The sequence below is a fragment of the Microtus oregoni genome, unplaced genomic scaffold, assembly GCF_018167655.1.
Source record: "Microtus oregoni isolate MIOR12 unplaced genomic scaffold, Mior012 000020F_ref0000438, whole genome shotgun sequence".
NCBI classification, from domain to species: Eukaryota; Metazoa; Chordata; class Mammalia; order Rodentia; family Cricetidae; genus Microtus; species Microtus oregoni.
Window position 1 is genome coordinate 11596230 of NW_024543079.1, and position 71229 is coordinate 11667458.

The 71229-nt window shown below is 50.9% G+C and overlaps 1 protein-coding gene across 1 annotated transcript; it reads left to right on the plus strand.

Moving 5' to 3' along the window:
* The first annotated feature begins 27915 nt into the window (after positions 1-27915).
* Positions 27916-56627, plus strand: Tgm2 (transglutaminase 2). Its single transcript, XM_041670662.1, has 13 exons — positions 27916-28041; positions 31006-31185; positions 35333-35575; positions 39693-39811; positions 41473-41601; positions 42496-42673; positions 44723-44858; positions 45448-45551; positions 46942-47184; positions 48726-48995; positions 53006-53166; positions 54079-54215; positions 55053-56627. The coding sequence occupies exons 1-13, from the start codon at positions 28032-28034 to the stop codon at positions 55201-55203; spliced, it is 2061 nt and encodes a 686-aa protein (XP_041526596.1). The 5' UTR covers positions 27916-28031; the 3' UTR covers positions 55204-56627.
* Positions 56628-71229: the final 14602 nt, after the last annotated feature.

Sequence of the window (71229 nt, forward strand, 5' to 3'; positions counted from 1 at the left end):
CAGCGGACGTGTGAGTCAAGGTAGCCCTTCAGTCTAAGTTCTCCTGTGCAGACGGTAAACTGAGGCTCAGGACCGAGCAGTCAGAGGAAGTACAGCTGCTGACAGCTCTTTTCTGCCTGAGTATAACCTTTCTTCCTGCCGCTCACCCTGGAGGTCATTTCTTCCCAGGAAGGTCTCTTTGAAGCACTCCGGTCAACATCCTCTGTTCTCAGGAAACCGCGCTCTTCCCCTTCATTGGCCACGTGTCCTCAGTGACTCTGATGTCAGTCACCCAGTTGCGTATACAATTCCTCGAGATGCATTGCCTGGCCGTGTTGCTCGCTATCCCCCCTCCTAAGCCCAGGGCACTCTGCGTACACTGGATGAATGTGCAATGTATGTGCTCAGAAATGGGGGGAGACGGGTCAGAAGCACTTTTCAGTCAGGAGACCACAAACACTGGCCTAGAATCAAATGGCTCTTTGCCATCCCTGTGTACTGCAGAAGGCATGGCAAGGTCTTGTTGTGTTCACAATGGGCACACCGCCCCACGGCCGTTATCGTTATATTCCAACTCCAGATAGCCTCTGCCCGGCTGCATGCGGAGACACTCATGCATCCCACCAGATCAGGAAGCTGCCCTGTCCCTGAGCCTGGATGTGCCAGCTGTTAGATGTCTGGTCCATGGAAACTCCCTGACCTTCATTTCCTCCTCTGCCAAGTGTCCTCAGCTCAGTGTTCAACATCTCCTGTCCCGAGTGTCTGGGCTCAGAGACCATGCTTCCTCTGTTCCCAGGTCTCCCCATGCCAAGCCCCCTTTAGTTTCCCAAGGAAGCCATTCTCTGCTTGTCCAGGCCTTGGCACCTGCCAGTCCCACTTGCCTCCCCAGCTGGTGCCTACTTCCCTGCAGGGTACCCCAGTGCCATCTGGAAGGCCTCTCTAATCACTCCACCTCAGGTTGCAGTCTGCCCCTTGTCAAGCACAGAGGTGGTCACCTTTGTACATGTCTATGACACTACCCAAACTCCAACTGCCTGAGAGCTGACGCAGGCCATTGGCATGGTAGGCAAGCGGTCTAATCACTAGGGGTATGTGTATCCCCAGCCTCTTGACATGTCTGTCTGGGGCCTTGGGACTAGCTTGTGTTCAGGGGATCCTGCTGGTCCAGTGGCCTGGCCTCAGGCTGGGAGTACAGTGAGTTGGGGTTAGGGCCTAACAAAGGTCTGTGAATGAAGGAATGACGCCAGCAATGATACCAGGATCCAGCCACCACCAGCTTTTCCATCTCAGCCTGTGGCTCAGCACCAGTGGGTGAAGAGGGCGGCTGTCTGCTGCGAGTCTGCCTGTCCACTGTGAGGCCGACTGTCTGCTGCGAGGCCGACTGTCCACTGTAGTAGCTGGTTAGCTGTGGGTAAACCACTTCTCTGCATCCATGTCCCGACTTGATGAACGAATAGCCCAGAAGTCCTTGCTGGCATTCTGGGGCCCTTTCTCCTGTTTCTTACATCTGGGGGCAGTAAAAAGCCAAATTACGTGGTCAGAGAGAGAAAGGGGGGGGGTCTCTTTCATTGACAGGGACTGGAGTTGGGGTGGAACTAGATGGCCCTGGGGACATGGCTTTGCCACAGAGGTCCCTAGTGTGAATGTGCTGCTGGCTTCCTTGGTGACCCCTCCCTGACTCAGCCAAGCTTTATCTGGTCTATCCCCAGTCACCCTTCCAGATACCTAACTCACTAGGTTTGCTTTGGCCTCTTCAACTTTTTGCCTGGACTTGTCTCCGCCGGGAGCAATTCCAAGAGGCCTGGCTCTCCTGGTCCACAGGAGTGCAGTGGCTCCAGTTTGGGGTTGCTGGAGTGTTGACCATTGTGATGGATCAATTGCCACAGGACAAGGTTTCTGGACAGCAGAGCCTGGTGGGGGAAGGGACGGAGGCTGCTGTTTTGAATCCCAGATCTGTTTTATAGCCTTTCTCAGTGCTCTCATCTGTAAATTGGGTTAATGGTAGCCTGAAGGTTGCTTTGCTGAGAGGTCTGGAGACACATTTGTTTACTTATGAGCACAGTTCACACAGCAGATCTCCAGGGAGGCTGCAGTCAGGGCAGCCCTGCCTGCTTGTAAAGGTCTGGCTGGTTGGCTGAATAAAACCAGGAAGATGGACAGAGGTGCAGAGAAAGACTGTGGAGGGACGAAACAGAGGAAAGGAGGGAGGGAGGGAAGACAACAGATTAGCAGGAAGAGGGGGAGGGGATGCCTGAAGGGACCTGGGGATACGTGCATCAGAAGACAGTCCGGACCAAGGATGAACCCAGGTCCCAGTCCCAGCTGAGACCCACGTTGCTGAGTGACATGGAAATGCCACAGCCGGGTTTAGACCCGACTTCCCTCTCCTGCACAAGACCGTGAGACCAGGACTCAGAATCGTCTGGGCTCTGGTAGGTGCTTTCAGAGCCCCAGGTGACTGGGCAGCCAAGGAGCTCCAGGGGCTGTCAATCTCTGACTCAGGGGCAGGAAGACATAGTGAGAGCGACACTCTGGTCATTGCTACCCTGCTGTCAGGGTGAGCCAATGGCCCTTTACAGAAGAGGCCACAGGTTTGTCAATGAGGTGGTTCTGAGGCCTGTGTGAATACGCAATCACTAAGGAAATAACCTTACTCTTTATCTTTTCTTTTTTTTTTTTTGTTTGCTTTTTTTTATCGTTGTTATTTTCCTTTTTGTTTTTTAGGACAGGATTTCTCTGTGTAGCTCTGGCTGTCCTGGAACTTGCTTTGTAGACCAGGCCCAGGCTGACCTCAAACTCACAGAGATCTGCCAGCCTCTGACTACTGAGTGCTGGGATTAAAGGCGAGCACCACCACCGTAGGGCAGGAAAATACTCTTGCTTGTTGCTCATCATACAGATGCAGAAGGGGACTAGGGAATAGTCTTGACTTTATTTTTGTGTTTTGCTTTCATTTTGTTTTGGTTTTTCGAGACAGGGTTTCTCTGTAGTTTTGGATCCTGTCCTGGAACTCGCTCTGTAGACCAAGCTGGCCTCGAACTCACAGAGATCCGCCTGCCTCTGCCTCCCGAGTGCTAGGATTAGAGGCATGCGCCACCACTGACTGGCGATTTTTATTTTGAAATGAAGTGTTTATTATTTATTTGTATGGGTGTTTTGTCTGCATGTATGTCTGTGTACCACATGCATACCTGGTACCTACAGAGGACAGAGGTGGGTGTTGGATCTCCTGGACTGGAGTTACAGACCACCATGTGGGTGCTGGGAATCAAACCCTGGGCCTCTGGAAGAGCAGCCATTGGTGTCAACCACTGAGCCATCTCTCCACCCCAGACTGTCTCATTTTAAGTACCAAGTGTCTAGACCACTGAGTGCTCTTTGGACTTCCAGGAGTTCCCTGGGGCATCTCAGAGGAAACACAGCACGAAGAGGCAGATTGGAGCTGGGACATAGGGAGAAGTTGATGGGAAGGGAGGCCAACCCACCAAGGAGCCCAGTAGGGAGAAATAACAGTGCCCATAGGATGGGTGCTCGCAAGAGAGATGTTCATGTTATGACCACACTGCCCTTCCTCAGAAAGTCGAAGACAAAATGTTGAGGTCACTGGCTAACCAGGGAGGGACAGCAGTCTTATTTGTTCAATTATGATAGACTGGATATTCCCACTTGGGTGTCTGAGGCAACTCACACTTCCCATGCCCAGGGTTAAGCCTCCTTCAGTACCTCCCCGTCCCAAACAGTGAGAGTTGCCTTCTGCTTAGGTCAGAATCCTCCCATTTTGTTTTGGCAGCTGTCTCTCACACCACACTGAAGATACCCAGAACCTGACCTCTGACCCTTCCACATCTGCTGCATCATGATCTCACATCTGGATTCTGGCTGTAGCCCCTCACTTTCCCAGTGGTTTCAAGGCTCCCCTCAGTGCTTTCTGCCCTCTCCCCCAGCATCAAGAGCCTTCCGCTAAAACCTGACTAAGGTGCATTGCTCCCTACAGCTCTGACTGCTTCACTGGTTCCCATCTCAGAACAAGTCAGCATCTTTGGCATGGCTTTAGACAGGCTAAATGGTCAAGGCTTCCTCAGATTCTCACAATAGCTTCTAGGAGGTAAGCAAGGGAGGGGGTATAATGATTGTGTTTCTTGTCACCTTAACCAAATACATACCAAAAGCAACTTAAGGAAGGAAGGATTTATTTGACTCATAGAACGTGCACTCCATCACAGTGGGGAGGACGCAGGTTGGGGAGGGCAGGAGCTGAAGGTGGTGGGTCACGTTGTATCCACCATCAGGAATCAGAGAGTGAGGAACATATGCACTCAGTTTCTTAGGATTCCAGTGCATGGCATGTTGCCACCCACACCAAGGCTGGGGCTCCCCTCTTCAGTTAACTCAGTCTCAAGTTCATCTCCTAGGTGATAAAAGCTTCTGCCAAGTTGGTATCAACCAACTTGGAGGAGTTGCTCCACTATACTGATGGGAAAACTGAGTTCAGGGCACTGTGGGGTTCACATGCCAGTCTTGCCCTAGCCACCATTCTGACACTGACGCCTGATTGGCATCTGCTGGAGTCTCTAATCAGGCAGGGTTGTTCTCTGTATCCCCTCTGCAAAGTTCTGGCTCACAGCCCTTCAATGGCGTCAAGCCAGGTGTTGCAATAAGCCAGTGGACACCGTGCACTTGGCTGGAGCAGGTCCCTGGATTCCACCCCTTTTTAGGCCAGATCTGAGCAGTGTGTGGTCCTACTCCAGGCTACTGAGTCACTATCAGAGGAATTAACCTCTCCCCAGGGGCCTGGAATAGGTTAGCCCTAAGGCAGACTGCTGGGTCCGGGCTATGCTGATTCACTGAGCCATCCTGGTCAAACCCCTTCTCCACTCAGAGCTACGCCGGGTCCACCACGGAACTCTAGCATCCAACCACGCTTTTCCTCAGAACAAGTCGATGAAGCACAGGCTCACTCTGAGGTCAACAAATTGTCTGTAGATTGCTTGGAAATAGAAAGCTGAGTCATGAGAAGCGATATGTCATAGGACATGAGAACCAAAATGTCCAAAGACCTGGAGCGGCAGGACTGGAGGGCAGGGTACGATGAGCTGGAACACGGGGAGTGAGTGACTACAGCAGTCAGGGATTGGACTCAACCGCCAGCTAGAGTCGGACTCTGAGGCAGTGCGAGCTTTAAGTCAGCAGGTCTCTGAGGGGCGTTTTACAATTTATAAGGTTATTTTGTGTGTCACAACAATTAAGGGCTGGAGTGACATTTTGGGTCCAAGAATCAGGGATCCTGGGTCTCCCAAAATGTCCAGAAGAGTCTTTCCTCCCACCGAACCTCGCCCTACTCCTTCACTACGGTCAAACGTCCACTAACAAAAGCCCACTGCAAATCTAAACAGGCCAGGCTTTCATGCACAGCGGAGCCAAAGGACTTCACAGGAAGTCACAGGAAGGGAACAGGTTGTTACGGACAGGGAAATAGGAATGGGATAAGGACAGTGACTCAATTTCTGAATCATTTTTTCATTCCACATGGCCTGTCTGGTCAAAAAACTGAACCGTCTCCAGCTGCAGAGTTAGAGGAAAAGGGTTCTGAGCGTGGCTGTAATTACTGCAAACAGCAAAACCAACTGCAGGTGTGGAGGAGAGAGGAGGCTTCTGCAGCCTAGCATCCCGCACGAGGTGTGCCGCTAGCCTCTGAGCTGGACGTGTCTCTGAGCTGGGGTGCTCTTTCTGTTTGTGACATCAGTTAGGAACTGCTCACCACTGTGCTCTGGGGGCCCCTTGCTGACACTCTCCAAGTGACAGGTGGCCATGTGTGTTCTCCTTTCTCAGCTTCCTCGGTTCACATACAAAGGGGTGCATGCTGTTACATCCCGCCCTGGCATCAGGTTTTTTCCTTTTCTTTTTGTTTTGTTTTGTTTCTTGAGGCAGGGTTTCTCTGTAGCTTTGGAACCTGTACTGAAACTAGCTCTGTAGACCAGACAGCCTGGAACTCACTCTGTCTCCCGAGTGCTGGGATTAAAGGTGTGCGCTATCACTGCCCGGCTGGGCTTTATTTTCATTTCCAGCTGAAGCCCCTGTCCTTTCACCGTCCCGTGCTTCCTGGATCTAAGGGTCACTGGGTACCCACAACCTTGAAATCTGAACTTACTCATTATGGGTGGCCCTGAGTCGGATCTGTTTCTTGTGCCTTCCTGGTGGTTGTTCCCAAGAATATATTGAAAAACATTATCTTATTATAGGTAGCTTCCATCTTATTCCTTCTGTATGTGATAGAGGAGTCACTGCACTGGAGTATGTGTGTATTACCACCCATGAGTTCCATTTCAGAAAATTTAAATGAAAAGAAAGATGAAACACTTGATAAAAAATAACGGACTTGGTGACAGACACTTGTGATTTCAGGCTTGGAGGCTGGAAGGAAGAGGGTCAGGGATTCAAGGTCACCCTTAGCTGCAGAGACCCTGTCTCCAAACAAAACCTCCAGGAGAAACAGATTGTTTATATATGCCAGAAGGTTTGAGTTAGCAGCACTTTTAACAGCCCCAAGTGGGAAACAGCCCAAGAGAGCTGAAGGGATGTGTTCCCCAAGGAGAGGCACACTGTGAAGTCTTTGGGGGGGGGGTGTGAGAGAGGGGTTTCAAGACAGGATTTCTCTGTGTAACAGCTTCGGCTGAAATGGAACTCGCTTTGTAGATGAGGCCGGCCTCAAACTCACAAAGATCCACCTGCCTCTGCATCCCGAGTACTGAGATTAAAGGTGTGTGCCACCATTGCCCTGCTAAAGTTATTTTTATTATTTTGCACTGCCCCCAGCTGAAAACCAAGCCCAGGGCCTTGCACTTGCTAGCAAGCCCTCTACCACTAAGCTAAATCCCTAAACCCATGAACTCTTTATAGCAAGGAAGAGGAGCCATGCATCACTGCTCACATGGACACAAATGGAAAGATCACACTCCAACATAGAAGAGAGTAGGAGAGTCAGACACAAGGCTGTATCTAGACACAGCTCCAGAGCAGCATGGGTTATTGTGTCCTGCCGGACACGAGGGAGGTGCCTGTATTTGTGGCCAGTGACCCCTGAAAGTAAACGGGACGGATCTACAGGAAGGTGCTTGCTTGTTGCCCCATTTCCTGATCTATCTGACAATGTTAAAAACTCGACAAGTGCGCGCTTGTGAGCACTTCCTTGTGCATATGCCAATCTTAAAGTTTTCCAGAGAAGTAGAAAGCAGAACTCTCTCTCTGTGTGTGTAAGACAGATAGAGGAGATAAATGGATTGAGAAATAGATGCTAGAATAGGTAATATTTATAGATGATAGATGATAGATCGATAGATCGATAGAGTATTGATATAGGCTTGCTCTTCAGACCAGGCTGAAGTCAGACAGGAGGTGACATGGCTGCTTGAATCTCAAGTGAGTTTATGGGTATCTTTACCTCCATTTCTCCCAAGTAATTGAATGAAGGCCCATTGGCTCTACTCAAAGTTGACTGATTTCAACGTTAGATGTCGTTTATCTTGTCTGAAACAACAACAACAATGAAACAAAAGACTTTCATAGAAACATCTGGGATCACACCTAGGGTATCATGACCTAGTCAACTGGACGCATAAAATGAACTAGCACAATGCTGCTATTCATTGAAGCGGTTATTAAGGGAAGGGGAGCTTCTGGTTGACAGGTTTGAGACCAGCCAATGTGAAAATGCTCCCAAAAAGCCTCATTAGAGTTATGGTCACTGCAAAGCCTTGTCCACTCCTTGAGCAGACTGGTCAGAACTAGATCCGAGGAGAGTGTGTGCCCATGAGCCCCCACTGCTTGCCAATGTAATCTGGGGAAATGTGGCTGCTGTTGTTATAAACCTGGGGATCATAAGCTGAGCCCCAGGCCAGGTTCAGCAACCCATGTTCAACAAGCCAGTTAAAATACCCAGGCTATGAGCTAGAGAGACAGCTCAGCAGTTAAGAGTACTTGTTGCTCTTGCAAAGGACTTGGGTTTGATTCTCAGCATCCATGTGGCAGCTCACTACCATCTATAACTCCAGTCCCAGGAGACCCGATGCCCTCTTCTGACCTCCAAGGACACCATGCATAGACATTCATGTACATAAACAAAACACTCATACATAAAATGATAAAATAAATAAATCTAAAATATTTTTCAAAAGAGCCAAAACTAATAGTGGAAAGCAGGAAAGAGATTTATTCAGTGTGGTCACATTGAAAAGAGATCCCGGAAACTCCCTTCTGCCAGGGAAGCTTATACAGCCCAGCAAAATCTTCCAAACAACATAAAAATGACAATGCGGTTACATTCTGGTTTTCAAGTGAACAATTATAATGAATACAAAACAAACAGTAAACACAACTTGTTTTCCACATCCCTTACATGAGTAAACATTTTACATATTACAGGGGAAAAACAAATTATCCCAAGAACCCACATACATTCATACCCAAGCAACCTGTTATAGACTGACTATGTGGACAGCAAGGTATTCTTCTCAGTCAGGTCTTTTACTGGCAGGCTGCATTTTGCAGTTACAAAGAAAGGGACAGTTACTTTATTACTTATCTTGAAAGATAATCTTATAAGGAATCTTCAAGAAATCACAAACCTAAACTTTTATTTATGAAAAAGAATCAGTCAGCTCTATTTTAAACATTTAGAGTGCAAACCTACACATCAACAGGTTTTTTTAATATCTGAAGATTAAGGGAAAAATGGGTGTAAGGAATTAATCACCACCTTTGGTGATTAATTAACCAATCAAAGCAAGAAAGCCACAACTGCCAATGATAATTGGACTGCTTTGTTCTTGTTTCCTGACCTTAGCGAGTTCCTCACTCAACTGTGTGCCTTTCTAAAACTTTAGATTGTCTTTTTGTGTTTTTCACCTTAAAGCAATTTGGCAAAAACATCTAGTCTAACCTTAAGATATGTTCAAAGTTTGATTCAGCTATCATGCACTTTAAAACCTGTGAACAACACCTCCCAACATTAAGGTTAAAAGAATTTAAGCTAACTCGGCTACTGGGACTCAATTGTTTTTCTTTTTTTTTAATTTATTTTTTAATTTTTTAATTTATTTATTTATTAAAGATTTCTGTCTCTTCCCCGCCATCAATTGTTTTTCTTAACCATTAACCTAAGCCACAGTCTACATGGCTCCGCAATAGAAACTCATGTGTTCTAGCTGTGGGACACTTCCCTGTTTTATTTTTTATCATCACAATTAGCATTACTATTATCAATTAGACAGTACAGCTTAAGAAGAAATCATCTTCATAATAATCCACAGGTAAAAAAGCCCAGTAGAACAGGATGTATCCTTGAGATAAACACACTGCCTTACGGGCAATGGCAATCTCCCCACCCCCGTTCACACCGTAACGGACACCAGAGAAAGATGGCAGCCGCAAACATGTAAAGGTACAGCAGAAACAAAAGACATTCCGGGGTCTGTGGTCTCGGGGCCTTGTCTATCTGACATTCCCCCAGCAGAGAGGTTCCTCCTGGTGAGCTGACACCCTGAAGTCAACTGCCACCTGCTGCTCCTCTGACATGCCACCGGCAGGGTGTTCTGAAGGGAAGGCAGTTTACAAACAGAGGGCCACGTGTATAAACAGATGTGCTCATGTGAAACAATTCTAGTTACTTTGTGGTCCAGCCAGGCACTGGCCGTGTCTGGGCTTCAGTCTGTTTCTGCAAGGTGGTCTAAGGAATCCTTAGAGCCCCGTGGAATCTTTCAGAGACAAACTCCCCCTCTGGCTAGTGCCTTTCCTTGTCCCAGCAAGAGATTCCTGGGAAAATTCCCATTTCTCTGGGGTCCATTGCTTCAATAATCTGATAATCATATTGAGAGACACAAATATCTGCTTGGAATATCTTCATTTCTTCTGCTGGTCCTGTGATATTCCTAAAAAGTACATTCTCACAGTGACCTGGGCGAGGGTACAGCTAGGCACAGTAGAGCATCCCTGGAATCCATCACTTGGGATGCTGAGGCAGGAGGATTACTAGCTCATGGCCAGTCCGGGCTACACACCACGACCCTGTCTCAAAGATCAAAGCACAAATAAACAAAACAAAAATATCCCTGTTTGCAGATATCTATAAGCTTATATAGGGAAAACGGCAAGGGACCAGGAGGAGATTATTAGAGCTCGTGAGCCAGTTCAGTAGGCTTGAGGGACAAAAGATCAATATACAAAATCAATGGCATTTCTACACACTGGTAGAGAATAGTCTGAAATGAAAGGACCTTCAGTTCCAATAGCATCCAGAAGAATAAAATACTTAGGGACAAATGTGGTCAAAGTTCATGGCTTATATAGTAAAAACCACAGGGCCTCACTGAAGCAGGGGGTGGAGAGGGACGGGGATGGAGGCGGGGGAGGCTCTGGGCAGAGAGAGGCAGTCATGGAGGCAGGGAAAAACTCACTCCTGAAATCTGTCCCCCGTTCTCCACAGGAGTGCCAGGCCACACGAGTGTCCCACCTCCCTACATGCTGTCTAGCTAAATGACTAACTAACTACATAAACTTTTAAAAAAATTCTGGGCACAGTGGTTTGAACTTTGAATCGCAGCCCTGGGAAGGAGACGGGTGGATCCCTGGGGCCAGCAAGCTCCAAGTCAGTCAGCAAAAGACTGTCTCAGAAAGACAAAATGGATGGTGACTGCTGATGAACGACAACTTTGGTTGATCTCTGGTGACATGCATGCCTACACCCTAAAACTAGCCAGCCACACGCACCCACATAGACACACAGCAATATAATAAGATGCTAAATTTAACGTTAAAAATTCCAGCTGGTTTCTCTTTCCCTCCCTTCTTTCCTTCCTTCCTTCCTTCCTTCCTTCCTTCCTTTCCTTCCTTCTTTCTGTCTTTTAACAGTAAGAGACATGGTCTTAGATTTCACACAGGATTGCAAGGGACCCCAAACAGTGAGAGTGAGCTGTTTTGTTTTGAACTGGGATCTCACGTAGCCCAGTTGGTCTGGAACTTAGTATGCAGTGGGAGGATGGCCTTGAACTTCTGATCCTCCTGCTTCCATCTCCTGAATGCTGGGATTACAGGTTTGTGGCAGTAGACTCAGCTTCCAGCCCTGAAAGATGAGTCCAGTTAGAAGGTTGATGCTTCCCACTTTTAAAATGACAAAACAAAAGTGATCAAGACTGTGTGAGATGGCAGAAGGACAGACATAGATTAGGGAATAGGAATAAACATTCGGAAATAAACCTGTAAATATACAGCAACTGATTTTCTACAGCGAGCCAAGCCCACTCAACCCAGGGGAACAGTGTTTGAATGGGTCGGTTTAGCTCAGCGGGGTATCTGCATCTGTCATACCGTGTGCACAAAACAACTCAACATGAGCCGTGGACCTCAACAAAAGCTGAAACCCCCACCCCCAGGGAACTGAAGAGCAGACCTGCACAAGAAGGGGTTTATCTAAGGCTTCTTAGATACCAGACCAAAAAGCACAATACAAACAGCAAGAGGAGAAAATCGATGGACTCAGCAATGAAGTCCTTATGCAGAGCTGGATAGAAGGTACAGAGATAGTACTTGCTTAGCCAGGTTAGTGGCGCACACCTTTAAACCCAGCACTCGGTAGGCAGGGGCAGGAGGATCTCTGTGAGTTCCAGGACAGCCAGGGCTACATAGTGAGGCCTGCTTTCAAAATAAATAAATAGATAATAAAATAAACAAACAACAACAATACGTTTACTCTACAAACAGGATCACCAAGGAAGTCAAAAGGCAATGCATGAAATGAGAGAAAAATGCTCGGAAAAGCACCTAGCTTCTCAAGGAATTTATATCCAGGCTGCATAAAGACATTTACAGCTGGGAAGGAAGCCAAATAACTCAGCCTAGGGTAACAGATGTGTGCCGCCGCCGTTCGCTGAAGCCTGTTCCAGAAGTAAGACAGTATCCTAATACTGATGACAATGGAGAGCTAAGCTCTGTAATCTATGAGGCTCGGTGGTGGTACAATTTTTTGGCAGGTACCTCACATCTCAAAAACAACCAAGGGAATGAGGAAGCCTGACCTAAGTCTACACAGGCAGAAACTCATTCTGAAGACAGAGTTGTTGACAGGCTCTTACTGGGGGTTCACACCCAGAGCCCAGAAAAACCACATTTACTGCCCTAAACAGAAAGTAATCTAATACAGGAAACTGGGTTCTTGTGAAATCATCGAAAGACCTGGTGAAGTGACCCTGGACCTTTAGGACTGGCTCTCAGATGTCACCGCAAAGCTGGCTTGCTTAGAGAAGCCATTCTCTCTGCTGACAGCCCGGATTAGGGATCATCTTTGGGAATGTGTGTGTTTTAGTTCTTATCTAAGGATCGGAGATACTGCTGGAACCCCCAAATCACTGCTTAGCCCAGGAACTGGTAACCGAGACCCCGCCACAGAAAGTTTCAACGCCTCCACCCCCGCGAATGTGAAGAGGTCACCTCTACCTTCCTTTGTCTTTGAATGTCACACAAGTGCTTGCTTGTTCGTTTTCAGAGATAGGGTCTTACTATGAGCTCTGACAGGACTCAAAGTTGGGCCAAGAATCTTGACTCTGTCTTCCAGTTGCTGGGATTTATATGTCCGTTCCATGCCAGTATTTAAGATTTAACTTATGTATATGTGCTTCCCCCTGCCTCTTGTGTGTGTGTGTGTGTGTACAGAAGACAGAAGAAGAAGAGGAGTCACAGAAAGAAACATCTGACGTGGTTGCTGGGAACTGAACCCAGGGCCTCTGAAGAAACAGGAAATACTCTTAACTGCTGAGCCATCTCTCTGCCCCCCCCCCCCCCCGCTTCCAGGCCTCCACAGTTGCATTTTAACAGGCATAACCTAGTTGACCTCCAAACTCTAGATGCAAAGGAGTCTGGGAAATACCTTCTTTCTCCTTCCGGACTCTGCACGCCAGAAAGCACACAGAGGAGGTTGAAATGGACACTTAATGAGTCAGCCTATACCACATGACCCTCCGGCTACAGGGATGTCTCTGTTTGCAGCAATGAACACAAAGACGAGCAACTTAAGTGTGCGATAAAATGAGATGGATAAAAAGAGTGCATCTATTGCATAAAATTCTAGACCGCATTCGCACGCTGCAGAAACACAAGCAGCTTGAAAAGCAGTAGACACATCGAAAGGGGGCAGGTGGCTCACATGTCACATGGCAACTCTTACTGAAGTAGACACCATGTCCTTCCTGTCCGTCACCTGACATGTACTTAGCACAGAGGAGGCCCTCAAAACACAGGTCTGGAATGATGTAGTGATTCTGTTTTTAGGAACGCAATGCACAGCTATGCAAGTTTGCAGTTGCCCGGATATAATAGAGCAGGGCAGGGGAGATGTCAACAGTTGCTCTCTGCTGGTGATTTTCAGAGTGGCTTTCCCTCTCCTCTTTTAGCTCTTTGAACTTTGTAAATGTCACACAGTGAGCAGGCATTAGTATCAATTAGAGAGAGCGCAGATGTTCTGGAAGAGCCTCAGAGGGAAAACACACTGATCTCATTGCTCGTTCTCTGGTAGGGCTGGCCAAACTGGGCCCACAGTGGGTGCTGCTTCCTGTTTGCTAAGCAGCCATGTGAGCCTCATTTGACATTGGTGTGTGTGTGTGTATGTGATGTGGTGTGGTGTGTGCCTGAGGGGAACTGAGCTTCCAGGGTGATCCTAACTCTTTGGCAGTGTGTTCAATTGGTTAAGCACTAGGGCTTGGGGCCTTTGAAAGGTCCAGTCTTAAGCACTGCTAAGGCTGGCTCAGGCCATGCTCAGGGTCTGGAAAGACAGGGTCTGTGACTTAGTCCAGCTCCTCCATACACCCATCGGGGCCCTGGGCCATTGCTGTGCTAGCTCCCAAGCCAGGCCTGACATCAAAGCTCCCAGCTGTACCTAGGGACAGCGGCTTTCTGGAGATGGGAGGTTAGGCAAGCCTGACCTTCCTCAGGGCTGCCCAGCATATTCCCAGGAGACCCTCATGGGAGTGTGCCCATGCCACTGTGTTGGGCTAGAGAGAGGCATGAGACTAGAGTCCTAGAGGCTTCTGCTATCCAGAACTCACTGGGTTTGATGAAGCAAGTTATGTGCCTCGGTTTCTCCACCTTTGCCAACAGCCAGCTGGTAGACAGGACTCCTGGTGACAGCTGCCCTCTTCCTCCTTGGTACCCTTGTAAATTTGGAGCCATTGTAGCATCTATCACACCCATCCAGGGGGCAACAACACAACCAGGGTCACACACTGAGAAAAGAAAGTGTACGATGAGGATTACTGCCCCCACCAAGGTCTTCTGAGAATCCAGAGCCGTACCGAAAGGAAGATATGGAGAGGGGTGTCACCATAGGCCCAGGGGCTGATCAAACTCAAACCTGTCCCCCATCCCCTGTCAGACTAGGTGGGAGCTGCTGCCTTGGGTGGCTGTGGGCACCACTGCCACCTTTGACCTCAGCGTATTCATATTTCAGAGGAGCCCAGGGACGTTGACATCACAAAATCCAGTTCTAATTGCCCACAGCTGATGATCTGTCATCATCCCCAGACTCTGCCCCAAACACGCACTCTCATTGCATCAAAATAATCGGCTCTTTGTCGGAACCCAAGCCTGGTATGTTCTGTTATCTATGCTCCATTCTCTACTCCTTTCTTTCATGGCCTTGAAGCTCCTGTGTGGTCAAACTTCCCTTTGGGTCTCCAGCTCAGAAAAATCAGCACAAAGACTTACTATTAACTATGGAAAGTTGGCCTTAGCTTAGGCTTTTTGTTTCTATTAGGCTGCCTCCGTCACGTGGCTCAGTTACCTCTCCTCTGTGCTGTATGCTCTACTTCTTCAGGCGTCTCTTTCGGGCACCTAGATCCAGCCCAAGTTCCTCTCTCTTCCCGGAAGTCCCGCCTAACCACTCCTGCCTAGCTATTGGCCATTTAGTGTTTATTAAACCAACCAGAAGGTGTCTTAGACAGAGACACATCTTCACAGTGTAAACAATAGTCTGTCATGCTTCTCCACGCCTTCTCAGCTCTGGGACTCCGTCCTGTGTGTACATCTAGGTCTGTTGTTGGAAATACTGTACTTTGTCTTGCCTGACTAACTCATGCAGCAACACCCAGACAGTCACCTCTGTGGAGCCTGTCTTGCTCTTTCACATCTTGGGTCTCACATCTTCCCATCTGTAGCTCTGAGTTCAGGCTGTGAACCCATTACATGGTGAGCACCTCGGAACCTGCCTCTTTACCCTACCGAGGCAAGAGTTCCTCAACAAAATTCTGTTCACAACTCAGGACATACAAGAGGCTCAATAGATGTTCAGGAAATTATTCTGTCAGTTAGTCAAGCTCCAAAACATCTCACAGCTCTGCCTCTAAGTTTCTGGGGGCCTCTGACAAGGGGAGCTATCACTCGCTGGCCTGGCACTGTGGTAAAGAGCTGGCCTAGTATCACAGTTCACCCTGAGTTCCACCACTAACACCAGAAAATAACGAAGAGGAGGGGGAAGATTGGGGCGAGGGGAGTGTAGAAGAAAGGCGGGAAGGAGGGGAGACTGAACTAGCTGCTTCTGAGGTCATGATCTCATGATGTCCAATTTCTGTCTGTCTCCTCACAGCTGAGGTCAGCCTGGGCCCTGTGAAGCTGCCAGCTAGTTCCACAGAAGAGGGAACAGGGAAAGTAAAGCTGACCTCAGGGCCACACAGGCCTAACTCGTGGGGCCAAATCTCCACTGTGGAGCTCCCTCTCTCCAAGATTCCCGCAGCGAGACCCAAAGCTGGGGAAGTGTGTCTGTCTGTCCTGTCCAGACAGAGGGAAAATGTCAACACAAAAATGATGAACTTCCGCTGGAGTCAAGGGAGCGGGGACAGTGCTGGGAGGGGAGGACCAAGAACAATGGTCAGGCCATGCAGGAGCTGCGGGGTAGAAGCAAGCAGACGTCTGATCAGCCTAGACAGGTGTGGCACCTGAAACGTCCATCTGAGTGGGACCAAGGAGTTTGCTGGTTTTCCTGCAGAGCACAGGTGAGAAGCTGCTTACAAGAATAGGGGTGATTCCTAGCGATTGCATCACCACCAAGTCCCACCCCATCACGACTAGTGACCTCATCCAAGTTCCCGCTTTTAATTAGCCTTTCTCTTCTTGTATATTCCGGTATCTCCTAAGGTCACTTGCAGCTGCGGAAGGATCAGTGGCTGGAACGCCAGGCAAGGGTCTGATGACCCCTTCAGAAGGGTCAGTAGCTCCAGCCCCATTACCACAGACCTGGCTACCAGCATGTTGTACTGCTCTAGTTGCCATGGCTACGGAGCAAAGTCCAAGAATGGCATCTTGTTATGGCCAGAGAAAAGTGTCTTATAACAGGAGGCAGTGAACACTTCGGTTTAAGTGAAGTGGAGAGGAGCCATTGCCTGCTGCAGGCAATCTGCCTCAGTTTTTAAAAAGCTGTTCTAGTTGCCTTTCCCTTGCCGAGACTAAACACGCTGACCAAAAACAACTTAGGGAAGGAAAGGGTTTGGTTTGTCTTCCAGTTCCAGGTCACAATTCATCACTGAGGGAGGGAGGGAGGCAAGGCAGGAGCCTGAAGGCAGAGCTACTTGCTATTTCATGCATGCAGCATTTTCTCCAGCCAGGGAACTCACACCTAAGGAAGCCGTGAAGAAACCCTGGAGGAATGCTGGCTTCCTTGAAGGCTCACGCATGACTAGCTTTCTTATACAGCCAAAGACCACCTCCTAGGGAATGGTGTCGTCCACAGTGGGCTGGGCCCTCTGACACCCATTAACCACCAAGATGGTTAACTCTGGGCATGACCAAAGCCCAGTATGACCTGAGCAATTCCTCAATTAGAGCTCCCTTCGGATGGAGGGAATCTAGGCTGTATCAAGTTGACAGTTAAACCTAACAGGCCCAGGAGCCTTCTGACTACTATGTGGAGGGGCGGGGGGGGGGGGGGCAGAGACTAAGGACAGGGGACAAGGAAGCAGGAAGATTTAACGCAAGCGAAAGACACCAGGACTGGGGGTGTCCTTTTCCGAGAAGCATGGGAACCAGGCAACCCTAGTCCTGAGCAAGCGCCTCAGTTTTCTTATCTGTAAGAGGGTGGAACATGAGTGGTAACTAAGCTAATGTTACCTGGTGGGGAGGACTGGTGGGGAGGACTGGTGGGGAGGACTGGTGGGGAGGACTGGTGGGGAGGACTGGTGGCTGTGAAAATCATGAGGCAATGGGCCCAGGGACCCCTGGGGACAGTCTCAGAACAGCCAGAACTGGTTCCAGTAAGGGGTTGCTGGTAGGGGGTGCTTTGAGTCCAGCATGGGAGGTTGCTGGTGGGGGGTGTTTGAGTCCAGCATGGGGGGTTACTGGTGGGGGTGCTTTGAGTCCAGCATGGGGGGTTACTGGTGGGGGGTGCTTTGAGTCCAGCATGGGGGGTTACTGGTGGGGGGTGCTTTGAGTCCAGCATGGGGGGTTACTGGTGGGGGGTGCTTTGAGTCCAGCATGGGGGGTTACTGGTGGGGGGTGCTTTGAGGAGACTGAGCAAGGAAGAGAGGTGACACTTTGTATTCACTTGGAGATGGGAAGAGTAGAGCAGCTGATGCAGGACCTGTGGGATCCACAGAGATGGATCCAGCACCCATCCCACCCAGCTCAGGAAATCCCAGCAGAGGCCATAGGCGGGTGCCCTGGGCTCTTCAACCTTAGCCTCCCCCACAAACACAGGGCATGGAGCCATTTTGCCGAGAACTGCCCAGAGAATGACAATGTGGGATCAGGTGCAAACAAGCAAGAGTCAGTAATGGACTGGAAGGAGGGGAGGGCCTACCCAGGAGGGACCACCCGGGTCTTGGCATCTCCACATCCTCATTCAGCCATAGCTACTGCACAGCATACAGCCACCAGGAAGTGACAGGGTTAATCTAATCAGAGTCTCCAGATTGTGCAGGGACAATTTGCTTTATTTTTAAAAGGTGAAGAAGAAAAAAAAAAAAAAAAAAGGCCTGTCAGGTCTCATTTAGGAACTCCAACATTCTGAAAATACTGGCTCCGAGAGGGGGCCGAGCCTGCTAGAAGGTTCCTCTGGAGGAGTGATACTAATCTAAACTGACAGGGGTATCTCTCTTCTTAAACCAAAAAGGCAGACAGTGCAAATTGCTCTTCTGGGATTGATGGCCTCGGATGCTAACTCGGCAGGCACCCAGCAACTCCAACCCCCTGGAATCAGCAGAGAGGCAGATGAGGCCCCCTCCTACCCACTCCAGTCACGGCAAACAGGAAACATAGCAGGAGGTGGAACCATCAGAAATGCATTGTTTGATCCCATTTAATCTTTTCACAATGGGAAACTGAGGCCCGAGAAAGGATATACAAGAACTCCTTCAGCCCGTGGGAAGTCTCTGGACATTCTCGTCTCCTCCACTGGGGATGTGCCTGCTTACCTCCAAGGCCACTGAGCCCAGACAGGAGCTATGGTTCTCTGACACCTTACCTTGCAAGGAAGTCCCCAAGTCCAGGCTTGTCCATGAGTATGTCCATGAGTGTCCGAAGGTTCCAGTCTTCTGGGCAGAATGATGACAGCATCATTGAAGGCGAGACAGGTTCAGTCATCATTCCACACTAGATGAGGAGGCCTGTGAGGGCGTCCACTCAGTCTCCAGCTGGATGACATCCCCCAGATCAACCGGAGGGACTTAAGGACAGCAGGAGGCATTCACCCAGAGAGTGAAGACACTGGTCCTCCCAGAGCAGCACCCGGAGGTTGACAGCATCACCTCCGCATCACCCAGAACTATCTGAAACCAGCCACATGGTCACACTGAAATAAACTGTGGAACCTCCATGACGTGGAATGTTACTTGGTAATGAAAAGGAATCAATGAAGTCTGCAGCAAGTGGAAGAATCCACCATGCTAGTCTAAGTGAGAGAAGCAGGGCACTGAAAGCCATAGGTGCATAAGATTCCACTCATAGGACACTCTGGAAACAATGAAACCAGAGACCTAACAGCCAAGTTGGGCCTGGTGGCTCGGCCTACCAGGTGCTCAGGAGAAGCTGAGAAAGTTCGAGGCCTGTCTGGGATATAGGGTAGGTCAAGGATAGCTTGGGCTTCTTAGTAAAAATAAAAAAAAATTAAAAGGAACCCCGGGGCTATAGCTCGGAAGTAGAGCCATGGTCTGGCATGCCAGAGGCTGTGGGTTTTAATCCAGCATTGTAGATGATCGGCAATTGCCAGGTACAGAGGAGAGGGAGCAGCTAAGCTTGTAAAAGAGCCTGGAGGCAATTTTGAGGAGCAACAAGAATGTTCTAGAGTCTACATCATGACTATGAACTAGCATCTCCTCTGAGTCATAGCTGACCTGAGTGAAGTGTACCATATGGAATCCAGCACAGGAGGACGGCGTGTAAATTATAATTCAGAATCGGACGTCCTAAAAATATCAAACAAAGCAACTAGAAAAGCCCAGTTAGATGAAAAGTCTGAATGGAAGCCGACAAGGAATAGATCAGCAACCGCCAAACCTTGCTGAAAACTTATGTCCTTGTTGTAAAGATCCAAAGTCCCAGGAGAGTGTCCGATTGGCTGAGTTTGGCCATGAAGCAGAATTGGGTAAGACTACTTGATTGTCAGTCACATGAGCTTGAAGGAAGGACCATTATCCAGCGCAAAACCCTGGGCCTGCTGTGTCTATAGAGGGCACTCAATGTAGAAGTCACTGTGCCGGGGGCTCTGATCCAGGGCTCCAGCTATGCCCTCCCAGGTGTGAACCAGACCTCCCTTCTTCCAGAACGACTGGGATCCAGCCTCACCGTGTTGCACTGATTGTCGCTACATATCGACAAGCCCTCAGGAGGCTCAGGATACACACGATAGACATTGTAGCGAATGTATTTAAATTAGTAGGACAACCTCAACTGGGGCCCTAGAGGCTCATTTGTTTCCATGAAAGAAAGTGCACTTGGCTCTGTCTGACTGAACTGGGTGTGTCTGGCAGACATAGCCCTGAGTCAGAGGGAGGGATCAGCAGAGCAGCCCTGCAGAATCTGGGCGGAGGATCCCAGCATCCCAGGCAGCCCCCCTGGGGCTTGGAAACTTGGATGGTCACCTATGCCCATACTCAGGTGACTTTCTCTTATATCTCAGCACTATTGATAGCCATCCTTCATCTCTTCTGTGCTCTGTGACCTTGGACCATTCACCTCACCTCTTTAAACCTTGCTGTATAGAAAGTGAACGTCCTTAGCACCTTTGGGGACTTGAGTCTGAGGAGGTGGAGCGGTCCAGCAGCAAGCATCATTAATCCCAGCCTCCAGAGCAAGGCAAGAGAGATAGCTGCGAGTTCAGGGCTAGCCTGGTCTACGTAATGAGTTCTAGGCCAGCCAGCATAGCGAGAGCCTGACTGATTTAAAAAAAAAAAAAACACAAACAGGGCTGTGAGGTGTCCAGTCAGGAAACCACAGGCTTCAGATGTGGGACCCTGAATCTTCTCTTTCTTCCTGGCTCCACTTGTGGCTTCGGCAGGAGAGAGGGCGCCAGCATCCACAGCAGTATTTTCTGCATTGACTGTGGGTGTGGGGTAAATGTGTCCCTTCTCTTTTTATCCCTGTACTGCATCTACCCACGTTCCCAGCTCCCCCGTCCTGGAGAATCCCCGTGGTTCTGAAAGCTCCATTCTGAGGGCGCAGAACAGGCCATTCATTCCTAAATTAACCTCCACCTAAGTGAGTCGGAAGAGCATTTCTCCACTGAGAAGTGTTTCTCCTCCCCGGGAACACTGAAACCTTTAAGGGCAGCAACCCACCCCAGGCCAGGCCAAGGCCCCTCCCAGCACTGTGGGCAGCTTGGCTGGGTTTTTCCAAACACTCCCCTGCAAGTTTGCATTCACACGCTGAGCGCATGTTTACTGCTGTCTGTCCCCACACAACAGGCCGGTCTGCAGAGACCCCACCCCACCCCTGCAAATTGCTCTTTTGCTCAACACTGGGACTCAGATTTTTTTTTTTAAACTGAGGAGTATTTAATTCAGAGCCAAGCTAGAGCTCTGCCATGACGCCACAGTCCTAGCCCTGTCTCTTCTTAAAAAAAAAATGTGTGCGTGTGTGTGTGTGTGTTTGTATGTGTGTGTGCTGTGTGTGTGTGTATTTGTTAGTCTGGATGTGTGCAAATCTAAGTAGAGACAAGATCCACATACAGTTTCTTTTCTTGCTTACTCTTCACCTCATTTTTAAAATATTGGGGCGGGGGCTGTGGCTGGGGGAAGAGCACTGGCTGCTCTTGCAGAGGATCTGAATTTGATACCAGCACCCACAACTGTCTGTAACTCCAGTTCCGGGGGATCTGGAGTCCTCTCCTGACCTCCAAAGGCACCAGACTCAGCACACGGTACATCTGCAGGCAAAATACCCATAAGCAGAAAATAATAATAAAAAAGATCAATCTTTATTTTTTAAAATAATTTATTTTTATTTTATGTGCATTGATGTTTTGCCTGCGTGTATGTCTATGTGAGGGTATTGGGTCCCCTGGGACTGGAGTTACAGATAGCTGTGAGCTGCCATGTGGGTGCTGGGAATTGAACCCTGGTCCTCTGGAAGAACAGTCAGTGCCCTTAACCACTGAGCCATCTCTCCAGTCTAACTCTTTTATAAAGCACACACTGAGTTTTTACCCCTTCGCCCCCCTCTCATCTCTTTCTCTTAATAACCCCCCCTTTCTTGCCAAGTCCCCTCCTCCTTCAATGTCTTGTCTCCCCACTCCCCTTGATCCTCTTGGTTTAACTGTGGTTTCTGTGTGAACATGAGTGGGAGGTTGGAACGTGGGTGACTTGTGAAACGACCCCATCGCCCCCACCCAAGTACTGCCCCACTTCGTCAGCGAAGGGTCAGGCCTCGTGAGCTCCCCCCCTGCATGGCACGCCTGTCTTTGTTTTTTTGAGACTGGGTCTTTCACTAAACCTCAAGTGTACAGTTTGGCTGGGCTGGCTGATCATTGAGCTTCAGGGTTCTGCCTGTGTCAGCCCCACCCCGAGCCCAGTGCTGGTATCGAGGGCAACACTGTTGTGCCCAACTCTTCTGTGGCTCTGAGGAATCCAAACTGAGGTCCTCTGGCTTATTCGATTTTACTGACTGAGCCATCTCATCGGTCCCCAAACTCTTTCCCCTACCTTTTCTATTTGTTTGTTTAGTTGCTAAATAATATTCCTGGGTGTGACTTATTTATTAAAGCCCCTTTTGGGCCCTTAGGTCGTGGCTGATTTCTGATATAAAAATCATTGATTTTGTTGTGAGATTCAAGCTCTTTCACGGATGTGGACCTGAGGAGGTAGGGTGAGCCTATTGATTTGAAGATGTCAACAGGGACCATGAAAATGTCTCAGCGGTAGAGGCCCTTGCCCCCAGGTTAACAACCTGAGTTTAATCCTCAGAACCCATACCGTGAAAGGAGAGAACTGACTCCTGCAACTTGTCCTCTGACCTTCATGCATGTTCTGTGGCACAGAAATGTCTTCACATGGACACACATAAAGAGATAAATGTGTAAGACGACCTAGGGCTGCAAGGGGCACTTAGGACAGTCTAAGAACTGCTGCACATGGCTGGCCAGATGTGCAACGGTCCCTCTGCGTGTAGGTCAATGTTTGTAGAAGCTTCCGGGCATAGGTCTGTCTTTCTGCTTTTGCTTTTAGTGACGGGCACTGGTCCCCTCGCATCCTGTCATCAATGTGCGTCATTGGCTATAAATCACACATGAGAGAAAGTCATCCATTCAAAGTGGTTCTGGCAGATCCACAGGTGCGGGCAGCCACCACCACACTCTAATTTTATAACGGCTTCTTTATGTGCCCAAAGAAATCCCTCACTCATTACCCATCGTTCCTTGGCTTTTGGTGGTGAAGATCCACTCTGTCTCCAAAGATCTGCCTGTCCTGGTGTCATGAAAGCAGAGCTCCATTGCACCAGGTTGGTCAGTGGCAGCTAGTTCATCTACCAACATGCAGGCCTGAGTCGCTAGGGTATCTCAGCATATTATATTATATTATATTATATTATTATTATTACTATTATTATTATTCCGATAAGCAACCCCTCTCTGTGAGTGCTCAAGGCCTTCCAGGTGTGGCTTTAGACTCAAAGCCTCTGAGTTCGGTCCTGTGGTCACTGCCCTCTTTACGGAGGAGGAAACTGAGGCTTGGGGTAGACCATTAAGACCAGATAGAAGACAGGGAAAGTTATGAGGCCACAAGGAGGGGTGCGGATGTGATTTCAGTATTTCAGGCTGGTATTACTTCAAAACTAACAGTTGCAAAGATTGCCTGCATGGAGGCCAAAAAAAAAGGTACCCTCCCCTTTCTGGTAATACCTCAAACACAACGGTTAAAACAGCCAGAACACAGTGTGACCTCATCATATGACCTTCTGTAAGTCTGTGGGCCTCTATGATGCTCACAGACACGATAATGACTGTAGTTATAATTTTTTAAATGTCTATTTTTTTTGCTTTTTCTGAGACAGAATTTTATGTAATTCAGGTTGACCTTTGCTTTTTCCATATAGCTATATAGCTATACCTAAGACATTCAGATACAATTCTTTATTTCTTTCTTTCTTTCTTTCTTTCTTTCTTTCTTTCTTTCTTTTGTGTAGCCCTGGCTGTCCTGTCCTGGAACTCACATTTAGACCAGGCTGGCCCCGGACTCACAGAGGACTTCCTGACTCTGCCTCCTAAGTGCTGGGATTAAAGGTGTGTGCCACCATGCCTGGAGATGCTTCTCCTTTTTCAAGGATGTTTTTATTGTCTATATTTGGATATTTTACCTGTATGTATGTGCACCACCTGTATTCAGTGCCTGTGGAGGCCAGAAGAGGATGTAAGAACCCTTGGAAGTGAAGTTGCAGATGGTGAGCTGCCTTGAGGGTGATGGGAACTGAACTCAGGGCCTTTGCATGAGCAGTAAGCTCCCTTACTCACTAAGGCATCTCTCCAGCTCCCCAGTCCTGTTCTTAACAAACTTCAACTTGGCTTTATTTTGGTTGTCCCTGGGATTGTTTGCTGTCTGAGCCATGATCCCAGCTGCACCTGAGTGGACATCGCCGTGAGAAAATCCTGCTGGCAGTGTTGCGTTCCCTCTCCCAAGACTAGTGACCCCGTGACGCAACAGACCACAGAAAGTAGCTCACAGAGCTCACGTGGACCTAGGTCTGTCACGCCCCCAGCCTGTGTTGGGTTCCCGGGTTGTGACACTGTTAGCGGTTAAAGGGTTCTGCAGACTGTCACTACTCATTTGACAGAGTCTGGGATCATGGGGGAGATGGACCCCTGGGAATGCCTGTGGGGGAGTACCTTGGTTGTCATAGTCAGTTGATATGGGAAGATGTGCCCACTGTGGAGAGCACTATTCCTTGATGGGACTCTGGACTGTGTGGAGAATGGGTGGAGCAGAGAGCCGCATGTGTTCATCCCTCCTTTCTTCCTGACTGTAGATGCAATACGGTGAGCTGTTGCGTCAAGCTGCTGACTCCAAACTCCCTCCGAAGTGATGGCTTATAACCTCGGACTGTGAGCTAAGGTAAACCCTCTCCGTCTTAAGTTGCTCTTGTCGGAGGATTTTTATCACAGGAACAAGAGAAAAATGAAGACGGGAAGGCTGAAAAGATACCTCAGTTAGTACAGGATCTGTCGGACAAGCACCAGGACCTGAGCTGATCCTACACACAAGCTGAATGCATGGTAAACACCTGCCTGGAACCCAGTGCCGGCAGAGTGTAGATAAAGACATTCAACATGGACCTCTGGAGGGATGCTGGTGGCCGTCCAGTCAGAGCACCACTGTTTCCACCCCTGCGGCCTAGACATGCCATCTTCTCCAAAGGCTTGCCGGGTCTGCCAGCCCCTTGACATTTCCACACTTCCCTATGCTCATGGCCCCACGGCATCATCATCTCAGCTCAGAGGAGTGGCCCAGCCATCCCGGGTGCCTCACTTCAGATACTGCTCATTCCTGTTAGTCACCATCGGTAGACGAGTGAAGGCGTCTTAGTACCCCTCCAATCCCTGTCCCACCCTTTCAGGCAACCCAGGGTCAGCTCTGGCCCAGGGACCTTTGCCCTATGGGAATAGACAGTGTCTGGGAGTGCAGTCATGCTGTGTGACCTCAGGTTTGCTCAATCTCTGAGTTTGATCTTCCCCTTCTGCTGTTCTTTGCTATTTTTTCCTTCAGTTTTTTTTTCCAACTCATCCCTTTTGCTGTCACGTCACAAGCATTTTGGACTCCCTCAGCATATGACAGACCACAGGTCAAATTCATGAGCTGCAGCCCTGAGGGCCTCCCTTACTGAGGGCTCAAGACTGAACTGACGGAGGCCCCTGACGGCTTCCCTAGGGCTGACCTGAGCCCTAAGAGTCAGCCTAAACTTTTATCTAAAGCCCTTGACTAAGTGAGGTTAGGCAAGACCCATTCTCTCTTCGGTCCTCTGTTATGTCATTTAACAAACGGCAAAAAATATGTAGCAAGGCTTCAACAGGATACATGACCATAAATGGAGAATTCAAGTATCCAAAAGCTCACCTTTGGCCACCACTGTGAGACCCAATCATCCCTTCAGATGAGAGACCAAGAACTGAGGGCTATAACACTCAGCACTCTGACCCAGACACACAGAGTCCTCGGGGCACGGGGAGCCCTTTGGAGCACCCCCAGGAAAACCATGTTCAGCATGTGTAATCTACTCCCCATCCAAGGGGAGCCCCACTATGTGAGGAGGCACCAGATCCTTGCGGGTACCTTCCTAAGGAAGTCATTGGTGATGTTTACTGATTCTATATGTGTATGTGGCCAGTTCTGTGACCAACACCAGTCAGACAATATCTAATTCTTCCACCTGGGGACCCTTCCATTTTACAGAGGGAGGGATGGGACCAGAGCGCAGAAATCTCAGAAAGCTCAGAAGGTGGGCAAGGGACCCTGGAAATAGGACTGGGAACCAAGCCTCTGGGTTCAGCTCTGCCTTGGCCCCTGCCTGCCACCTTTCTTGCAGCCAGCCCTGATTTAACTACCCAGCCCTGTATGGCTCAAGGCCCTGAGTCACTCAAGCAGCTATGGTTCTGTAAGGATGCAGGCTGGTCGCGGGGTGAGAGGCACGTCTGCAGTTCCGCGCTGAGTTTCTTGCAGGCATCAGGAATAACTGATGGGGAGTCCTCCCCCAATCTGCTCAGTGAGTCACTGCCTGCCGACCCCTATATCGGTCCTGTCACTGTCTGAGCCCACACAGACCTCTCAAGCCCTGCACAGTGACACCATGCATGCCTCCACCATACAAGTGGGAAACTGAGCTACAATGATTAAGGGAAACCCAAGCCACACCATTGTGAGGGGATCCCAGACATGACTTCAGGAGGAGGGGCAGCCTTCAAAACAATAGCAACCCTGTGTGGGCAATAGTGTCAGGCCTCCACATCAGCCACAGAGGGGCTGGTTGTGGGCCTTATGGCAGTAGTAGCAAGGGGCTGGACAACTTCACGGCATTCCTATCCTCTGAGGCACATAGGGTGGAGACAAAGGTCGGAAGAATGTACCCTCCTGGAATGGAAAAGGTCAGCAGAGGCATCTCAGCCCTTCTGTTGTCAGGGCTAACACCCTGGGGACACCTGGCCCTTAGGCCAGCCTAGCCTCAAGCGTCCTTAGGTGTTGAGCATTTTGACTATGCCCCATTCAAACCTGTGAGGAATAAATTTTTGTCCTTGTTCTTCATGGGACAGAAAGGAAGCCCCCAAAGGTGAGATACCTTCTTGAGCTCTTAGCTTTCAGGGCCAGCATGGGCACTCAGGGTCAGCCTCTTGGCTGGCAGTCGCTCACTAAATCTTCCCTCCGGATCCTTCACCAGCCACAGGGAGCAATTTCATAAAGTGGAATGGCCATAAAGTGGGGTGACCCAGAGACCCCAGAAACTGTGTGAGTTAGTCCTGGCATCCTGAGTGACATTCAAATAGAGCCTCAGTGTGTCCTTTCAGGTCAGAGAAGCCAGTCATGCGACGTGTTCCGGAAAAAGGGCTGGGGGACCCGCAGGCCTGTGCCTCTTCAGGAATCCCCCCACACTCAGGCTTCGTGGCGGTAAAGTAGTGTAGCCAGCTGTCACTGGAGGAGTTAGGGTGGGACTTGGTCCACGGGGAGGGTCAGAGGTCCCTGCAAGAGGACCCTTTGTGCTTTAGTTCACAGTGGGCTACAAAGAAGGGGGGCAGAGGGAGGGAGAGAGAGAAGGGACTAGGTGGGTGGGTGAGAGAGCAACGGGTGGGTGGGGGATCAACGGAATGAGTGACTGGGTGGGGCAGGAAGGATATGGGTGTCTGTGGGTGTCCACAAGCCAGTACCTGTGCCCCTGTCTGCCAAGAAAGAGCCTGGAAGCTCCCACATTCAGAGACCTACTCATTTGAGGGTTATATGTGGCTTAGCGGGAATCCAGCCTCACATCTAGGTGTGGCTCTATCCTGGCTGATCTCTAAGCTTCCAGGGTGATTTAATGTCAGATGTGATCTAAATCACCGTGTCCAAAACTGTTAGTGCATTCTGGGGGACTAGGAACGGATATCTATGTCCATATGCTTGGTTTTGTATGTGTGCTCTTTGTGTGTATGTGTGGCGTGTTCATGTGTGTCTATAGTGTGTGAGTGTATGTGGTGCATGTGCGTACGTGTGTATCTGTGTGTGCGATATGAGTGGTGTGTGGTATGTGTGCGTATGTGTGTGTGGAGGGCTGCGTGTTCTTGGCCACCGGTTTATCTGTCCTGTAAATCGTATCTGTGTGTTCCCTGTTCAGTGACCCTGGTCTGATTTGGGTGTAGATCGCGAGTTCTGTTCCGAAGTCGCCCTGTGTCCGGCAGGGGGCGCCCCTGGCCCTCTTGGTCTCTGAACTGACTGCCCCGAGTGTCCGCCCCGCCCCACCCGGGCCCGCCCGGCCACGGGCTATAAGTTCGCGCCGGGCGGCTGGCCCGCAGCACCGCGCTGGTGGTCCACGCCCGAGTGTCCTGTCGCGTTCGAGCCGTCTCCGCTAACCTAGCCATGGCCGAGGGTGAGTGCCTGTGCCGTAGGGAGGTGGGGTTGGGACCAGACCGGGCAGGCTCCAAGTCCCGCAGAGGGGAACAACAGGTGGGCCGATAGGAGGGAACCTTGCTGGCCTTAAGTTGTGGGCTCAGTTCCCCCAACCCGAGGGCACAGCTCTTAGCCCTACCCCTGAATGAGGTGAAAATGCTACCGGAATGTGTACCTGGAAGGGTAAGGTACTGTCACCTTTCCCTGACTACTGAGATCTGCGTCCCTACTGTGTGCCAGGTACAGCGATGCTGGCTGGAAGGTTGCACCCCTTGGCGAGGTGCAGCCTCCCTGGCTGATTCTGTGGCCTCAAGTCGAAGGGGCATTCCAGCATTTGGTTGAGCACCGCTGAAGTCAGGCCTGTTCACTGAGGTCGCTTTGAGCCTTCCTGTTCTCCAAGCCCAGACCTTGACTGTTGGAAGCTCCATGTTCCCGGCTGTAGGTTAGGGACAATAGTGCCAGCCTTGGTGTGCCCAGGAGCGTTGAGAAGAGAGGAAAGGGTCCAGGGTTCTGATCATTTTCTGCCCGCCTCCTTCGTGTGGCATGTGCTCTTACATGTTTGCAGGAGGCACACGGACACACATGGGTCAGGACTGGTACGGATGGAGGATCTTCCTGTCTGACCAGAATCCCAGCTGACCATTGAGTCAAGTCCACTCAGGGATGGCCTCTGCCTGCACTGTGACCCCAAGGAAGGGACCCGGGGCAAGGGGAGAGGGGACACGAAGAGGGACCCGAAACATGTAGACAGGGAGTTCTAGAGGACTAGCGCTACTGTGTGGCCTTGGTCACTCCCTTCTCTGGAACCCCAACAGGCTGGGTGATATGTCACCTAAAGGGCTACTTACCCCAAGGCAGTTTTCCATCCCTATTTCCAAAAGTTGGGGGACCTGGAAGATGGCCTAGACCTTGGGGCTTCCTCCAGCAGGGTCCCACTGGTTCAAAAGACATGAGGCCTTGAGTTCTGTGATCCTGAGCTATCTGCTGCACCCTCAGCCTGTGGGTGGGATCCTATACCCGGTCTCCCCAGGCTGGGGGGTAGTTACCCCCAGGGTTTCTAGAGAGACAGCCTCTTTCCCGCCTGCCCTAGTCTTCCATGGTTGAGGATTTTGTCTGTCTGTCCTGCCTCGACAGCAGAGCCATTAACTTCTCTACATGGTGAGGTCATTACCAGGGCCACCTTTGAATCCTGCTCCAAACCAAAGTAGTCACCTGCTGTGAGACCAGGACCACACAGCATTTCATCTGAGGTGGTTCCCAGAGCAGCCCTCTGCACTTCTGGGACATTTCCTTCCCCTCAGTTTGGAATTCTTGTACAACAGGAGGTCCAACACCTGGGCTGGATGACCTGGGGGGGGCATCCACTCCCTGGGCCTCCACTGGACCACAGGTCCTCCACTGCCCTCCCCACCCCACCCCTATCAACTCTGAGAGCGCTGTGTCCACTCCCGACCTGAATGAATCCTCAGTCCTGACCATGAGCTTGCACAGACCCCCCCCCTCCCCCCCCCCCCCCCCCCCCCCCGCAACCTGTGCTTGCCCAGGTCCTCAGCTCCCTCTGGAACAGAAAACTAGAACTTCTGCTCCTCACACCTCTCCTGGGCTGGGTCCTCTCATAACTTCCTAGCCTCTTTTGAGGGGTTGGAGAAGGAGGCACGGAAAGGTAGGGACACTTGTCTAGGATCACAGAGCAGCACAGTGGAAGAAAGTGTAGATCTGTCATACTCGCCAAGTGTCATTTTAAAACCTTTCATTCTGGAGACGACTGGTCATCTGTAAAGCCGAGAGGAGAGTGCGGTGCAATAAATTCCTCTGCTCTCACTATCCAACCCGCTCCTGCGTCCGGCCCCTCTGCTGTGCTTGGGGAGAAAAATCTCATGTCGTATCAGCCGTGAGTCTGTCAACACATGCCATCAAAAATAAGGACTCCGCTTCACAATAGACAAGTCAGCAGAATCCCCTGAGGTCTCCTATCCGTTAGCGATTCAATTCCCGGCTGTCTCCTGCGCAAAGGGAATGTTTTAAAGTCTTCTTGTAAAAAGCCCCACACGTGGCAATGGGCAGAACCACGCTTAGTTTCTCATTATGGGGCCTCCCTTCAAGCTTTTTGGTTTGTTGTTGTTTGTTTTTTGTTTGTTTGTTTGTTCTTTCTTGCAGTTGAGGTGTTAGGGAAAACAGAGCCTTTGCTGGAGGTCTCCCAGAGCCTGAATTTTGTTGACTGTGCCCTGGTCCTGTCCTTTAGCCTGATCCTTAGTCTATGATATTTCTTGTACATTGAAAATTGGGTCTGAGCCAGACAGGAGGGCACAGGCTGTCTTCAGGCCGGAGGAACAGGAGTTTAAGGCCAGGCTGGGCTAGATAGTGAGACTTTGGGTAACAAAAGGGGAAGGGGAGAAAGGGAAAGGAATAGAAAAAGAGGAGGGAAGGTGAGGGGAGGGGAAAGAAGGAGAGGGAAGGTGAGCGGGAAATTATTTGGCTCTGACAACAAATGCTGAGTAACTTCAATAGATCCCATTAAAGCCTACTTGGAGGTTATGACTATGTGGTAGGCCGTGTGGACCAGGGGCCCTGTGCATCTTCACACAATCAGTTTACTTAATGCTTGCTGTGGCCCTGTGAGGTCCTGGAAGCCAAGGCCCAGAAACGTTGAATTGCTGGCGATCCCATGACTGGGGCACAGCACAGGTCCCTTCTGCTGCAAGCATGACCTTGTGATTAGAACACAGGAGACACTTAGCCTTGTCAGACTCCTGTGACCATGGGAAGCTGTGGGGTTGAATAGGTCAAGGCTGTGCCTTACAGAGGTGAGAGAATCTCACCAGGGTCTAAAGAAGGTCACGGGGGTGCCGAGGCCCCATATGTAGGTAGTGGGATTGTATCACTGACGACCACAGCCCCCTGAGAGATGCCATGGAGGCTCATGCCCCTTTTTCATTCTCTTTAGAGCTGATCCTGGAGAGGTGTGACTTGGAGATACAGGCCAACGGCCGTGACCATCACACGGCTGACCTGTGCCACGAGAAGCTGGTCCTGCGGCGTGGCCAGCGCTTCCGGCTGACGCTGTACTTTGAGGGCCGCGGCTATGAGTCCAGCGTGGACAATCTTACCTTTAGTGCTGTGACTGGTGGGTACCTTGGATCTCCTCTGTATCCTGCTCCTGGTGGGGACGGAACAAATAAATTCCACCTCTTTTCAAAGCCTTTCCCATCCTCTGAGGATCTCAGCTGTCATTAGCCCCATTTCACAGATGAGGAACTGAGGCCCAGAATAGAAGAGGGAGTGGCTACATCAGGCCACTAACCACAGCTTTCTGCCTTGGAGGTTCATCACAATCCTATAGGTGACTTTTCTGTCCAGCCAGCCAGTTCCCAAATAACCACGCAGAGACTTTTATTAGTTATTAACAATGAGAGTAGCGCATCTTCATAGTGTACAAAAGGATTGTTCCACAGTGTGAGGCAGCGTAATGCTTCCCACACTGAACAACCTTCCTGTCTCTTCTCACCAGGGCTTCCTAGAACCCACCAGACCTCTGGGATCTGGCTTAAACCAGCTCTGGGTAGTGGCGAAAGGGGCCTTCTAGAGGAAGGGTGGACTGCTGGCCTGCGGTGACGTATGACAAGACCCTCAGGCTCTCTGAGACTGATTTCATCAGCAGTCACCCTGGAGGGTTAAGTAAGATGACCCGGGAAATGCCTAGATATTAATGGCTGCTTGCCTCATTCCAGAGGCTTCTGGGATAGGCAAAGAGTGCAGGACCCTGTCCACCCTGTTCCCAGTCTCTCTGGTTGACCATTCCTAGGAAACTGGCCTTGAATGCCAAATCAGTTGTCTGACTTCTGGTAGGAACCACTCCCTCGGGGTCAGTAAGGGGTCACCTGACTGGGATTCTGGCCTAAGGGTGAGAAAGGCCAGCTTTCTTCCATCTTTGGGGGGCAGAAAGAGTGGCAGGCAGGACTTGTTGACCCAGCCCAGCTGAGGCCCTTTCTATCTGAGGGCTGTTTGATAAGCTTATCTTGGGGTTCACAGGCTGCCAGGATATCCCCTCCATCCCTTCCTCCTCCCTCCTCATCCACAGATGGAGCCATTACCCAGGGACACCCCACCCCAGCACCTGTAGGGCTCTTTCTACCCACCAAAGGGTCCTAGCCAGTCTCTGGCCTTCCAGGCCCTGCAGAGCGGAAGGGCGGCACTATGCCGTTGTGCAGACCTGGATCATGCTTGGGAAGGTGGCGCACATAGTGGGGTAGTCCACATGCCCATGCTCATGCCATGCTAATGCCCCCAGGGTGGAACCATAATGGGCTCCCATTTTGCAGACAGGGAGCCTGGGGTAAGCTAGACGGCCAAGTCACTCCCTCAGTGGTTAGATGCACAGCAGGCTTCAGTCCCTGACCCAGCTGTGAGTTGAGGCTCTCTGCCATTTAACCCCGTGTTCACCTGCATGGCCTCGATGTACTCCTCTGTGACATGGGTGACCGGTGAGCTGTCAGCCTGAGTAGACTGTGAGCACCCACGTTTCTTCTCCTCCGTCTCCATGGTCTGGGGAGCGGAACAGAGGTACTTAGCATCCCGAAGTCGGTGCTGGGAGGTACACTGACCTCCTGAACCCTGTAGCTAATCTCTGTTCGCCAGTCCCCATGGGTCACTTCCATCTGTAGGCAGTCGTGGCTTCCCTGTCCACTATCCAAGACCCTCCCGGGTGCCGGGGATGCCTGAGGGACAATACCAGGAAGCCAGGCTCCTACCTCCAGGCTAGGCTTGAGTCAGTGCCCAGCCCAAGCCTGACTGGGGACCTCCTTATCCAGCAGAGCCCTCTAGTTTATGCTCAGCCTGTCCTACCACTTCAGGGAAACTGAGGCCCAGAGAAAAGAGAGAGTGAGTCAAGCCACTCAGTGAAGGGGTGTGTGGCCCCACCCCAGCTGTTTATTTTCCTTAAGCAGTTTGGGGTCTGGTGGGCTCTGCAGCAGTCTCAGGCCACAGTGGACAAACAGCCTTTATTAAAGGACCAAACACTCTCCTTTTGGAGGGTGGAGGCAAGAGATGAAGCCAGCCCAAGCGGGGAGAAGGGAACAGTTGTGAGGCTCACTGAAGATGTTACCCTGGAAGCTATACTTGCCCCAGCCCAGGCTGTCACCATGGTCTGGACAGTGCCAAGACCCCTTGGGTCTCTAGAGTTACATGGATCTAAAGTGGATCTCATGGCACTCTCGACTGCACCAAGACTATTTTGTAGAACCCTAGCCAGGAACTTTGTGAGGAAAGCTATGGAAGCAGTGGTGGAAGCACAGGACAGTGTGTCCCGGCAAGCCCTCCTGGAAGAAAGGTGTGTGTGTGTATACATACACAAGTACATGTGTGACTGTTCCCGGATAGAGAGGTGGGATGTGTGTTTCCTGCCCTGCCCTAGGGATGGTATGTCAACAGAGACAGTGGCAGTGGGACCTGACCCAGGCAGGTTACCAGAGTAACCAGATAATTGATCATCCAAACAGGGACATTTCTGAGAAGGGAAGGGCGATGGTTGGGGTTGTGCTGGGACCGCAAGCGTAATTCTGACTGACCTGCCCCACCCACTCCTAACCACCTGACTCCCTTTGCCTCAGTTTCCACATCTGTGAAGTTATTTCATTGTGCTAAAAGTTATCTGTCTTGTGTTGTGGTCCTCCGAGTCTGCTATCTGGCCTGAGAACTCAGATCCTCGTGTCCCTTTCAGAGGGGACATGTCTGTCGACAGTCCCTGCTCCAAATGCTTTCCATGCGCCCTCACCGAACCCACCAGCTGTGCTAGGACACAGGGCGAGAATAATAGGCCATAATAACTGTTTACTGAGCACCTACTGTGTGCCTGGCTTGCCTTCCTGAAGCTTCTTGGCAACCTTAGGAGGAATGACTTCATTTCATAGATAGAGAAAGGCCCCATGTCACAGATAGTAGAACTCTGGCTTACAGGAACAAAGTCCCTTGCTACAAAGTTACAAGCCAGTTCCAGACTTGAAGCTGGCCCTTGTGGGGCATGTGGTCCAAGCCTGTTTCTTTGATGAAGATACTATGGGTCAGAGAAGCCTGGGTTCTTGGCTTAGGTTGCACAGTGCTGGGTTGCGGTAGAGGTGGAAACTAAACTCAGAGTAACTCTCTTGAGTCCCAGGCCTAGCTGGCTCTTTCCCAAATGTCAGCTCTGGAAGTCAGGGAGGGTTTGGATGCCTCCACCTCAGCCCCTGGCACCCAGACAGCCTCTTGAGGCCTGTGTCATGCCTATTAGCTCACGGTTATATTTGGTCCTGGGTGCAGTGGTGCTGGCAGACGGAGAGGAGGGGTGGAGGCTGGGAGGGAGCCCCTCGGTGAGCAGGCCCCAATATTGTCAGCAGTGGATGGCAGAGCCACAGAGAGGGGGTGGAGAAATAAAAATAAACTGCCAGGCTGCCTCCCAGCTAGCCAGAAAGCTCCTCTGTTTCTCGGTTCTCTGTCCAAGGCCAAAGTGACCAGCCCTGCCCACTGTGACTCAGGCCTGCCTGCGTGGGCCAGGCCACCCCTTACCTGGAAGAGGTCTGTGCAGACCGTGACACAGGACCTTTGGAGCCCACCAGGAAGCAGCATCTTTGGAAAAGAAGCGGTGTGGTGGTACCAGGGCCTTAAGACCCCAGAAACCCAGGGTCTCCTAAGAGCCCTCCTCTCCAGGCTTCCCTTCTCCACTCTCCAGCCCAGAGTCAGAGCTGTCTATAAGATGCACAGGGCTGTAGGGAAGTGATGACCCTCATGTGCTGCCCATAGGATTTGAACCCATAGCCGGAGGATCCCTGATAGGCTATTGTCCTCCACCAGCCTATAGCCAGGATCTCAAATGTTCAGGTTCTGTCTTGGGAGTATGCAGCTATCTCTGGAGGGGAGCAGCGGTATGCAGGAGAGGGATTCAGAGAGAACTGAGGGTCCCTGGTAATGTCCACCATCATTCCTGCTTGGTGTCATAGACAGGAAAGCTGGGCCTGTCTAACATCCCCTCTGATCCGAGGTAGATCACTGCAGCTCCCCCAGGCTGTACTGTCCTCTTCCTGGAGACTCTTTCTGCTTGTAGACTCACCATATGCCTATGGCTTTTCAAGTGGGCTTGCAATGCCTACTTGGCCAATGAGAAAACAGAGGTTTAAGGAGGTGGGGCCTCTTGGCAGAGTTCCTCCCATGGCTGGGGGTGGAACTAAGCCTTGACCCCAGGCCTGGGAGCCTGGACAGTGTCCTGCCAGCTCTTTGCTCACAGCGTCACCTCCCCTCCGCAGGCCCAGTTCCCAGTGAAGAGACAGGGACCAAGGTCCGCTTCCCACTGTCTGATGATGTCGAGGAGGGATCCTGGACAGCCTCAGTGCTGGACCAACAGGACAACGTCCTCGCACTGCAGCTCTGCACCCCAGCCAATGCCCCGATCGGCCAGTACCGCCTCAGCGTGGAGGCCTCTACTGGATACCAAGGCTCCAGCTTCGTGCTGGGCCACTTCATCCTTCTGTTCAATGCCTGGTGCCCAGGTGAGCCATTTTCCATCTATGGGGGATAGGGAGTGGCAGGAACCAATAGAGGAAATGTCAAAGAGGATTGATTGGGCGGGGCCACGGGTCAGCTCCTGTCCAGCCTCAAAATAAGGATTCTTTTGGCATCCCAGTTTATAGACAGGAAGCCAGGTGACTCATCTGGTACCAAAGGCTGCAGTCCAGGTCTGGGGCCCATGAGTTCCAACAGCACTAGCAGCTGGGTGTCTGGATCCATTTGACTAGTGTCACAGAATCCCATAGACTGATTATAAACATGGCTGACAGTTCTGGGGATTGGGAGGTACAAGATCAAGACCGTGGGTCACATCCAGTGAGGGCCTTCTTATTGTGCCCCAGCATGCTGAAAAGCATCACGTGGTGAGAGAGGGAGAGAGGACCAAAGTCTTCTATAGCTGTCCCAACCTGGAGGTAACTAACCCAGTTCTCTGTTAAGGACAGGTCACATTCGTCGGACCTCCCTCCTAACACCACTACCTTGGACTTAAGTTACAAAGCAAGAACGTTGGGGGCACAAGGTCGTGTGTGGTTCACGAGTCTCCATTAGGGGAGAGGCGCCCCCAGCTCATGGCCAGTGCCAGGCACTGTTCTCATTCTGTTCACGAGGCCCTGGTTTACACTCATCTAGGTTGCCGTAAGGATGGGAAACTGGGTCGAGTCGGGCTGGTGACTACCTCCTTGCGTAGCTGCCAGGGAAGAAGATGGCGGTTTCCTTGTTGCTCAGACAGGAAACCGAGACTCAGAGGAGTGGTTCTTGGAAGCTCCTTCTGTCGGCAGGGGACAGTGGCAGAGGAGGAAGTGAGAGAGGAGACCTGGGAAAAGCCCAGGCCAGCTTGGGTACTGGGAGGAGGTCAGGCCGGGGCGCACCTCCCCAGCCTCAGTTTCCCCATCTCAATTGTTTGCTCCTTGCTCTGACACGGTGAGGCAGGAGGGGACTCTCAGGCGGTAAAGCCTGGGAATTCAGTGGCCTTCCAGGCTAGCCCCCCCCCCCCCACACACACACACAGTGTCTGGCCTCTCTGCTGTTAGGCAACTCTTTTCTTCTCTATTTTGGGAAATTTTATGACATACTCGAACGGAGGCTTTTAAAATTCCTCTGTTGTGCCTACTTTGACTTGTCTAATTCTAACAGATGCCAGAACAACCTTTTTTTTTAAAAAAAAAAATTTTAGAGGCAGCATCTCATATAATTCAGGTTAGCTAGCCTCCAACTAACTGTAACTGAGGATGACCTTGAACTTCTGATCCTCCTGCTTCCACACCCAGTTAAAAATGACCACTCTGTTTTGTGGGGCTGGAGAGATGACTCTGTGACTAAAAGTGCTGGCTACTTGTTTAAAGGATCAGGGTTTGAACCCCAGCACCCATATAGTGGGTAACAACCATCTGTAACTCCAGTTCCAGGAGATCCGATGTCCTCTTCTGACACCCTTGGTGGGATGCACACATATATGCCAGTAAAACACTCATATACTCACACACACATACATATGCACACACACACTCACATGTACACAATGCTCTCCCCCCCCCACACACACATGCTTTCTCTCACACACACATGCATACTCGCATACATAAACACTCAATCGCTCTCTCTCTCTCTCTCTCTCTCTCTCACACACACACACACATACACACACACACACACTACACCAGGGACTCTGTTGTCTGCTGGCTTAGGTCAGTCTAAGCTCTGTCCATGCACACTGGGGAGATTGCTATTTCCAAGATGCCCTCTATCAAACATGATAGGACAGACCTGATATTGCAGGCCTGATATTCATACTTGAAGGCTGAGATGGGAGGATTGTGAGTTCAAGGCCAGACTGGGCAACTTGGTGAGACCCTGTCTCAAAAAGAGAAGGCTGGGGATGTAGCTCAGTGGCCGAATGCTTGCTTAGCATGCTTGGAGGCCTGGGTCCAATCAGCTAAAATCTGGTTTCTCCTACACCTGTCTTCAGACCTGTGCACAGTGCTCTGAATACAGCTGCCCAGTCTTTCCAAGAGTCCAAATGCCTCGGTCCTTGCCAACATGGACTGCATCTGCTAATGGCCTTGAGGTCATCCCCAATGGCATGTGGGGTGTCTTACAGAGCACACAGTACAGTGATTTTTTGGAACAGAGGTGACTTTGCTGAGACAAAGTGCCATTTGTTTGGGTGGAGGATGATCCCTTGCCAACCCACAGGGCAGGGAGAGGGCAGCTCCCGGGGATGTCCCCCTTCCTATGGCTCCGCCTCACCCTGTCCTGAGGGTTGGATTGGGTCCTGGCCAAGCAGTACAATGAGTGACTAAGGTGACCCACATTGCAGGGTCTGGAGGAGACAGGAAGTTGGGCTCGGGTGGGGACAGCTGTAGGGGGAAATTTCGAGAATGGCTGGGAAAGGGCTGGTTCTGCCGGGAAATGGGTTCCTCTGCCCTGGATCTAAGGCCACAGGATGGTGCCGGCGTGCATATGGCTTCATGTCCCCAGAGCATTCTCAGCGTCACCAGAAGTCAGAGCTATGATCCCAATACCATATGTGATAACCACACTCCATGCGGCAACCCTGAATTTCGCTTTCTCTTTTACTCCCCTCCTTCACTCTGCATGGTGGTGCTCAGTAATGGAAAACTAAGACCCCCTCCCCCAACCCCTGCCCCAGCTCCAGAGCCAGAGAGCAGTGTGCCCAGGGTGCCATCGCACTCGCCTTCCTCCCTGCAATGCAGAGGTGCTGGGCACTGCACAGGTCTACCTGGTGGTCTAACCTTGCCTTGCAGTAGCCCCCAGGACCCTTTCTCCAGCAGGCCCAGCGGGGACTGGAGTTTGCCATTCTTTTAGACACCATGAAGATATTTTAATTTCTTTTTTTTTAAAAAAAGGGGGCGGTGCTGGGGTTGCACCTAAGTTGATAAGGTGTTAGCCTACCGTACATGAAGCCCTAGGTTTGAGACCTAGCACCACAAAAGGTAGGCAAGGTGACTCACACTTGTGGTCCACACAGGAGGATCAGAAAGGCGAGGTTTTACCTTTAGCTGCATAGAGAGTTTGAAGTCGACCTGCGATCCATGAGACCCTGGCTTTAAAAACGTTTGCTGGTTTTGTTGTTTAGGTGAACCGTTTGATTGTGTGATATCAAGACATCAAGCATAGTTGAATCTTCTCAGTGATGGAGGGAGGAATTCAAGAGAATAGACACCCAGGCTAGGGGTACCAGAGTCATCATGAGGCCCTCGGTTTTTCCTCCCTGCCTCAGTTTCCCTGACATCATAAAGCCAGCCTGACCACTAAGCCTCAGCCTCGCTGGCCCGTCTCCTCCCTACTAGTCATGGGGAATCCTATAACCCATACCTTCTCTGGACCACAGCTTTGGCAGGTGTCCTAGGCTTATGCTGTGACCTTCCAGCCTCCTCGGTCATGTCTCATCGAGCATCCCTGACCAAAACTGGCCAAACTCTGCCTCCCTAGGATGGCGGTGACCCTTCTTGGTGTCTTTATGGCTCTGGAACCTTCTCCCCAGGGAGTCCTGCACCTTCCTAGACTGGCTTAGAAGTCTGTTCCCAGCGCCCCATACCTGCCACACCCTTCACTTTCAGGCAACACCAGGAGGTGCTGAGATGGGCTCAAAGGCCCGGGTCACATTGAAAATGAGCATCGGAGCAGGGTGCTGATGCACAGAGTGGTGGCGCACACCTTTAATCCCAGCACTCAGGAGGCAGAGGCAGGTGGATCTCTGAGTTCGAGGAAGTCTGGTCTACAGAGCTAGTTCCAGGACAGCTAGGGCTACACAGAGAAGCCCTGTCTTAGAAAACAAAACAGCTTCCTATTCCAGCCTCCTCCATCACTTATTCGGATGTTAGCGTTCTCAACTGCAGTGCACAGCTGAGCCTCAGTTTCCCCGTCTTTAAGACAGGGAGAGTAAATAGATTCATGTGTGTTCTGCTTCCATCACAACTCTGGGCATGTTGGGAAGTGGATGTTGGTAGCCTTGTCTCTAAATGATTTGTTTTTCTAATTGAGAGAGGCTTGGGCTAGGGAGTTAGCTCCCAGCTGCCATGTTGCAGGGCCCCTGACTTGCCAGCTCAAGCTGAGCCCCCTTGCTTCTGTCCACAGCGGACGACGTGTACCTAAACTCAGAGGAGGAGCGACGGGAATATGTCCTCGCCCAGCAGGGCTTCATCTATCAGGGCTCCGTCAAGTTCATCAAGAGTGTGCCTTGGAACTTTGGGCAGGTAGGACAGCGCCTGTCCCTTACAGTGACCACAAGCCAGCCTGTGTTGGGGGAGCCGGAGATTTCAAGATGCGAGGGGGTTACAGAGTCACCAGTCCATCCTGTTAGAATGCAGGATGCCCATATAGCTGCGGGCCCAGAGAGGTCTAAGGCTTGCCTAAAGTCACACAGCAGAGTCAGCACCCATGGGCTCAGGGTGAAGGATGAGGAGAGTCTGGGGGGCAATGAAACCAGCTGGGGTTCTCAGAGGAGGAGGTAGTGAAGGACCCTTGATATAGTGATGGCACTCAGCAGGTATTCAGTGTGTGCTCAGCCTGTGCCAGGAAGTGGGTGAGGACCTTGTTGAGACAATAATTCCCAAGGAGAGCCTCTCTCAGAGATACCTGAAAGCAGAAGCAGCCAAATCACACACCTAGCTTTTGGTAGACAGATCTGGGTGGGGCTGGAGTTTACCTTCTCAAGCACTCTCAGGGGTGCTGATGCTGCTGTCCTGCTCAGAAACAAACAAGTCTACCACATAAGTAACTGAAAGTAATAATCATTCAACCAGGCCATGGCTCCTTACAAATGGAGACCAGCCATGGCAAAGCTGCGGAGTCCCGGCTGGGCTGGACTCAGACAGTGAGCTGGCAAACTATCTGTCCTGCTGTTTCCGGTTCCCAGGCAGGGCCGGTTCTGTAAACCCAGAAACTCATTTTCTTAATTACCCAGCCTCCCAGAAACCTCTCGATCCTGTAGAGAAAACTTAGAAAGCAGAACCATGGCACCCGGCCGCTGGTGCATTGTGGGGTCTCTGAGGGTGGAGCTCATCTAGCAGCCTCTGGATCTAAGTCTGATGTTCAGACCCTCCTTGGGTGGAGCGAAGTCCTCCTGTATGCCTCAGGGTCATGCTGACTACAGCTTCCTCCTGAAGGATCGTAGCAGCAGAGATCCCTACCCAGCACAGGCAGCCTGGCTGTGGGAGTAAGTGAGCCGTGTCTCCGTGACGCATAAACCACAAATCAGTCTCAGCTTCCAGGGCTTTGCATTCTCTTCTGAGGAACAGGGTCACATCTCTGCTTTGACCTTTGTGGTTCTCCTTTGCCGAGACTTAACGGAGAGGAAGCCTCATTGTCCATGGTGATTGGGGAGGGCTTCTAGAAATAGGAAGCGTTTGAGCTGGGCTTTGAAGAGCAAGTAAGAGTTTGCCATACGAGAGTCTAGCTCTGTGGGGAGAACTCAGAGGTGGGGAAAACTTAAATGCTGTCTGAGAAGGACATTGTGGGTAATGGAACCTCAAGAGGTGAGATGGGGGAAAGTCCTGGTTGTAAATATCTCTGGGCATCAGGCTGATGACAATAGACAACAACAAGCCCTAGAGGGCTGTTCTGTCGCATAGAACAAGGCTTGATCCAGAACAGCACAAGATGAAGAGCAGAGGAAGGAAGAACCCTTGAGGTGCCAGATAGGCATGCCCCTTCCCCTCTTCACACACATGCCCCCCAGATGTCACACTGTTCCCTCCTCGGCCTTCAGCAGCTGGAGTCCTGGGACTGCCCAGAACCAGCTGGACGCCCATCTACTAGTGAGAGGGAGTGTGGTCCCTGCAGCTGTGGGGTATAGGACAACTTCCTGCAGAGGCTGGCCTCCCAACTTCCTGTTCTATTGTTTGCTTGGACACAGTTTGAAGATGGCATCCTAGAGACCTGCCTGATGCTCCTGGACGTGAACCCCAAATTCCTGAAGGACCGTGCCCGGGACTGCTCACGCCGCAAAAGTCCCATCTATGTGGGCCGAGTGGTGAGCGGCATGGTGAGTTTGAGAGTTCCGGCAGGCCATTCCCTTCTGGGATGATGAGGCCGTGCTCTGTGTTGAGGATAATGAGGACTTGGGAGCAGAGATAAGTCTCAGCAAAAGAAGTTTAGAAAGCTTTACACAAACAAGGTTCCCAATGTAGTCATTCACCCAGAAAATATTGACTAACGGCCACTAATGTCCTGGGCACTAGGGCAGAGCTGGGTCTAAACTGTGTGTAGCCCTAAATCCCATAATACTCTATTCTAGTGGGTGAGAGGAGGCAGACACTAGTGGAAACATAAGGAATGAGTGCACACGCATTGATCAAGATGCGCGGGCTGGGGGGGCAGGGCGAGCGAGTGACCGAGCACAGGGTCTCACCACAGGGCTGGCTGAGGAGCCTTCCTCTGGTGTGGTCCCCAGAGCTCAGGAAAAGATACACAGCCTGTGCTGAGGGCACGAAGAGAGGCCTGAATAGAGTGAGCAAGCGGAGCGAGTGGGTGCAGAAAGGGCTGGGTGGGCAGGGCCAGAGCACCCAGAGCCATGGGCTATGGACCAGAGGTTGAATTCTGTTCTGGAAGCAGTGGATTCTTGAGAGACATGTGGAGCCAGTGTGGGTGTTTAGGAAACTCAGTCACATCATGACCCTGGATTCACAAGGCAGGTTCAGGCCCTGCTGAATCAGATCCTTGCCCATGGCTTTGTTAGGTCTTCCTCTCTGTCTCCTGAGCCCTTGGCTGCACCCCCAGTTATCCCTAACATCCCATCTGGTGCGCCATGGCACACTGCATCTTCAGCCCTTCCTCCTAGGGTGACCTGACTTTGATCCCTTGCTCTATGCCTACTCCTCCTGACTTACCCTCCTCCCTGACCCAGACTTTGCCTCCCATGATGCTCTCTTGATTGCAGGTCAATTGCAATGATGACCAGGGTGTACTTCTGGGCCGATGGGACAACAATTATGGGGATGGTATCAGTCCCATGGCCTGGATTGGCAGCGTGGACATCCTGCGGCGCTGGAGGGAACATGGCTGTCAGCAAGTGAAGTACGGGCAATGCTGGGTGTTTGCGGCTGTAGCCTGCACAGGTAAGCTGCGGCTGGGTAGCCTGGGGCCAGTCTCAGCCTCCGGTAGCCCATGGGGACACAGGGAGACCTGATGTCAGTACTGTTTCTGCCCTTAAGATACTGTGTGGCCTGGAGAATGTGGCAGCTCATTAGTCCCTTTCCTGTTTCTCTTTTTCCCATGGATTCCATATGCTAACCCTTTCTCTAGGACCTAAGACCCCTTCCCTCCAAAGGACCTCCTGAAGTCTCCTAGAGAGATCCCATACCCCAGCCTCCCACCTAGGTGCCTTTGTCTCTGTATATGGCCACCTTCCAGATTGGTATGTAAAGAGACAAGGAAACCCTCAGTAAAGTTCACAGCTCAGAGACCCAGGGAGCAATGCTTAGTCTAACTTTCCAGTCTCCAGATGGATTTGGGCTAGAGAATCAGTGTCTCCAAGCCTCAGTTTCCCCACATGAGAAATAGAGGCAATAGTGATAAACTGATCACAGGGAATTCTGAGACAGTGCCACTCAGCTGAGTCTTCAAGCCAAGAACAGTTTGGCCTGGGGTCCCAGGGCATCTTGGTGGCCCCCTGGGTATTTTATCAGTGCCCGGCCCTCAGCAGCACCAACCACACTGACGTTTGCCTTGGAGGACTTGTGACACACTATCTGTCCGATAGTACCTCCCAGTGCTACTCTGGGCACCAGGCAGAAGAGACTGCCACACCCATGTCTTCTCCCAATCATCACATCCTAGCAAGCTGCTATTATAGGCTCCTCTTCCCCAGTGGGAAGTGGAAAGAGAGGAAGTGACTTGCCCAAGGTCACACTGCTGGCTCAGGGCACAGTCTGGCCCTGAGCCAGGTACGTATGACTCTGGGGAATCCCCAAGTCCTTAGACTGTGGAGATGAGGTCTTTCGGGACACTGTCCCGGGAACAGGAAGGGTGCTGACTCCATGACAGCAACCAGGCAACCCGGAGGCACACTGCATATAGAACAAGGCCAGGGCTTACAGCAGCTTCAGCTGAGGCTGCAGGAACCAGGCAAGAGGTAGCAGGTTACTTCTGTCCCTCCCCCTCCAAACACTTCTGTGTCTCCTGGCCAGAAGCCAAGGCCATCTGGGAAGCTCTTTCACAAACTGATGTAGGGCAAAGGGCAAAGGCCACACCCAGCCTCCCCCTTCAAAGATTCTAAGTCAATCAAAACGAAAAGTAAGGCACAAGTCCCATGACTGGCTCTCTAGGTGAACTTTTGGTCTGGCTTTATCTCTTAGATTCTTACATTCTTTTTCCCATCCCGGGAACCCGTCCCTTTTACAGTAAGGGCTGAGTGTGTCTCAGGGTTACCCTGCTTGCCTAGTGGGTCCAAGGCACTTGCAAAGAAACAAGAGTTGGGGCTGTAGCTCAGTTGGTAGAATACCTAGCATATATGAGACCCTGGTTGGCACCCCACCTCCACATTAATGGGCGTTATAGTGAATGCCCGCAATCTCAGAACACAGGAGATGGCGGCAGGAGGATCGAGAACAGAAATTCAAAGTTCAAGAATTCAAAGTAACCCTTGACTATGCAGTTAGGCCAAGCAGGTTACAAGAGACCCTGTCCCGAAATAAATAAAGTGGGGAGGGGCATTCACGATTCTTGTCCTCCTCTTTGTGTTGAGCCTGTGGAGTTGAGCTTAGCCTACCCGCAGCACTTAGCACCTTGCTCCGCCCCCTGCTGTTCTAGACCAAATCTGACCTCTCTCACCATCTGCCCTTTGCTCCCCGGGCTGTCATGCCAGAGGGTACTGGAGGTCAGTGTGGCTGAAGTAAGATGTGTAAGGAGATGACCAGGGCTCAGGGGCCACACCAGAGATTGTATTTCAGAATCACGACAGAGGAACATAGAGGGCATGGGATGACCAGCCAGGCAGGCATCATTGCCGGGCAAGAGTTGCTGGTGCATAATCTCACCACATGGTCAGTGGGCCCACCGTCCGCTGGGGTATAGATGGGCCTGTGGAGGCCCGAGCAGGGTAGCTTTGTCCGGAGCCTCAGCAACATTGTGGACTCTTCTTCACCTCCCCACTGCCCAACCTCCAGTGCTGCGGTGCCTCGGCATCCCCACCAGAGTGGTGACCAACTACTACTCAGCCCACGACCAGAACAGCAACCTGCTCATTGAGTACTACCGGAATGAGTTTGGGGAGCTGGAGAGCGGCAAAAGCGAGATGATCTGGTGAGCGGCCTGCTGTGAGGCCGGCAGGGGAAACCTGTGGAGCTTCTTAGGACAGGCTGTATACCAAGAACTGGACCTTGATGGCTGAACGGGAATGGGCAGGGGAACTGGCCTGGAGAAAACTGGGTGGAGGCTGAGAGGCAGGAAGCCCACCATAGACAGCCCTGCAAGGGATGGCCGGAGGAACTGGGAGGGGGTGGGGGTCTGGAATGTGAGTTGGGATCCTGGCAGGCTTCCAGGACTGCTCTCAGCTTCAGGGTAGGTGAGGACTGAGCCATCCCTATAGGCCAGGATTGGAGCAGGGAGCTGGAGCTGAGGTGCTCAGGGGGTGGAGAGGGGCCTGGACCAGGCAGGGAGTGAGGGCAAAGAAGGAGAGGTTAGGCAGCCAGACCTGGAGGAGAAGAAAGGGTTCCGAGATTGTGGAAGGTCAGGGGACAAGAAGGAGTCCCCACTAAAGAACTTGCTACTGAGACAGCTCCAGGGGAGGCCAGAGAGGTGGGTTCAGGGCTTCCCGGTCTCCCATAGGCCGTGATGAGTAGGGTCCCTGGGAGTGACTGGAAAACTGTCCCCTGCCTCTGTCCCCACCTAGGAACTTCCACTGCTGGGTGGAGTCCTGGATGACCAGGCCAGACCTGACGCCGGGCTACGAGGGGTGGCAGGCCATTGACCCCACACCGCAGGAGAAGAGTGAAGGTTAGTAGGGAGAGCATTCTGAGAGGGGAGCTGGGATGGAGGAGCTGCAGCATGGTGGTGCCGAGATGCCAGCCGGAGGCCAGCAATGGCGCAGCAGCACTTCATCTGTGAAATCGGCACACCCCTTGTGCAGGAGGCAAATGCCAACGAGCACAAAGAAAAAGCAACATGTTGGGGGCTGGAGAGATGGCTCAGCTGTTAAGAGCATTGCATGCTCTTCCAAAGGACCTGAGTTCGATTCCCAGCAACCACATGGTGGCTCACAACCATCTGTAATGGGGTCTGGTGCCCTCTTCTAGCCTGTAGGCATATATGCAAACAGATAAAAAAAAAAGAAAAAGAAAAAGCAACATCTTCCCCTCCCAAAAGAGCCTCGCCAATTGCTTCTAACAATCCCAAATATGACGTTTGTATGTGTGAGACAGACAGACAGCACCAAGGCAAGGTCTGACAAAAGGCATGGAAATCCCCTCGGAATATTTTTTAAATGCACAGAATCCAAGGCATGGGGGTACAAAGACTATCAAAGTTCTAGAAAGTTCTAGAAAACCCCCTTTATGGCATAGTAACACTTGATCCTTACAGAGCGAGTTCTAGGTCTGGGGCCCCTGTATGTGACAGCTCCTGCTATCTGGGACAACTGCAAGGTCATGGGGAATGTCTGTGGTTCTTATTGTGGCAGTTTGTAACTGCCCCATGCTTCGCTGCTTGATTTTGTCATTAGAGGACAAGCTGCCGAAGTTCTGTAAGATAAAGATGTCATTTTTCTACACCTAAAGTCACCAGACCTTTAGGTTCTATTAGAAGCTGGGCAGGGACTGAAGAGCGTTAGTGTTAGGTGGCCTTTTGTAGCCTTGTCCATATCCCAGTGTGACAATCCTGTGTTTTTATTTGCTGTGACAATGTCCCATTTCAGGACATGACAGAATATCCCCACCCATCTCTAGCCCCTAACACATTCTGCATTGGCTGAGGCCAAACAGTCATGGGCGCTGATTTCCACTCAATGTATCCAGTTGGTGGGAGTGAGACCTGGCCTCCTGATGCTCTGAAGATGCCTTAGGGCGCATCTCTGTTTGTCTTATCAAAGACTGTGGAGCTTCATACAGAGTAGCTTTACCTTTGTGGTTCATGGACCATCATCAGGCGGTTGCAGACAGAACTCCACAGCGAAATGCAGCTTGGAGAAGTGACCAACTTGCCCAAGGTCACACAGTAACAGGAGGCGGAGCTCGGACTTCAGTGCCAAGCCCAGATGCATTCTGGGAAAGACCTCCCTGGTCAAAGAGTTGTCTGGTCCTGAGAGCTTCTGCTCACGTGGGGCAATCATGGAGGGGTCAGGTGTCACTCTCTGTATAGCTCTGCCCACTTCTCCCCTTATCCCAAACAGGGACCTACTGCTGTGGCCCAGTCTCAGTGCGGGCCATCAAGGAGGGGGACCTGAGCACCAAGTACGACGCACCCTTTGTGTTCGCCGAGGTCAACGCTGATGTGGTGGACTGGATCCGGCAGGAAGATGGATCTGTGCACAAGTCCATCAATCGCTCCTTGATCGTGGGGCAGAAGATCAGCACTAAGAGCGTGGGCCGTGACGAGCGGGAGGACATTACCCACACCTACAAGTACCCAGAAGGTAGGTGTCCGCACTCTCAGAGCCTTTAACCTCTGATGAGCAGCTAATTTTACTAGCCCGTCAGCCTTGTTCTACATGTGTACATCTCTAGCTCCCCGAGACTAGGCTTACAGACATGCGCTGCCGTGCCTGGTTCTTACAAGGGTGCCAAGGATCTGAAGTGAGCTGACCCATGCCCCCACCTTTGTCCCCCTGGTTTATAAGTCTCATTTTTCATTGATCTGAGTCTCCATAAAACTGGAGAGCATAGCTGCTAAGTAGGAGAGACATGGATCTCAGGAGGGAAAGTGGTATGTCTATGTTGTTTTACCGTACTAATGGGGTGCATTGGGGCAGGGTCTTTAGCTGTACACAGATGATTGTTACAGTGTATCCGTGCCAGAAGAACTTGCAGTCCAGGGAGGCTATGAGGTGCATTCCTAGAAACCTGACAGTAACAGGTTCAATCCCACCTAGAGGGCAGCATCTCTTTCTCGCTACTGGAGAATCAGTAAGGAAAAGGCTTTGCAAGACTGCGTGCACCCACCAGCCCACTCAGTACCAAGTCTCACTGTGTGCCAGCCTCCGTGACACTAACGGAGCTGACTGAAAGATTGTAATCCTTGCACTGCCTGGCCCTCGCTAAGTCCAGGGCTGCCTGGGGTTAGTACTATATGGACATGCTCTAGCTGGAAAGGAGAAGACAGAAGAAAACATGCTTCCTCTGGCCTTCAGAAGGTTCAGGGCTGGTAGAGCGATAGAAAAACAGGTGTGGAGCTGGAGGGGTGGCTTTGCTGCTCTTACAAGAACATGGCTTGGTTCCCAGCACCTCCAAAGTGCCAGCACTCCCCACACAGTGGCTCACAACCATTGGTAATTCCAGTTTCATGAAATCCGACCCCCCCCCCCGGCCTCCATGGGCACCAGACATGCATGTGGTTCACATACATATATGCAGATAAGCACCCATACACATGCAATAAATCTTTAAAAAATGAAGAATAGATATGTACCCAATAACACGGGGAAGAAAAAGAAAGGGAACACAGGGGAGAGGTGAGTGGAACACAGAGGAAGACTCAGTAAGGAAGAAGAGGGAAGGGCAGTCAGGCGGAGTAGTCCCGGTCCAAACAAACCACTGTGTCCCTGTTTCCTGTGCACCAGTCACTGTCACAGCTCTGAATGTGGCACGGAGATTTAAAATATATATATATATATATATATATATATATAACCTTGATATATATATATATATAGCCTTGATTCTTGATCTGCTGAGGGGTGGGGGGCTGGTAAACACCTGAACGGAAAACAACCGAGGAAGCAGTGGTAAGAAAAGCTTTCTTGGCAGAGGAGTAGCGTAAGGCTGGATCTTGAGGGTAGTATAGGAGTTCAGTTGTGAAGATGAGATACAACTGCCTCCTCCTGGCACAGAATTGTAGAGAAGAGATTGGTTCCCTTGGGCTGCCAGGATCACCCGGACTCTGAAAAGCCAGCTTGCCCTGTCCCAACACTCTCCCATTGTTGCGGATCAGGTCAGAGTTCTCTTCCTTGTTGTGCAGGGTCGCCCGAGGAGAGAGAAGCGTTCACCAGGGCCAACCACCTGAACAAACTGGCCGAGAAGGAGGAGACGGGGGTGTCCATGCGGATCCGCGTGGGCGAGAGCATGAGCATGGGCAACGACTTTGACGTGTTCGCCCACATCGGCAATGACACCTCCGAGACCCGTGACTGTCGCCTCCTGCTCTGCGCCCGCACTGTCAGCTACAACGGGGTGCTGGGGCCCGAGTGCGGTGTTGAGAACCTCAGCCTGACCCTGGACCCCTACTCTGGTAAGGCTCTGCCTGCCCGGAGCATCCAGTACTTCACGTGTGCACCTCACCTCCCAGACCCTTAGCCAGGCATCATGGGGGCCAAGCCTGTGCTAAGCACTTCCTTAGTACTGTGGTGTTTAAGCGTGCGCGTGTGTGTGTGTGTGCGTGCAGGCGCGAGTGTGTGTGTGTGTGTAAGCCAGACGGCACCACAGTGTCATCCCTCAGGTACCATCCACCTTTTTTTGTATATGACAGGCTCTCTCACTGGTCAGCTAGTCCCAGGGGTCGGTTTGTCCCTTCTTGCCAGCACTGCGATTACAAGCCAGGCTCTGCCCACGCCGCCCTGATTCTCCTCTGACACCCCCCACCCCCACCCCCCCAATCCCCCACTTGGGTTCTCATGCTTGCAAGGCAAGCACTTTGCTAACTGAGTGGTCTCCCTAGCCTCCCAGCATGCTTAATTCTTATAGCCAAAAGAGAAGTGAGGGCCGGCATGATGGAGCACTCCTGTAATCCCAGATATCTGGTGGCTGAGGCAGGAAGATTGAGAATCTGAGGCCAACCTGGGCCACATAGTGAAATCTTGTCTCAAGAAAAAATAGTGATGTCGAGGGGGGCAGATGTAGATTCCATCCCTGCACCCATTTTCTAGATGAAAAGATGGAGGCACACAGTGGTCAAGCCAGGGGTTCAAGCCTGTCTTGTTTCATGGCATCTTCCCATGACCCTGCTGGCTTTCCCAGCCACTGTGCTCCTCTGCCACAGCCAATTCCCTTCTTGGTGCTCTCCTAAAATTGTTCTGGACCTTGAGGTCACACACTGAGCTAGCCCAGTGCCAGGACACAGTCCCGCTCCATAGCCCATTCACCATTGGCCAGTGTGGACTTCGTGTACTGTTGGACCATCAACACTTGGTCATGGGGAGCAGTGTGACCTGGAGAAGGGGCGGCCAAGCTGTTACTCTCCGTGCTCCCACTCCTGCCTGCCCTCAGAGTGCTTCCGGCTCTTTAGCCAGCACTGTCAAGGCCAGCTTTCCTGGACAGACAGGCCTGTGTTTGGGACCAGCTCTTGACTCCCAGGCCTGGAAAATCCCCTTAGCCTGGGCCAGGGTCCCAGCACTGACACTACAGAAAGATGCATTCTGAAGCCAGCTGGACCTGCGGGGCGTTTGCCTCTGCCACCTTCACAGTACACGATGTACAGACTGGCCAGGTGACCATGCCCATCATCTGATGGACAGCTTCAGGGACTCAGTGCAGGTGTGGAGTCACTGTGGCCAGGACCTGGTGCCACGCTTCTGCTTCAGTATGAGACCCAGAGCGACTGAGAGGCTGGGTCTTTCGTTACCCCTAGGGTGACACGAGGCAGTATCAGCTCAGGGTATCTCTGCGAGCCTTGATGGCCTGGCAAGAACACAAGTGACCCATCTCTGACTGGATCCCAAGTGAAAGGCAGGGCTTCATCCATCACCATGGCTATGTAAGGTAGCCTGGATACCCAAATTCTAGTTGCCACCACCTGTGCTGTTGCCCTGGGCAGTTCTCTTCCCATTTAGGCCATAGGCTCCCATTTTGAGGCTCTGCAGGCAGTACCACTCACTTGAGCCTTTTATGAGCTACCCTGAGGGAGGCAGTGATGAACCCTGGCCAAGACCTTACTCCCAGCTGCGGAATCACCTCTGCCCCACAGATAACATCAGAGCGCCTGCATTGTGCTGCAGGAGCTCCGGTTGGGCCCACCGTGCAGTTGAGGATGTTCTGCCTGCCAGGAATCCATGAGGGACAGCCCAGGGAACAGGGAGGACAGGGCAGGGGCTCTGTGTGCTGGGCTCTGGCTGGAAGGCATAGCTAGTCCAACATGGCCTTTTGGGGCTTCCAAATCCAAGGAGCACCTGGCTGATTCTTCTCCCTTTTTGGCAGTTGTTGACGCTTATTGCTCTTTGATGATATGATCTGGGGACTTCCATGTGCTAATGGACAGGAAACCAGGCCCAGGACAGTTGAATGGAGTCCAGTTGTCCCAGCCTGGCTGCAGCCCAGTTGCTCTCCCCCTCCTCCACCCTGCTCTCTCTCTCTCCTTCCTCAGCCACCAGTAGGTCAGGAAAGCAGTCAGTGTGCCTCACTGACCATCCCCAGGGGACCTTCTAGAACAGGGCATAGTGTCCAAGGGAGGACTGAGGCTGACAACATTTAGTTTCTCCTCCCAGCAAGCATTTGGCCTGAGGCTAAGGCCTGGTCACTGATCTGTGAACACTGGCTCTCCAGGACCTGCCCTGGCCTGGCCTGGCCTTCTGGCAAAGCCAACAATTATGGCCACATCTTCCTAATGTCCAGTGTTTCCTCTTTCTATTTTGCCCCCAGGGTTGAGCTGATTATTCCACATTTTTGTCCTCATGGGCACAGAGCTTGGATCCCCAATCATGTCGTTGGGCTGGATTAGGTCCCTCTGGGGACGATGCACCTGGGAGGGCCACCCACTGCCTAGCTTTCTAAAGCCTGCACCACCTGCTGCTTGAGCCAACAATAAGCAGGCCATGGCCCCCCAGCTTTGTCAATCCTCCAGCTGACCTGAGCAGCCGTCCCCTGGTAGGAGCTGAGCCGTGCTAATTTGTCCTTGGCTTCCCAGGCCTAGTGAGTCCCCTCATTATCAATTAGCCCTGGCCCCCATGACGTGAACATTCTGCCAGAGTGCAGTAAGCAAGACTTTGTTGGCTTGTATTTATATTTATTGTGGTGTTAGTTTGCTATAAATAATGTTGAAGATCTTCTCTTAGCAAAAGATGATAGTGATGATGGTGGTGATGGTGGTGATTATGATCATGATGGTGATTATGGTGGTAGTGGTGATTGTGGTGATGATGATCATGATGGTGATTATAGTGGTGGTGGTGATTGTGGTGATGATGATGGTGGTGGTAGTGATGCTGCTGATGGTAATGATGATGATGATGGTGATAATGGTGGTGGTGATGATGATAGTGGTGGTGATAGTGATGATGGTGATGATGATTGTGATGATGATGATGGTGATGATGATGAAAGTGATGATGATGATGGTGGTGATGATGGTGGTGGTGATGATGGTGGTGGTGGTAATGATGGTGATGATGGTGGTAATGATGAAGATAGTGATGATGATGGTGGTGATGATGGTGGTGGTGGTAGTGCTGATGCTGCTGATGGGGATGGTAGTGATGATGAATTGATAGCAAAAGGGATTTATTTGCTCAGGGTCTCAGTAGATGAGGAGACAGAATGGGTTGTGCAAGCAGTAGATCCCAGCTCTGGGCTCCTTTCTCCAAACCTTCCTGTGTCCTACAGAATCCTATTGCCCTCAGGCCTCCATTTTCTTGCCAGAAAAAAAAATGAGATTAAGCCCACCCTCGGTCCCTTGGTTGTGTGCCATTGTTAAGGTCAGAGCTCTGCCCTGTATATGCTAGTGACCCTGGAACAGACAGGGTGGTCATCTTCCTGGGCTCACACAGCCAGTTGGTGAGTGCTTCCTGGCAGAGGCATGTCTTCATCTGTAAAATGGGTCAAGGCTGTGGGCCCAGTGGGGAGTGAGTTCATCTTCAGGGGACAGGTGATGCTTGGGCTCCGGTTCAGGTGCCTGGGTGGCATGTTCAGCTGTGTGATGATGCATGACAATACCATTTTACTTGCCCAAGCCTTGGTTTCCTTGCATGTAAACCAGATGATGATCCAAACACAACCACACTTGGATTGTCAAGAAGGTAAAATGGGAGGCATTGGGAGAGGCATGGTGCCTTCCTGTCCCATTCTGAAAACCCTTCCTAGCCTCCTAAGTATACTGCCCAGATACTATTAATAGGTCCCAGAAGGTCATCAGCTAGAAGGAACAGAGGCAAACTAGGAACACAATTCAGTGACGGAATGCTTGCTTGGCATGCATGTGACAGACTCTGGGTTCTGTCCCGGTGTGGTGGTGCATGTCTGTAATCTCGGCAGTTGGTTAGATCCAGCCCTCACAACTCACACATCACATCGCCCCTCTCTCCCTCATCACAGAGAATAGCATCCCCCTTCGCATCCTCTACGAGAAGTACAATGAGTACCTGACAGAATCAAACCTCATCAAGGTGCGGGGTCTCCTTGTCGAGCCAGCTTCCAACAGCTACGTGCTGGCCGAGAGAGACATCTACCTGGAGAATCCGGAAATCAAGATCCGGGTAAGGAGCAGACAGGGCCCCAGAACAGTCCAGGGTTAGGGAGAAGGCAGCCTGCATCCATGCATACGCCTGCTTCCAGGCAGCCTGGAGCCCTTCTGTGTTTCAGGATCCTTGTAAAAGCAGAGTATCATAAAGATAAGAGAATGCAGGACTGGAGCTTCTGGGAAGGGCTTCTAGAGTCCTGGGGTCATGGGACTGTTGGGAATCTAGGACCCAGGTATCCTTAAAAGATCAGTGTACCCACCTTGGTGATACTGCTGGGGCCAGAAAAGGGTGACAAGCATGGTGACGCCAAAGGTGCTAATTCACCCTTTGAGCCCCAGTTCACTCCTCTGTGGGACCCAGTCAATGCTGGCACTTAGATGCTGTGAGAATCCAAGTAAGGCCACAGGAAATATCTAGGGTGTGCCCTGCATGTTTGGAGACTTGGTAAAAGCCGACTGCGCCATCACCGCCATCTTCCTCCAAGCCCTCTTCTGAGGTACCCCTGAGCCCCAGACTCAGTTACACTAGAGTACCTTGTAGTCATGGGCCAGGGTCTGCCGAGTGCTACACACCTTAGCTCACCTGTTCTGAAGAACTGGCAACTTTTGCAGAGCTCAGAGAGGGCCCGGTATCACACAGTAGAGAAGAGCAGGGTCAGTAAGCTCCAGTCCTGACCTCTCAACTTCAAATTCTGGGAAGCAGGAGACCCTTCACACACACCCGGGTTCATGAAGGAGCCTCAGTAAAGCCCCCCGAAAGAGACCTGGGAGCAGCTATCATCTGTGTTCTGCAGATAGGAAACAGGCACCAAGATTTCTTCTGGGAGTGTCAGAGCTGAGAGCAGCTTCATTTAGCAAACATTGGGACAAATTCCGTAAGCATCCAGCCTGACTCCCTTGCCCTAACCTTCATCTGTTTCCTTTCCAGATGTTGGGGGAGCCCAAACAGAACCGCAAACTGGTGGCTGAGGTGTCCCTGAGGAACCCACTCTCGGAGTCCCTGAATGACTGCGTCTTCACTGTGGAGGGGGCTGGCCTGACCAAGGAGCATAAGTCTGTGGAAGTGTAAGTGCTGGGAACCCAAGTCTCAGAGGGGAGGAGGCTGGAGGAGCCAGGAGGCAAGGCCCTTGGCCCCAGCCCAGCCTGTAGCCCACTCCACTCATCTCCTGCTCACCTGCGTCCCACCCACCCTAGACCCCAAGCCAGAGTACCCACAGGCAGCCTTTCAACTCTCACAGTGTGCCAACTGCCGGCCACACCAGCACACACCTGACCTGAGACACATGGGTCACAGTGTACCGTCTCCAGAGTCCTCACAGAACTCGATGCCCGCACATATGTCTATGTGTAAATGCACACACACATGCTGTTTTTCTTTTCCGGTGCCATGTAACTCACACAGTCAAAACAAGTCAAGTGCATGCACAATACACACGCACAATGCACATGATGTATTATCTCTCCTGAAGCCACTGAGCATGTCTGTGTTACCCCTCCCCTACCACCCACTGCCAGCACATGGGGCACATCTATTCACCACATATGATTGCCCATCAACAAGCAACATTCTTGCACATGCCTATAGATACTTGTGCACGCGTGAACATATACTTATTGTCTCAAACACACCCAAACTTGTGTACACACTCAAAGGCATGCACACATGAGCACACACACACCACTCTAGGAGGTGTGTAACTCCTTACCAACTCTGTAGGTCCTGCAGAGGCCATAAGCAGGACCTGTCATGAATTCTGGCCTTAGTCTTAGTCTTCACTGAGGCTCTGGCCTAAGTCTCGTGTGTCTTCACTGGTGCCTCACGCTTCACGTGGCCGCCAGGCTTGTCTCCTTACTCTCTTTCTTTCTTTCTTTCTTTCTTTCTTTCTTTCTTTCTTTCTTCAGCTCAGACCCTGTGCCAGCAGGAGAAGTGGTCAAGGTGAGGGTCGACCTGTTCCCGACTGAAGTTGGCCTCCACAAGCTGGTGGTGAACTTCCAGTGTGACAAGCTGAAGTCTGTGAAGGGTTACCGGAACGTCATCATTGGCCCAGCCTAAGGGACCCCTTTACCCAGCTCCACCTCACCTGCTGCCAACCCTCAACTCAACATGGTCTTAATCCCGAGATAACGAGCAACTTCAACCCTTCAGGCTGACATGGCTGCCTGGGGCTCTTGGGGAGGAAATGTACTCCTAATCCATCCCGTTCCTCTGGTCTTATTCCCCATCTGTCCCCTTAGCTGTGAGGAATGTTCTGTGCCAACACAGTCGGAACCCTGGCCTTGGCAGACCAGAGCTAGGGGAAGAGGAGAGCCATTGCCAGCACCCTGTGTTGTTTGGACTGTTCCTAGATCCTCAGAGCAAGCACAAAGGGATGGCGAGTCCACTGGCTCAATGAAGGAACCCAGCTGCCCTGGCCATTGGTCTCTCACCCCCAGTCCCCACCAAAAGGGAACTACTCTGTGCTAGACACCTCAGGTTCTCACGGGGTCACCAGCCTGTTCAATGTCCATGAGAAAGTGCAGGGTGAAAACTGAGGCTGCCCATGCTGCGCTGTGCCAGGAGGCTGGCCACCACTTACAGGGCCAGTGGGTGAGCCTGGAAACAGGGCCTGCGCTGTCTGACTTGGACTCTAGTACTCTCGCTGTGACATCAGCCCTGACCTGAGTGAGTCAGAGAGGTCATATGGGACCAGTCTGGAAGAACACAGTTGGGGTGAGGAGGTAAGGAGAGGTCAGAGAGGCTAGGGAGCTGGGAGTCAGAGCCTAGGTCTGAGCCCCAAGGAGGGCCACACTTTGCCCTCCTCTTCTGGGCTTGATGCTCCTTCACCAGAGCAATGATTGGTGGTCCCACCTCCAGAGTCTCTTGGCCCTCTGCTTCTGAAACCTGCCACCCAGGCCCAGGGCACTCTGGGAAGGAGACAGCAGCCCCAGACCTGGATCCAGGCCATCCTGCTTCTCACCTATGTCTGGATCCCTCGGATGCAGTCCCAGGACTACCTAGAAGCTGCCTTCACAGTGCCTAGACTAGACTTCACAGGAGGAGTCTTAACTGTCCATGCTGGTCACTTCCCACCAGGGCCACGCCTCCACCGATCAGCCCTTCCTCCTCAGTCAGTACTCCCAGACACAGCACTTGTCTACAGAAAAGCATGGGAGCCTATGGGTCACCATCCCCTACTACCTCCCCATGGCTGGGCCCTCAAACTGGAAGACTTCAGAGATGGAGGGGGTCTCAGGGTAAAGAGGTTAGAGGCTCTGGGACCCCCTGAAATCCCAGAGAGGAGCTCGGGAAGAATCACACAGATGCCTGTAACACGTTCTGCTTTACACAGAGAATTGCACCATGAGCCATGTATCTGCCCCATTCCCACACAGCTCTGCTTCCATTGGTTCGTGCGAGCTTCGGGTTCCAGGCAGGAGTAGGCATGCTTTTGAAGCACGTGTGAGCACTGAAATAAAGATCTATTTTTCACATTCAAACAAGGTCTGCCCTTATCCTTTGGGAGCTTTTGAGGGGGTGGGTGGAGAGGCTCACTCACACCTGTGCCCACGCTTCATCACCCACGCTTTAACCCGGACCCACACTTTGCTGACTCTACCCACAAAGCCCTCCCACTAGCAGAGCCAGGACTTCCTGTGTTCCCCAGTGTCCTTCCCTCTCGTGCACCTCTCAGTTTCTGCATGCGGTTCCCTGTGCCTGGAGTCATCTGCTTGGCTTAACATGAAGGTCACCTTTGGTTGTGTGCTAGGGGAACAAACCATGGCATGGTGGTGCCCATCTATAAACCCAGCTCTAGGGATGTAATCCCAGTTCAGTGGCTAAACAGTTTAGCCTACTAAGTGAGCTCCGGGCCAACCAGAGACTATCTCAAAAACAAGATGAACAGTGCCTGAGAAATGACACCTAGGATTGGCATTTGGTACAGACATGCACGCACACACAGAGACACATGCCTGCACACCTACACACACATGCACACACACGCACAGACACATGCCTGCACACCTACACACACATGCACACACACGCACAGACACATGCCTGCACACCTACACACACATGCACACACACACACAGACACATGCCTGCACACCTATACACACATGCGCACGCACACAAAAAGCAAAATAAACCCCAACATCACCTTTCCTGGGTGCCAAGTTCCTGAGGTCCCTGAACACTATATTCCTGTGCTGGCTAGGGTAGCTCAGGCATTGTCTCAGTAAGTGACATGCTAGAAGTCAGAAACAGGGCTAGTGAGGTGGTTCAACAGGGCAAAGTACCTGCCACCATGACTGCTGACTGAACCCACGAGGTGGAAGGGGAGACTCCTGAAAGTCGTCTTCTGATCTCCACATGCGGACGCATACACACTAAATAATTAATAAATTATAAATTAATATAATACATATAACTGTCTTCTCCCATGGAAAAGGGTTCCAAAAGGCCTGGAAGGCACTGAAGGCCCAGGAATCTGGAAGGCCTGGGTGGCAAAGGCTATCTCACTGTTGAGGGATCACTATAGAAGCAGGCTGATCTGGCTAATCCTTCTTCATGTTACCTGCTGGCAAATCCTTACCAGAGACCAACTGGCAAAGGACTCTGGGAAAGTCCCCTGGAAAGCAGCGGTGGTCAAGCAAGGGAAGGATGGGCTGGGTGGGACCTACTGACACTGACTTCCCGTTATGGAGAACTCTTACTGGGTTTGCAAAACTTGGCCCCACCGAGGTCCCCTCTCTGAGGCCTTCCCAGGCTGTGTCAGAAGCTTGTGCCTTGGATAGATGTTTATGCAGGTGGCAGCCAGGGCTGTGAGCAGCCATTTCTACACCTGCCTGTGTTCTGGGTGATCTAGTGCAGGGGCAGACTCACAGCAAGAGGCTTCCGGGGAAGTCAAGGCCACCAACTCTGCCTGCCTGCCTGCTCACCCCTTAGCCCTAACGCGGAGAGGCCAAGCTGCCCCAGCCAGCTCTGCTGTACCTAGCTCAGCCGACTTGTGCCCCTTCTCTTGCTTATCCAGCCCCGTCCCCCCAATAAACACTTCTACTTGTTCTTGTTGCTTGTTCCTTATGCTCTGAAAGCACAGCCACAGTTGGAGCCATGGCTCGGCTAGGAAAATGCCTGCCGCGCAAGCGTGAGGACTTGAGAGTTTGGATCCTTAGCACACACATAGAAGCTGGGTGCACAGCACCCAAGTTCGCAGTCCCAGTCCTGGAGGACAAAGCTGAACAGGTACGACAAATGGATCTTAGGGTCAGCCAGGCTAGCTAAATTGGTGATCTCCGGGTTCAGTGACAGACCCTGTCTCAAAAAGTAAGCGGGAGAGGCATTGAGGAAGAAACCTGACCTTGACCTCTGGCCTCCATGTGCACGTACAGGTACATACACACACAGAGTCTCCCATATACACACAGTCTCTCTCATACACATACAATCACACACACACAGTCTCATATACACACAGTCTTTCTCATACACATACAGTTTCTCTCTCTCTCACACACACACACAGTCTCCCATATACACACAGTCTCTCTCATACACATACAGTCTCTCTCTCTCTCTCTCTCTCTCTCTCTCTCACACACACACACACACACACACACACACACACACACACACACCAGGTCCTTTGTCTACTTAGAGAAAGTTGCAGTGAGAACCTAGAGAAACAGAGCTGTTAGCACAGGACACACACAGGTTGGCTCCTGTTGTGGGTGTTCCGTGGAGAGGCAGAATGTCTCAAATGTGTTGATGTGGCACACTCCCAAATCTTCCTCTGGGACTTTAGAAACCCTGGAGGTTGTGCTATTTCACCTATTTGTAGATACAGAAATGGAGGGACAGAGAAGTTAAGCAATTTGCCCCAAGTCACACAGCTGGCAGGTTGCAAAAATGAACCTTAGTCTACACAAACAGCTATGCCCAGCACAGAGCGTGGCACGAAGGCCTGTTCCTCCCAGCATTCTCTGTGCTGACCAGGAGCCATGACTCCTGGGATGGAGGCCTTCATACAGGCCTGGCAGCTCTGCCGTGTAGGGGGTCAAGTCCGTCCTCCCACCCCAGGGGCCTCTTTCCTTTCCAGCTGCTCTTATTTGCCTAGGACGTCTGCCAGCTCACCCCTCAGCCTCCAGCCAAGCCTGGAATGACAGAACACTGATGAAGTCCAAAAGAGAGGGTGGGTGGGGCCAAGCCAGTGCCTCCTCCAAGTGCAGACACCTAGTCAAAAAAGCCAACCGCTGGAGGACGTGCGGCTGGGACAAAGAAAAGATTTGTTCAGAAAGCGTTTCCAGGCACAAGCGCTGTGCCTGTACAGACAGAGGGCTGTGGGGGCAGACCGGCCGGGGGTGGGGTCGGCCTTTCTCCCAAGCTGCCTTTATCTGCAGGCCACTGGGTACTCTGGGTTCAGCAGGTCTAAAGAAAAGTTACTGATTAGGGAGGTGCGTGACTAGAGTCTTTTTGGTTCTTTTCCTGGTAAAGGTTCAGTCTACAGTTAATTATTAGGTTCCAAAAGGTATGTTTTCTCTGGAAGACAAGGAAAAGGAAGCCACCGGGGATGAGGGGAGGGGGGTTGGGGGTTGAGGAGTGGAGGAGGAGAGAAAAGACAAGCTGTGTATGCCAGGAGTATCGATTGTCAGGCCAGGGGTGTTATTTAGGGCCTTCTGCTTCCTCCTGAGCTCAGGCCTGAGCAAGTGCACAGGGCCTAGGAACCCCAGGCAGCCCGTGGGTTCTTGAGAAGAGAGATAAAGAAATAGTCCATCCAAATGAGAAGCTGTGCCCAACGGACGGCATGCCCAGCCTTGAAGAGCGGGGTCAGACTCTCAGTGGGCGCTGAGAGAAACTTAAGACACGAAACACTATTTTGTTTTTCACATGAATCTATAGCCGCCAACCAGAGCAACGGAATCACAGGTCACAGACTCACCCAAGCCCCAGCAAGCAGAAAGGAACTGGGATCCGGCTGGCCCACAACTCTCTGAAGAAAGGCCTAAAGAGGAGGAGAGAGGACGTGGAGAGAGCAGGGAAGGGGTGGGCTTGTTTCCCGAACCTGGAAGTTTATCCAGTCCTGAGTTTATCCACACATTGTTTCGTCATCAGCAGCCCCAGGGGCTGAGAAAGCCAGGGTGGAAAAGACCAGACAGATAAATATGGAGTTACCCCACACCCCAGAAATTCCACCTGCAGGTGTTTATTCAAGAGAAATGAAAACATGCATGAACACAGAAAGTTGTCCGGTCTTGTCCACAGTCGCATCGTTCATAGGAGACACAAAGTGGAAGCAACCCGGATGCCCATTAATTAAGAGACAAATAAACATGTTGTATCAGCAAGGATGCGCACATCACGTAAGTGGAAGAAAACAGAAATGAACGCTAGCGGAATGCATGGTCCCACTCACAGGGAGTAGACTCAGCCGATGGGTGGCTGCCTGGGGCTTGAGGAACTGAGGGATTCGGAACTAGAACCAAAGCGGTAATGGAAACACTGTAACCTGTACCGATGGATGCAGCTGTCTGGACTGGAGCCATCGAGCTGTGTACTTTAAACGGGTGACTTGGGAAGCATGCGAGTTCTATCTCAGTAAAGCTGTCCAGATAATATGAGCCTGGGGCGGGAAAGGGTTGAGCTCAGAGCAGGGGCCTGGGCTCAGTCTCTGGGACTCTGCCTGGGCTCTATCAGTGAAAATCTCATCCCCTCCCCGGGTCTTTGTTTTTGCTGCTGTGAAGTGAGGGAGGGGAAGGGGGCAGTGCCATCAATGTGGGAGCATGTTACCTGTCTCATGACAGCTGTCCATGATTATGTGTGCTCCAGGGTAAAGTCAGAGCGCTCCTCAGGGTCCTTGGTAAACACCTAATCTCTCACCACTACTTCCGCTCTGGCCACCTGCAGGTCACCTCTAACCTGCACACTTCACAAAGGGCCAATGAGCCACCTCGAGATAGTGTCCTGAGCCTCTGCCCTAGGTCAGGAAGTATTGAGCAGTGTACTACATGCCTGCAATCCCAGCACTGAGGCTGTGGCAGGAGGAGGATGAGTTTGAGGTCACCCTAGGCTGCATGGTGAGGCTAGCCTGGGTTACGTGATGAGGCCAGCCTGGGCCATGTGGTGAGGCCCTGCCTCTAAAAAAGAAAGTAAAGACAGACAGAGGTAAGAGCAGGGAGTCTAGCTTCATCAGTTCAACATCCATTCCTGTGGAGTGATTCTGGAATGGACAGACACACAGACGGACAGACCAAGGGAAAATGTCTCCATTTGCTAAGATTAGCATTTTTATGGCAGGGAAACTGAGACATGGGTGGGATCAGAGCATGCTCATTAAAGAAAAAGAACAAAAGCTGAGCCCACCCTTCTTGGAAGAGCTGAGTGGCCCCATGTGGCTAGCTGGCTAAATTCCCTAGAAGGGATTCAAGTTGAGATGGCGCCACTGAGGAATTCTGGGTGGTTAATGCCCCTTCTCCCAGAACTCTCTTGCTGTGTGATTATGAGGAAGTAACTTGCCCTCTCTGGGCCTCTGTTCTAATGGAGCACCTGAACACTGCCTATTACCCAATCTTGGACTGAGATTACAGAAAGGAGGGACCTTAGGAACCACCGAGGGTCAAGAACACAGAGGGCAGCAGGAACTCTGACCAAGACACACACCAATGGGATCAGCATAGGTCCCAGGGGCAGGGCTCCTTTGTTTAATCAGCTCCCACAACAGGGAATGCTGAGGGGCTGCTGGGCCCAGCGGGGGCAGGGTGGGCAGAGGGGTGGGGCAGGGTTCAGAGCATCTTGGAATCTATAGCTTGGAGACACATGGATGGATCAGAGTTAATACAGATAGGTGCTACACAAGGCCACCAAGGCAAGACTACCCTATGGAGTGTCTGAGCAGACTCCAGGGAGAAACAAGATGAGCCAAGAAGAGGGACGTGGGCTGGGAAGAGTGGAAATGTGGCTAAGATCCAAGCTGAGGCTGGGAAAATGGCTCAGTGGGTAAGAGCCCACTCTGTAGGCATGAGGACCTGAGTCTGAATCCTCAACACCTAGGGAACCCCAGCATTGAGGGTGGAGGCAGATGGATCCCAGGAGCCCACTGGCCAGGTGGCCTAAGAGCCAAGCTTCGTTTAAGTGTTGTGCATACATGAGGTTCTGGGTCCTGACAGCCCTGTCCTGCAGTAGAACAGATCAAAGAGAGGCTGGGAGGTCACTGCACAGGCCCACGGTCACACAGGTTAGGAATAGATGGGAGAGCCCAGAGCACCAGCCAGACAAGGTGGCCCACAGTCACTGTTCCCAGCTTCCTGGCTGCCATCACCTGCCACACTGTTTTGTGTGGTTCTGAGACTGATCCACGCTGGTCACGTTTTTAATTTTGAATGAGTGAACTTGTTAAGTAGATAGCAAGCAAAAATGAGAGAGAGATTAAAACATAATTAGATTGGGTGTTTGAAACATCCAGCAGAAATGGACTCGGGAGACTGAACTGAGGCAGGCAGCTTCAATTCTCAAGAGAGTCATAAGCAGAGCATAGTGTCCCCTCAGGTACGGCTTCCACGTAAAAGAACAAACACTTTTTTAAAAAAAATGTTTATTTGTTGTTTATACAATAGTCTATCTGTGTGTATGCTGAAGGCCAGAAGAGGGCACCAGACCTTATTACAGATGGTTGTGAGCCACCATGTGGTTGCTGGGAATTGAACTCAGGACCTTTAGAAGAGCAGGCAATGCTCTTAACCATTGAACCATCTCTCCAGCCCTGAGAACAAACATGTTTAATCCCAGCAAAGGCAGGCACGTCTCAGAGTTCGAGGCCAGCCTGGTCTATATTGAGTTCAAGGACAGCTAGGGTTACGCACTGAACCCTGCCTCAACAAAACAAAACAAAACACAAAAAAACAAAAACAAAACAACACCATCAGACTGGGTGTTTACAACATCCCGCAGAGATGGGCTGAGGATGGGTTATCAACTGAGCTTCTGTATTGTGGGATAAACACAGCAATGTCTGCTAAGAACAGTTACCTTCTAACTGTTTTTAAGCACATGTATTTTTATTCTCCGACGGCTTTGCTGTGTCCTTTCACTCCATGTCACAGAGTTAGGGCGGCCAACCCATCCCCAGATAAAGAGCCTTAGGGGATGGTTTTTTGAAAAACGGGGGCGGTGAACCCCACCTCCAGAGGCAGCTTCTCCGTAAGCTCAAACAGCACGTGACCATTTGTTGGTATAATGTACATTACACACACTGGGCAGACTCAGGCAGGAGCAAAGAAGCTGCTGTGGAGAGGGCCTGAGGGGGATCGGTCAGGGACAATCAGGGAGTGTGGTAGCTGGGCTGCTGGAGGTAGCGAGGGTAGCCTGTGAGCTGGGTGGGGAGGCTGGAAGGGGAGTGGAGGAGATAACTTCCTGGGGAGCAAAGGGTACCTCAGCTGGGACATCTGCGCATCTGTGTGGGCCCAGCGAGAGAAAGTGCTCCTGGGAAAAAGCTTCAGAAACTTCAGGAGAAAGGAATCCACAGCTTAGAGGGCTCCAGCAATTTGCTGTGGTTTCTTTTCCATCTTACTAAATATTTACTTTTGTGTCCAAATGGCTCTTCATCATTTTCCTTTGTAGTCTCCTCCTTAAATCCGATCCGCCAAATGAAGAGTAGAGTTACCGTTGCCTTGCCAGGGAATAAAATTAAGGAATTAAAAAAGTACACATTCGTCCACTTCCAGTGAGTCCTAGAATAACTTTAAAACCTTATAGTAGAAATGCGTTTACAGGCTGGGAGACGGCTCAGGAGGTAAAAAACTGAGTTTGGCAGCATTGGGGTGCTGAGACAGGAAGATCCCTGGCCAGTCAGTCTAGATGAAAACATCAAGCTTCCAGTTCCGGAGAGAGTCCTGGCTCAAAAATTAAAGAAGTGATTGAGGAAGGAATCTGGACATCACTTCCGGCCTCCACTTGAGCCCACCCAGGCGAGTGCCCCTGCAAACCTCCTCACCCTCTTCTGCACAATGCATTTGCTGCAGCACCAGCTGGACACCCTTGTTAGCCCAGCCTCCCCCAGAGATGCTCTGGCCACCCCAACAGCCGATGGCTGGGCCAAAGCCTGCTTGACAACAAAGGCTTGACCAGCTCGCACGGCTCTGGTTTGGGACTGGGTTTTTATTTGTTCATTCGTTTGTTTGTTTATTCATTTTCTTGTTTTGAATCAGGGTCTCCTGTAGCCCGGGCTGGTCTTGAATTCACTCTGTAGCCAAGAATGACCTTGAATTCTTGCTCCTCTCCGCCCCCATCTCCCAAGTGCAAGACTATAGTCTTGTCATCACAGCCTGCCCTGCTGAGCTTGGTTATTTTTTATTTTTAAATGTGTCCCTACAAGTGAAGAATGTTATTCCCATGTGAGCATATTGTTACACCACAGTAAAGTCTAAACAGCAGTCTATCAGTAAGTGTAACACACACACACACACACACACACACACACACACTGTCAGCGAAGATGTGCCGCAGGCTGTGGGAGGGGAGATTTGGCACATCATCCTGGGGAACATTAGGCAGAAGCTTAGAGCCATGCTTATCTTTCCCTTTGGGCCAGCAAGCCCTGCTGGACATAGAGCAGACAGATGAGAGCCCACATGCCCTCCAAAAGTCACAAGCAAGAATTCTCAGTGCACTCTCAACAGACGAATCTCAAAGGGCTGAAAGACGCTTAAGGAAACGCTCAACATCCTTAGCCATCAGAGAAATGCAAATCAAAACAACTCCGAGATTCCATCCATCTTGTCAGAATGGCCAAGATCAAAAACACTGATGACAACTTATGCTGGAAAGGATGTGGGGTAAGGAGACCGCTTCCCCCTTGCTGGTGGGAGTGCAAACTTATTTAGCTGCTTTGGAAATCAGTATGGCGATTTCTCAGAAAATTAGGAAACAACCTACCCCAAGACCCAGTGATACTGCTGTTGGGTATATACCCAAAAGCCGTTCAATCATGCCACAAGGACATGTGCTCAACTATGTTCATAGCAGCATTATTTGTCATAGCCAGAATCTGGAAACAGCCTAAATGTCCCTCGACTGAAGAATGGATAAAGAAAATGTGGTACATTTACACAATGGATTACTACACAGCAGTAAAAAAAATAATGACATCTTGAACTTTGCAGGCAAATGGATGGAGCTAGAAAAAACATATTGAGTGAGGTAACCCAGACCCAGAAATATAATATGTACTCACTCATAAATGGCATTTATGCATAAAGCGAAAAAAAAAACAGCCTACAGGTCACTACCCCAAGAAACTAGACCGCAAAGAGGACCCTAAGAGAGACATATATGGATCTACATAGGAAGGTGAAAAAGACAAAATTTCCTGAGTAAATTGGGAGCATAGGAGTTACAGGAGAGGATAAAAGGGGTAAAGGGAAGAAGGGAGGGGAGGAGAGGGGAGCAGAGAAAATGTTTAGCTCAATAAAAACAATTTTAAAAAGAATTCTCAGGGCATCTTTCTTCCCAGATACTCCAATGCTGAAAACAATGTAGGGTTTGACACCCACAGCAGAGCAACTGAATCCGTGGGCCAGTCAGGCAGATATTGCCATAGGGAGGGGAAATGACCCCATGGCACTCTGGGACAGCAGGCTGTGTCTCACCTGCTGGTAAGCACAGATGGGATGGTTTCACTCACTGGAAGCTCCATCCCAGACATTGCTGACCCACAATGATGGAGGTCAGGGTGGCAGAGGCCTTTAGGAGATGGGCAACAGCTCAGAAGGGGCTGAAGTTGACATTGGTGTCTTCCTTCATCAACCTCCACTTAGTTTATTGGGGTGAGAGCTCTCCTTGAGCCTGGGGCCCACCAATTCCTGCCAGTTGAACTAGCCAGCTTGCTCTGGGAATGCCTTGTCCCTGACTCTTTGTACTGGAATTCTAGGTGGCCACCAGGCCTGCCTGGCTTTTACATGAGAGGGATATGAACTCCAAGTCCTCACAACTGCTGGACAAACTTTTTATCCATGAAACCATTTCCCCACCCTCCCCTTTCTAGTTCTTTTGAGATGATTTCACTCTCTAAGCAGCCTAGGCCTCAAACTCTCAGTAACTCTCCTGCCTCAACTCCCTAGTACTGAGATTACAGACATGAGCCTACACACACTGCTGATCTATGCCCTCTCTGTGTACATGTTAAACCTGAATGGGAATGCTGTCCTGCACTGGTATTTAAGCACGAGGCTCTTCAAAACCTTGGCTTGTCCTCAGGACAGGAAAATGTTGGGATGTGTTTTTATGACAGGTGCCTCCTGGAGGGTTGGATGGCATTGGCAGCCAATCTTTTTGTTCCTCTAGAAAGCTGTATCCAGCTAGGGGATGTTGGCCGAGGGTAGAGGTGGGGACACCTGCAAATTTGCCCAAAAAGGGAGATGGCAGAGAGGCCTTCCATGGTGGACACAGCAGAGAGGAGGTAGGCAAGAGGTGGGCTGGGAGGCTTGGGCAAAGCTGGGAAGAGGGAATTGGGTAGGGGCTATGATGGGAATGGGGGAGGAGGGAGCTACAGTGGTCCTTCCCCACAGGGCTGGCTGAGATGAACACCAGCATCCCAGCCCCACCAGGTACCACCAACCCCAAACCCCCGAAAGGGTTTTCTCTGCCAACTCCCCCTCCATTCTTTCCCGGGCCTGGCTGGCTCTTCTCAGAGCTGACAAGCCACCCACACCCAGTGCTTTGCAGTGCCAAATCCTCTCAGCTCTAGCAATTTGTCTCCCATCCATCACAGAGACCCCCCCTTTTCTCTTTCCTTCACTGGCCCACTCTTTGGTGAAGGGGGCGTGCTTCTTGAATTGGATGCTACCACGGTCTGTGTTGCTATGGCCCCTGGTGGTCCTGAGAAAAATGAAGCCTGGCAAAGGGAAATGACTTGAGGCCAAAATCACCGCCAAATAATGGGCAGAGCTGGATTAAATTTTAGGTATAACTTCTGTTTTTAAACACTTATTTATTTTATTTTATGCGGATGTATGTGTGCGTGTGTGCGTGCGTGCGTGTGTGTGTGTGTGTGTGTGTGTGTGTGTGCACTGTATGCATGCAGGTGTCTGTGGAGGCCAGAAGAAGGTGTCAGATCTCCTAGAACTGAAGCTACAGGTGATTGTGAACCACCTGATGTGGGTGTTAAGAACTGAACTCAGGTTCTCTGCAAGGGCATGAGGTGCCCTTTTTCGTTTTGTTTTGTTTTTTGGGTTTCTCTGTGTAGCTTTGGTGCCTGTGCATGAAGAGCTCTTAACTGCTGAACCATCTTCCCAGGCCTAGAGCTAGATTTTAATAATAACTGCATTAAAGTAACCTCGTGCTAAGGTGGGACCCGGGGTGAGGCACTGTGAATGCATTTACCATTTGCCCCTTACAATGACCCAGATGAGGAATGGATTGTCATCACCAGCCTCTTCAAATGCCACTGAAGTCTTACATAGCATAAAATGCACACACGCATGTGCACACACACACACGCACATACACACACACCACACACATACACGTATGCACACCACACAAGGGATGCTCTCACAGCTCCACTGGAGACACTCTGTGCTGCAGCGGTTGGGGGGAAACAATTGCATATTACAAAAGATTAAGCACAGAGCAAACATCTGACCAGCTGGCTCCTCCCAAGGTGAAACCAGAAAGTGAGCTACACGTCCACACAAAAATTGTCCGTGAGCATTCACAGCAGCCGAAGAGTGGGCACAGTCCAGACTTGCGCTAACTGATAAGGGGCAATAGAGGCCAGCTACTCAGTGAGATATTGACCTGCAATGGAAAGGAAGGGAGGAGTGATGTGTGCACAACATGGATGGGGTCTGAAACATTTTCCTACCAGAAAGAAGCTGCTCACAACAGACCACACATTGTGGTTCCATTATGTGAAATAGCCCCAAACAGACCAGTAGGCAGAGAGTAGATCAGCCATGGTGCATGGGCGGGTGGGGTGGAGCCAAGAGTGACCGCTGATGAGTGCTTTCTCTGGGAATGATGCAACTCCTGTAAACTTAAAGATGATAATAGTGGCCATGCTAGTCCTAAGCAGACTTGAGAACACTGGATTCTACCCTTTCAGGAGGTGAGCGTGTGGCTCATACATTGTATCTCATTAGAGCATCTTAAAATAAAAAGATATGAGGCTGAAGAGTTAGCTCGGCAGTTAAGGGCTCAGCTGCTCTTACAGAAGACCCAGGTTCAATTCCCAGTGCTCACAACCACTGGAAATTCCAGCTCCAGGGGCACCTGGCGCCTCTGGCCTCCCTGGGCACTGCACTCACACGCACACGAGCGGAAAATAAAATCTTAAGGTAAGAAGGTTCTCATGGTTTTGTTCAGGCTGCTGTCTCTCTCGAGTTGCCCCTACCTTCTTCTGTTTCTCTCAGTGACTACGAGTTGTGGATTTCCATGACCCAGCCGGCTCAAAGGCCATTACGAAGACTTCCTCAACAGACTCTGGTCAGAAGCACATGTCTGTCCTCCGAACTCCTTGGTGGTTCTCAGCCCTCAGTACGTGATGATTTAAAGGGTATCATCCATCCAGTTTATGACATTTATTACAGTTGACAAGATTTAAGGACTCACCTTGCCTCTGCTACTTTATTATGAGCTTCTGGAAATAGAAGACCTCATCCTTTTACCTTCTGAGTACCCAGAGCCCAGCACTGGGGCTGGCAGGCCACAGGCATCCACAGTTAACTCTACAGTTACTATATAGTTCTCACCTCTGTGCTACCTGTAGCAGCTAAAGAAGAAACAAGGCCCATGGGTTTACAGGGCTCAGTCCATCATGGCACGGAAGTCATGGTAGCCCTTTAAAATGGCCAGGTCCATGGCAGCCAGAGCGGGAGAGGAGACTGCTTGCTCAAACCTCAGTGGATCAGGAAGGGACAGGCAGGAACGGGAGTGTGCTGTCAGGAGCGTTCATCACGAGCTATCGCAGGCCTTGAAGCAATTACAGCTGACTCTAAAAACCATTGCTGTCTTCTGGAATTTCACTTGTGCAATAACAGCTATGATATCTCCCCACCACCATGCATTTTCATACAGTGTGTACATGAAATCTTAAGAGTGCATCTCAATCTTATGGGCACACGTATTCATGGATGGTAGATAGATGACTTTTTATTTAGCTACACAGTTTTGATATGTAGGATATATACTGGGACATGCTTCATAACTAGTTCTGTTCTAGGCACAGACACCTAGAAGCCTGCCTTGATAACTACACACAATTAGTTCACTTTCACCTCAGAACAAGTTCAACTAGACTCAAGGCTTTTTGTAAGAAGAAAACGTTACAGCTTCCACAAGGTGAGAGTCACAGATGTCCAACCAAGGTTACTGAGAAAAAGCATGCCAATCCTTCACTTGCCAGTCTGCTAACATTGGATCTGTGTCTCAAGGTTGTCACTGGGCACTGTGCTCCCCCTGTTTGGTTGAGGTTTTGCTGCTATGGCCTTGGACTTTCATGTTGCCATGGTGAGCGGCTCAGCTCCTCATCACTTCCAAGCTCCTATAGAAAAGAGATTTTAGAATAGAAGAAGCTAGAAGAAGTCTGGAGAGGTTAGAAGTAGGATTGGATTATTAGAGTAGAAACAGAACAATAAAGAGCAGTTGAAATGAAGAACATGACCCTCAGAGTGTGTGTGAAGTTACTATAGAGATCTTTCACCTGCTCCTTCACACCGGAGAAGCATTGCATATTTGGAACCCTGGGTAGGGGCTGGAGCCGGTCTCTTAGCCCTTGCAATGTGCTCAGGCTAAAACCAGGCAATAACCCATGAGCCCTAACTAAAGGTCCCACAGCCTCCTTAGTCCGCTTGGCTGTCCCGACAACTGTTCCACAGCCTCCTACTTCCATAAGGTGAGAATCAAATGTTCAAATTCACGATCCTGCAGGGGACACTTCACATTCAAACAATAACAGCAGTGACATCTTTATTTTTATTTATTTACTTGGTTTTTGGAAACAGGGTTTTTCTGTGTAGCTCTGGCTGTCCCGTAGACCCAGGCTAATGTTGAACTCAGAGATCTGCCTGCCTCTGCCTCCCGAGTGCTGGGATTAAAGGTGTGCGCCACCACCGTCAGGCTATGAATGGCATCTTTAAAAGTGTGCAGAGGATTCATTCTAAATGTCCACTTTCTCAGCCTTCCTTCAAGAAATGAGCTCTAGGTGCAGTGGTTCTCAACCTTCCTAACACTACAACCCAGTTCCTCGTGTAGTGGTGACCCCCTCCCAACCATAAAACTATTCTCATAGCTACTTCGTAACTGCAATTTTGCTGTGGTTATGAGGCACGATACAAACATTTTTAGAGATAGAGGTTTTCCAAATGGGCCTCAACCCACAGATTGAGAACCACTGTACTGATGGAACATGTTGGACCTGATTTGCCGATTTATTCATTGTGGAAATACCCTTTTCTTTTTCCTTAAAGTAAACACAAATGATCAAATGATGAAACCATCTGGTCTGCACTGTGATTAGCCAGGCAGTTGTCTTAAGGACGTGGCGCTTGCCTCCAGGGTTAGGGGTGGCTAGAGATAGGCAAGGATTACTAACTCAGACAGAGGGGGCCTACATCTTATAAGTAATAAGTATTCAAAATGTGTGTGTTAGCCAAACGTCTCAGTGCTGTGAGAAAATATCCGACTGGAGCAACCTTAGGGGAAGGGTTCATGTTGGTTCTTGGTTCACGGCTCGGGTGTTTTTAGTCCATTTTGTCAGGGATCACACAGTGAGCAGAGAACCTACCTCAAGGTGGCCGGGAGCAGAAAGAGCAGGCCTGTGCCACTGGGCTCTTTGCTTGTCTGATGGGGCCACTCTTCCTCATCTGCTTCACTCCACTTCCTCTTTGTCTTCCTGACCCCGGACGACAGGACCCCCGAGAGCTCACTCCCCTCTTTGCCTGACACCACTTACTCAGCATCTAGCTGAAGCTTTGTGTGCTGATCAGCCCAGACCTCTCCTCTAAACACTAGATTGACACATCCACTGTCCACTCACATCCATCTAAACACTAGATTGACACATCCACTGTCCATTCACATCCATCCCTGTAAGGCTGCGCCTAAGGA

Excerpts from the sequence above, each read along its gene's own strand:
- Tgm2 (XM_041670662.1), top strand. Across the intron at positions 44,859-45,447 it reads GGCAAAAGCGAGATGATCTG|GAACTTCCACTGCTGGGTGG; the intron begins GTGAGCGGCCTG and ends GTCCCCACCTAG. Across the intron at positions 48,996-53,005 it reads GACCCTGGACCCCTACTCTG|AGAATAGCATCCCCCTTCGC; the intron begins GTAAGGCTCTGC and ends CCCTCATCACAG.